Source organism: Trachypithecus francoisi, unplaced genomic scaffold, assembly GCF_009764315.1.
Source record: "Trachypithecus francoisi isolate TF-2019V2 unplaced genomic scaffold, Tfra_2.0 Lachesis_group3, whole genome shotgun sequence".
In the NCBI taxonomy this organism is placed as follows: Eukaryota; Metazoa; Chordata; class Mammalia; order Primates; family Cercopithecidae; genus Trachypithecus; species Trachypithecus francoisi.
This window is the reverse complement of record NW_022681468.1, coordinates 93,927,738-93,999,826: the sequence shown is the minus strand read 5'-3', so window position 1 is coordinate 93,999,826 and position 72,089 is coordinate 93,927,738. Positions and strand designations below refer to the sequence as shown.

The 72,089-nt window shown below is 38.0% G+C and overlaps 1 long non-coding RNA gene across 1 annotated transcript; it reads right to left on the bottom strand.

Annotated features, from left to right (window-relative positions):
- Nucleotides 1-27,396: 27,396 nt before the first annotated feature.
- LOC117071475 lies at nucleotides 27,397-43,566 on the bottom strand. The gene is made up of 3 exons (XR_004432318.1): nucleotides 43,460-43,566; nucleotides 40,663-40,761; nucleotides 27,397-27,733 (listed from the first exon to the last, which is right to left on the bottom strand). It is a non-coding gene; the product is annotated as an uncharacterized LOC117071475 (long non-coding RNA).
- Nucleotides 43,567-72,089: the final 28,523 nt, after the last annotated feature.

Here is a 72,089-nt window from a genome sequence, read left to right as displayed (position 1 = left end):
GAATTTAATTGTTTCCACCTAAAATTAACGTGAAGTCCTATTCCCAATGTGGCTGTATTTAGTGATAGGGCCAAAAAGAGGTAATTCAGGTTAAATGAGGTCATAAAAGTAGGATCCTGACAAAACAAGATTAGAGTCCTTACAAGCAGAGGAAGAGACACCAGACATCTTTCCCTTTCTGTGAAGCCACATAAGGATGCAGTGAAAAGTGGCCATCCACAAGCCAGGAAGACAGCTCTCACCAGAAACCAAGTCTGCTGAAATCTTGATCTGAGACTTCTGGCCTTCAAAACCATGGTAAAAATATATTTCTGTTGTTTAAGACCCTCAGTTTGTGGGACTTTATTATGGGAGCCTCACAGACAACCACAGTGGGAAAAGGTGTTTCAGTACAGGATCAGTGTATTCAAGATAATTACTGCTCCTGGGATGATTGCTGTTTCAAACCCTACTCAGTGGACAGAGTTAGGCAAGCTGGATAGATATGTAGATAGATAGATAGATAGATAGATAGATAGATAGATAGAAAATGTATCAATTCATATTGATAATTGCAATTAAAATTCAGCACCACAAGATTTTACTTAACTGATCTTTGCTATTACATCATGCCACCTTTTTTATAAAACAAAAATTCTGGCTCCTAAGGGTATAAGAAATGATAGAAGGGAGCTAGGTGCGGTAGTTCATGCCTGTAATCCCAGCAATTTTGGAGGTCAGGTGAGCAGATTGCTTGAGCCCAGAAGTTCAAGACCAATGTGGGTGACATGGAAAAATGTCATTTCTACAAACACACACACACAATAGCCAGGAGTGGTAGCATATGCCTTTAGTTCCAACTACTAAGGAGGCTGAGGCTTGAGCCCAGGAGTTTTTGAGGCTTCAGTGAGCCGTGATTGTGCCACTGCACTTCAGCCTGGGCAGCAGAGTGAGACCCTGTTTCCAAAAAAAAAAAAAAAAAAAAAGAGAGAGACAAAGGTGAAATTCCCTAGATTTACTACATTATGCACGTATTTCTCTCAATATAATAATGCAAATATTACCAACACTCATATGATTACTGAAAACAGTAAATATTTTTGCTTATGGTCTCATTTTCCCCAGATTTTATTTTTATGGTGGTACTGCTTTTATAATATTGCAGCATATTTTCATTACATACTACACTTTCTGCTTTTTAACTCTCATGTAGTCATGGTTATCAAATAACTGCATATTTAATGCTCACAGCCAGTCTTACATCAGCACCTCTCTAGTCATTTTAGATATTTCAAAAGTAGTTTCTAGTGTATTCATCAGGAAGATTTTATAAAAATTTTTCTGAGTTCTTGCATGTTGATAAAAGGTAATTTATACCTATTATATGTATTTAAAAGGTAATTTCTCTGGAAACTTTTCATCTTTTGAATAATTCACCCCATTTTCCTCTGAAATAAGCATTGATTTAAAAATGATAATAATCTAGTTTTATTTCTTATGTAAGTGACTTGCAGTATTTTAGTTTTTAATTTGATTTCTCTATTCTATATTTCATGTTATTTTAAAAATATGTTAGACTTCTTTTGAAATAGTAGAATATAAGTGGAATTTCTTTCATGAGCACATCTTTCTGATATACTTTAATTATCCATAGGAATGCTATTATCTTTCTTGTGAACTTTTTTCCTCTCCACATTGCTTGATCTTTGGACTAGATAATTTTGTATTATTTACTTTTATGTGACATTGATTTTATGAACATTCAGAAGGAGGTGCAGTATATATCTGCTAAGAGTCCAGTATCCAAAATATATAAAGAACACTTAAAACTCAGTAACAAAAAAGACAAACAACTTTCTTTAAAAATGGGCAAATGGACTGGGCGTGGTGGCTCACGCCTGTAATCCCAGCACTTTGGGAGGCTGAGGCAGGCAGATCACGAGGTCAGGAGATCGAGACCATCCTGGCTAACACGGTGAAACCCCATCTCTACTAAAAATACAAAAAATTAGCCGGGAGTGGTGGCGGGTACCTGTAGTCCCAGCTACTTGGGAAGCTGAGGCAGGAGAATTAGGTGAACCCGGGAGGCGGAGCTTGCAGTGAGCCGAGATGGTGCCACTGCACTCGAGCCTGGAAGACAGAGCAAGACTCCATCTCAAACGGAAAAAAAAAAAAAAAAAAAAAAGAGCAAATGTGACTTCAAAACTTACTACAATCCTAAAGTAACCAAAGAAGCATGACAGTGTGATGCTGGTACAAAAACAGACACAAAGACCAATGGAACAGGTTAGAGAATCCAGAAATAAAGCTGCAAACTGACAACCATCTGATCTACAAAGAAGACAAAAACCATGGGGAAAAAACTCCCGAGTCAATAAATATTACTGAGATAACTGGATAGCCCTATGCAGAAGATTCAAACTGGGCCCCTACCTTACACCATATAAAAAAATCAATCCAAGATGGATTAAAGATTTAAATATAAAACCTGAAACTACAAAAGGAAATAAAGAGAAAGAAGAAAACCTGCAAAATACCATTTTGGATATCATCCCTGGCAAAGATTTCATGACAAAGACTCCAAAACAATTGCAATGGAAACAAAAATTGACTAGTTGTACCTAATCAAAAAAAGAGCTACTGCATGTCAAAAGAAACTATCGACAGAGTAAACTGAAAACCTACAGAATGGGAGAAAAAAATTGACAAATATGCATCTAACACTGGTCTAATATCCAGAATCGATAAGGAAGTTAAACAAACAAGCAATAAACAAATAACCTCATCAAAAAAAACAGGCAGAAGATATGAACAGACACTTCTCAAAAGATATACGAATGCCAACAAACATATATGCTCATCATCACTAATCATCAGAGAAATGCAAATCAAAACCACAATGAGATACTATCTCACACCAGTCAGAATAGCTATGATTGGAAAGTAAAAAAATAACAGATGCTGGAAAGGCTGCAGAGAAAAGGGAACACCCATACACTGCTGGTGAGACTGTAAACTAATTCAGCCACTGTGTAGAGTGGCTTAGAGACTTCGCAGAGAACTTAAAACAGAATCAGCATTTGATCCAGCAATCCCATTATTAGGTATATACCCAAAGGAATATAAATCGTTCTTCCATAAAGGCACATGCACACATATGTTCATTGCAGCCCTGTTCATAATAAAAAAGACATGGCATCAACCTAAATGCCCATCAATGGTGAATTGGATAAAGAACCGGGTGTGGTGGCTCAGTAATCCCAGCACTTTGGGAGGCCAAGACGGGCGGATCACGAGATCAGGAGATTGAGACCATCCTGGCTAACACGGTGAAACCCAGTCTCTACTAAAAAATACAAAAAACTAGCCGGGTGAGGTGGCGGGCGCCTGTAGTCCCAGCTTCTCGGGAGGCTGAGGCAGGAGAATGGCGTAAACCCGGGAGGTGGAGCTTGCAGTGAGCTGAGATCCGGCCACTGCACTCCAGCCTGGGTGACAGAGCAAGACTCCGTCTCAAAAAAAAAAAAAAAGAAAAAGAAAATGTGGTACATATACCCCATGGAATCCTACACAGCCATAAAAAAGGAGATCATGTCTTTTGCCAGAACATGAATGCAGCTGGAGGACAGTATCCTAAATGAATTAAGGCAGAAACAGCAGAAAACCAAATACCACATGTTCTCACTTATAAGTGGGAACTAAATATTGAGTACCTGTGGACACAAAGAAGGGAACAATAGGCACTGGGGCCTACTTGAGGGAGGAGGCTTGCAGGAGAGTGAGGATCACAAAACTATCTATTTGGTACTATGCTTATTACCTAGATGATGAAATGATCTGTACACCAAACCCCCATGACATGCAATTTACCTATATAACACACATGCACATGTACCCCTTGAATTTAAAAGTTGGAAAATTTTTTAAAAAGCTAAAACTAAAATAAAAATGTGCAAATTAATTGAATAGACATTTTTTCCAAAGAAGATACACAAATGGTCAATAAGCACATGAAAAAAATGTTCAAGATCATTAGTCATTAGGGAAATGCAAATCAAAACTGCAATGGGATATCTCTTTTAGACCCATTAGATTTGTTACAACAACAAGAAATAGAAAGTACTGCATACAGGCCAGAATGTGAGAAACTGGAATGCTCTTACGTTGCTGGTGGGAATGCAGAAGATGTCACCACTGTGGAATACAGTTTGGCGGTTTCTCAAACGCTTTCTCACAAAAGTTCTTGTAAGTTTTTGCTTTTGCTCTCCAGGTGCTCTGTTTGTAATGAAGGAATTTGGGGGAGTTCAAGAACTATGCCTGCTAAAAAGAAGATAATCTCTCTTTGCTCTTTGAATTTAGTGGAATCGTTTCTTTCCAAGTTTTTTCTTGCTTCTGCCATTCCTTACACAATTCCTTTCAAGTGTTGATGCTCATCAAAGCACAGTAATCATTTATATATGTTTAATATATGCATTTTTTCTTTTTTTCTGTACACATCTATTTTCCACTTGTTTCCTCACATACACAACCCATTGTATCATATTTGCAGTTTTCTGACTATATCATGCTCTTTAATTATACACGAATATGCTTAGCTATGACCTTAAGCTTAACACTTTATCCCTCAAAGCTTTTTAAAGGAGAAGTAAAACTGGATAGCTAAGAGGACAATTGAATTCCACCTCAAATCCCAGTTCCAACACTTTTTATTTTTGGCAACCTTGGTTGCCGGAATTAGTTGCTTAAATTTTATTAGTCTCTATTTAATCTATAAGAAGAGAGTAATCATTTCCTATTAACAAAATCTATATGAATATTTCCTGGGTAAAAAAAGAATGTTCTCTTATTTTCATTTAACTGTTCATAAGTGCATCACATTAACATCAGGTGTGCCCGGCTATATATTGGCAAGTTTACACTATTCTGTACCTTCTGTCTTCTCTCCTGTATTGTGGGACTGAAAACATGGGAACCACACCTCCCAGAATCATTGAAAGCAAATCTGGTTTTAGAGTCTGTCAGAAAAAGTAATGAAAATGCCACATAGGATATTTGAAAAGAGGAAGTAAAGCAGCAACAGAGCACTTCAACAGCAGCTGGAAGGTGAGGAGTTTTGGTAGAAACAATCAGGGGTTAGGAACTGCTGATGGCTTACAGGAATTCTGCTAATCAACCACTTTAGAGCAGAAGGGTGCTGAGATCATTGGTGTCTGTCTCCTATAGTTCCCACTACCTCTGAAACCTAAAATCAAATAGTGTTTCCCCTAAGATTTGTTTCCTCGAATCTTCTAAAGGTTTTGTAAGTAACTACAGTCATGCATAGCATAACGATGTTTCAGTCAACAACAGTATAGATGGCTCAGGTCCCATAAGATTATAACACCATATTTTTATTGTGTCTTTTGTACTATGTTTAGATACACAAATATTTTCCACTGTGTTACAATTGCCTACAGTATTCAGTGCAGTTACATGTTGCATAGGTTTGGAGCCTATGTGCAATAGTGTGTAGTAGACTATACCATCTACATTTGTATATGTAAGTACACTCTATAATGTGTGCACAATGATGAAGCTGCCTAACGATGCATTTCCAGGAACATATCCCCATCCTTAAGTGATGCACGACTGTATTTTCATCGATTTAATATCTTCCTGCCTGGACCGTCTAGGGAACTCTCTGTTTCTGAAAGAACTTCAAGTGGTACATGGAGCATGCTTTTCTCCTGTTGCTGGTACATTTCCATCAGCCTGCATTTTACCAAACAGATCAGTTTTATTAACACTGGAAATCAATTGAAGCATGTGTTCCTCTTCTTTTGTGAATTCCACAAACTTTATCAGGAATGCCTTAACAGCTACAGCAGTTTTACATTTAAAAGGGCTTTGAACCTGTAAAACTTTCACTGTTAATCTTTAAGTTCTCCAATAAATTCCCAGATTTCTCCGGAATTATCATCAGAAAATCAGACATCCAGTGTTGAAACTGACCTTCTAGTCACACCCTTGGAAAGTTTTCTTTTTCCTTTTTGACAATCCCTTGTTTATGTATTTTTTTATTATCATCTGTTGCACAGATTAACACATTTTACATGGTTTATGATTTGTTTTGTGTCCTTCAAAATATTTGTCATCATTTTTCAGCCTCAAATTATGTCCTGGAGGATTTCCATTTAAGAAAATATAGAATGGACTTTTTTTTTTTTAATTATCTCACTAAATACAACTGAAAGCCCTGAGCATTATGTAGAGAACAAATAAAATAAGACCCTGAAATGTCAGAGTGGAAGGTAGACAGGTTAGGAACCTCAGAAGTTAAGGAATAGCACATTGGGGAGCTCCATGAGTTTTCTTTTTGCTTCATTATCACAAACCAGGAGCTAAAGAAACCAGCAACCCAGAAATGCCAAAGACCCAGAAAATAAATGCTCCAAAAAAGGTCTCATCTCTGTAGCTATAGGATCAAAAAAAGGGCAGCTTAGCAAGACATACAAATTGTAGACAATAACTATACTACTTCAGCCCAACGCCACAGTAAAATTGTAACTTCCTTTCCTCCCAAGCCAACAAAGCCCAGCTGGGCACCCTACACTTCCTCCTTCATGAGGCTCTGAAAAGTGTCCAACACTCTTTGAAGTGATGTCAGAGAAGTTGAGCAAAAATCTGGGACTTTCATCTCCATGTGGTGGTAATGATGCTTCCTCACGTGGTGTCAGTGGGAACACACAGGGCCTGAAATTCCTGCCTGACTTGGCAATAATGAGGCCCTTCTTCCTCTCCTTTACCAAGTGATATCAGAGGAGGCCTACTGGAGGGTCAGGATTTTCAGAATCACCCACAATAATGAGGCCACCATCACTCTGTGTCAGCGAAGAGCATGTGGGGAAGCAAGGCCTCCTACTCCTACCAAAGAGTAAAAAGAATGACTCCTGTAGCATGCCAGTGGAAGTTGAGAAGTAAACCTGGACTTCCGCTTCCACCTGGCAGTAATAAGACAGTGCCACTCCAGGCAAAGATTTTATGACAAAGATGCCAAAAGCAGTTGCAACGAAAGCAAAAATTGACAAATGGCACTTGATTCAACTAAAGAGCCTCTGCACAGCGAAAGAAACTATCAACAGAGTAAATAGCCTACAAAAGGGCAGAAAAGTTTTGCAATCTATCCATCTGACAAAGGTTTAGTATCAAGCATCTACAAGAAACTTAAACAGATTTACACCAAAAAGAAAATTAAAAAGTGGGCAAAGGACATGAACAGACACGTTTCAAAAGAAGACATACATGCAGCCAACGAACCTATGAAGAAAAGCTTAGCATCACTGATCATGAAAGAAATGCAAATCAAAACCACAATGAGATACTGTCTCACACCAGTCAGAATGAGTATTATTAAAAAGTCAAAAAGCAATAGATGCTGGCAAGGTTGTGGAGTAAAAGGAAGACTTTGACATTGTTGGTAGGAGTGTAAATTAGTTCAACCATTGTGGAAGACAGCGTAGCTATTCCTTAAAGACTTAGAAATACCATTCGACCCAGAAACCCAATTTCTGGTTATATACCCTAAGGAATATAAATCATTCTATTATGAAGACACATGCATGAGTACATTCACTGCAGCACTACTCATAACAGCAAAGACAAGGAATCAACCTAAATGCCCATCAATGATAGACTGGATACAGGAAATGTGGTACATATACACCGTGGAATAATATGCAGCCTTTAAAAGGAATGAGATTATGTCCTTTGCAGGGACATGTATGGAGCTGTAGACCATATATCCTTTGTTATAACTAACAAAGGAGCAGAATACCAAATGCCACATATTCTCACTTACAAGTGGGAACTAAATGACACAGAGAGGGAAATAATATTCACTGGGGCGTGTCAGAGGAGAACGTGAAGAGAAGGAAAAAGATTAGAAAGAATAGCTAATGGAGGCTTGGCTTAATATCTAGGTGGTGGGATGATCTGTGCAGCAAAGCACCGTGGCACACATTTACCTCTGTAACAAACCTGCGCATCCTGCATGTGTACCCCTGAACTTAAATAAAAGTTGGAAATCAAAAATAAAAAACACAGTGTCTCTCCTTCTGTTGCTGGAGCAGTGGCAGAGAAAGCCACCTGGAGCAGAATTTTAAATAAGATCCAGACTCTCATAACATGATACCATATGTCAAGGCTTCATACTGTGAAGCAAAGGATTAACCTTGCCTGAAGAAAGATTTAGCCTTTCCCCCTGGATCCTGGGTGCTAACCTACAAGTTCTCAGAATGTCCTGCTTAATAAGGGTATCTTTGTTTACACGGGAGCCTTGTGCTATGCAGCATAGTCTGTGATAACAGTGTGATTTACGGTGGGCCTTTGGGCCATGTGACTTCATCTCTAAAGGACCTAAAAACTAAGGTCAACAACATGAGCAGTCAACCACGTCTATGTAACCAACACCCAAAGAAAACTGTAGACACCAAGGCTTGGTGGAGTTTCCCTGATTGGTGAAACTCCATGTATTGTCACCCATCACTGCTAAGACAAATGAGCACTGCCTTCCCACCTCCAATGGGAGAAGATAATTGAAAACTCCAATGTAATCTCATCACTTTAGGAGGCCAAGGTGGGTGTATCACCTGAGATCAGGAGTTCAAGGCCAGCCTGGTCAACTTGGTGAAACTCCGTGTCTACTAAAAATACAAAAATTAGCTGGGCATAGTGGTGGGCACCTGTAATCCCAGCTACTCAGGAGGCTGAGGCAGGAGAATCTCTTGAACCTGGGAGGTGGAGGTTGTAGTGAACCGAGATCATGCCACTGCACTCAAAAAATAAAAAAAATAAAAAAAACAGAAAGAAAGAAAAGAAAAGAAAAGAAAAGAAAAGAAAAGAAAAGAAAAGAAAAGAAAAGAAAAGGAAAACTCCAGTTGAATACTCCACCTCCAATGAGAGAAGACATCAAAAACTTATATCTCTTGGACTGTGCCCTGTATGCCTTTTCTGGTTGCTGATTTTAATCTCTATCTCTTCTCCACAATAAATAACAACTATAAGTTGCTTGAAGACATAAAATGATCTTTGTTGAGTTCTAAATTCTGTGAATGCGTCTAGTGAATTACTGACTTGAGGGTGATTTGGGAGGCCTCCTAAACTTCTCAACCTGCTGAAAACCAAGAGATCTCAAACTGTATTAAAAAAGACAATAAATAGATGCCACCATTGAGATCACAGAAATATTAGAACTAACAAAATTCTAAACCAGCTATAATTAAAATGCTTCAACAATCAGGTATACAAACCTTCTTGAAACTAATTAAAAAAAAAAAAAAAAGGCCTCAGCAGAGAAACAGGAAATCTCAGCAAAGAAGTAGAAAATATAAAGAACACATTTTATTATTTATTTATTTATTTATTTATTTGTTTATTTGAGACAGAGTCTTGCTCTGTCGCCCAGGCTGGAGTGCAGTGGCCAGATCTCAGCTCACTGCAAGCTCCACCCCCCGGGTTTACGCCATTCTCCTGCCTCAGCCTCCCGAGGAGCTGGGACTACAGGCGCCCGCCACCTCGCCCGGCTACTTTTTTTTGTATTTTTTAGTAGAGACTGGGTTTCACCGTTATTAGCCAGGATGGTCTCGATCTCCTGACCTCGTGATCCGCCCGTCTCGGCCTCCCAAAGTGCTGGGATTACAGGCTTGAGCCACCGCGCCCGGCAAGAACACATTTTATAAATTTTAGACATTTGAAATTATAAAATCAAAAAGTACAATGACCAAATTAAAACAAAACAAAACAGAAAAATCTGTGAATGAGCTAAACAGCAGAATGGAAGAGTCAGAGCAACAAATTAGTGAACTGGAAAACAGAATAATAAAAATTGCCACATTTGAACAAAAGAAAAGAAATAGAGTAAAAAAATTGAACAAAGCCTCAGGGACCTGAGGGACCATAACCAAAGATGTAGCATTTATGTCATTGGGGTCTGAGGGAATGGAGGAGAGAGAGCAAAGATGAAAAAAATACTCAGAGAAATAATGACTAAAAATATAGTTTTTTTGGTCAATGAAAAAAATAAGAACAGCATTAAATGTTGAAAAAGAAGCCCAAATTTTTCAAATCATAAGATATAAATCTACCGATTCAAGAAACTGACAACACCTCAAACAGAAGAAGTCTAAAGAAATATATGCCAAGACGGATCATAATTACAATTCCAAAAGTACATAAAAACAAAAAAAATCAAAGTGGTGAGAAAGAAAAAGAAAATCTTACCTACAGGGAAAAAATTCAAATGATAGTGAATTCATCCTCAGAAACCATGGAGACCCGAAAAACGTAGCACTATATTTTTCAAGTGCTGAAAGCAAAGAACAGCCGTTCCAGGATTATATATCCAACAAAATTTCCTTCAGTAATGAAAATAAAATCAAGATACTTTCAGATAAAGAGAAACTAAGAGAATTTGTTGCCAGTAGATGTATTCTAAAAGAATAGCCAAAATAACTCATTTAATCAGAAAAAACAATAAAGAAGGAACATTAAATATAAGGAAAGAAGAAAGCATATGGTAACCCAAAATATGAGTAAGTTCTACAGAATGCCCTTTTTTCAGTTTCTTCTATTATTTCCCCTTCCTCCTTGTGTGATTCTAAATGTAAGCAAAGAAAATATTTAGGATAATTATATTCTAATTGGGGGAAAGTAAAGAAATACAAAGGTAGGCAAGATTTCTATAATCAAAGTTGTAAGATCACTACACTAGTAGACTACTATTAGTAGTGTATATTTAATGTAATACTTAAAGAAAACACTAAAATAGCTGTAAAGGAGACACACTGAAAACATTATATCAAAAGATAATTCCAAAATATTTTCAAGTAACCACAGGAAGATAGGAAAGATATAACAGAAACAAAAAACAGAATGAATAAAAAGAATGCAAAACAATAACATGTCAGACTTCATCCTAACATACAAATAATTACACTAACTATAAATGGTCTAAATGCACCAGTTAAAGTACTGGTAGAGTGATAGTAAAAGGAAGAAAAAAGAGATCATGCAAACATTAATTAAAGCAGTCGTGGTTATATTAATATCAGATAATGTTAATTTTAGAGCAAGGAAAATTACCAGATATAGAAAGGGACATTAATAATAAAAAAGTTTATACAATACTCTTTAAGAGTCAATACAAGAAGATATAACAATACTAAATGTGTGTATAGCAAATAACAAAGCTGCAAGATACGTGAAGCAAAAACTGACAGAACTGAAAAGACAAAGACAAAGTCACAATTGTAGTTAAAAAGCTCAATTTCCCTCTTTCAACAACTGATAGAATACCTCAACACGAAATCAGCAATGATATAGAATAACTCAACACCATCAACCAGCAGAATTCAATTGACATTTATAGAACACTTCATGAAACAGCATGATATACATTATTTTCAATTACTCACAGAACATATACCAAGATAAAGCATATCCTTAACCATAAAACAAACCGAATTCAAAAATAATAAAATCATACATAATGTGACATGATTACAATAAAACCTAGGTAGAAATCGACAAGAAAGATGGCAGTAAAATCTTCAAACACTGAAAAGCTAAATAATGCATTTCTAGATAGAAGGTCAAAGAGAAAGTCTCAAAGGAAATTAAAAAAAAAATTGAACCAAATTAAAATGAAAAACAAGAAATCAAACTAGTGGGATGCAGCTAAAGCAGTATTGATAGGAAAATTTGTAAGTCTAAATGCATACATTAAGAAAGAAGAAAAGTCTCAAAATAATCCAGTCTCTCACCTCCAGGATTTGAAAATAAAAAAAGCAAAATAAACACAAAGAAAACAGAAGGAAGAAAATAATAAACATAAAACAGAAAATGAAACTGGGAAAAAGAAAGACAATAGAGAAAATCAATTAAACATAGCTGGTTCTTCATAAAAAGTCAATATAATTGACAAAACTCTAGCATGATTGACAATGATAGAAGAGAGAAGACACAAATTACCAATATTAGGAGTGCAACAGGAAATATTACTGCAGATCCTGCAACTATCTAAAGAATAAGGAAATATTTTCCATAATTTTACACATGTAACTGAAAATTTAGTGAAATGGACCAGTTACCATAAAAACACAGACTTCCAGAATGTACTCAATATATCATAGATAATTTGAATATTTCTATAAATATTAAGAAAATTAACATCATAATGAATTAACTCTCAGAAAAGAAAGAGCTAGGCATGGATCAATGACCAAGTGAGGTTTATTCTAAGGATGCAGAATGGTTCCATATTCTGACATCAATCCATGTAAGCCATCATATTAACAATCTGAAGAAAAGCATATTGCATGACTATATCAGCCCGTGCAGGAAAAAGCATTTTACGAAATTCAACACCCTCTTATGATTAAAGGAATCAAACAGACAACTCTCAGATTAGTAGGAATAAAGGGAAAATTTCTCAATTTGAGCTACCAAGAAAAATCTACAGCTAACATTTTACTTCGTGATCAATAAGAAAGGGCAGAGAACTCAGACCCACACGAATATGCCAGATTAATTTTTGACAAAGGTACCAAGGCAATTCAATGGAGGAAAGATAGCCTTTTCAAGGAATGGTGCTAAGGAAATTAGCATACAGAGGCAAAACAGAAAAATGAACTTTTATCTAATTCTTACATCTTGTGCAAACATTAACTGAAATGGCTCAAGGATGTAAATGTAGAATGTAAAACCATAAAACTTTTAGAGAAATAAAGCAAACAGGAGACCTTTGGAATCTAGGACTAGGCAAAGAGTTCTGAAACTAGTCACTAAAAACAAGTTTTATAAAAGAAAAAATAGATAAATTGGACTTCCCCAAAATTAAAATCTTTTTTTCTGTGGAACATCTTGTTAAGAGGATGAAAAAACAAGCTTCCAACTGGGAGAAAATATTTGCAAACTGACAAAAGACTGGTATCTAAAAATATATTAAGTACTCTCAAAACTCAACAGTAAATAATAATGATAACCCATTCACAAAATGTAGGGAGAAAACATGAAGAGACATTTTACCCAAGAGAATATACAGATGGCATATACGTGCATGATAAAATGTTCACATATATGTGTACACATATATATGTAGGCGCACACATAATGTACATATGTACACACAATATACATATCTACACAATGAATTATGTGTACGTATATATTCAAAAGCAAAAAATAGAAATAGTGAAAGGCAAACATATATATGTAGTCAAAAGCAAATATATGTATATATTTTGACTATATAGATAGAGAAAGAGAGAGAGTCAAAAGCAAATACTGGCAATGCTGCAGAGAACCTGAATCACTCATACATTGCCAATGAGAAAGGTAGATGTCACAGCCATTCTGGAAAACAGTTTGGCAATTTCTTAAAAAACTAAACGTGCTATTAATATGTGGCCATGTACTATTAACAAGTGCTGGATTTATACCAGAGACAGGAAGGCTTATGTTCACACAAAAACCTGTACATGAATGTTTGTGGCTGTTTTATTTATAATAGACCCAAACTGAAAATAACCCAGAATGTTCTTCAATGAGTGAATGGTTAAGCTAACTGTGGTTCATCAATACAAAGAAGTATTACTAACCAATGAAAAGGAATGAATTATTGACACACTCAACCTGGATGAATCTCCAGAGAATTATGTTGAACAATTAAAAAAACTTCAATCTCAAAAAGTTACATAGTATATAATTTCCTTTACATAAGATCCTCAGAATGACAATATTATAGAAATGCAGAACGAATAAGGGGGTTTGGGGTTAAGGAAGAGGCTGAGAGAAGGTAGCTAAGTGTGACTATAAAAGGGTGCCATTGTAAATCCTTGCGGTGATGAAAATGTTCTCTATTCTGACTGTATCAATGCCATTATCCTGGTTATAATATTATATTATAGTTTCCAATATGTTACCATTGGGGGGAAACTGGATAAAGGGTGAAAGAGATTTCTCTGTATCTCAAACTTTTTAAAACGTTTAGTAAAAAAATAAAACTGTTGATGTTTTCATTGTAAGAGTATGTATTTTTTTACCAATAGTTCCATTACTCTCAGTGCTTTTGCATGTCTCCCACATGATAAGCTTAATAATGCTGATAAAATGTTTCACATCTAAGCACAAGTACAATGCACATGCTGTAAACTAGAAAGCACAATGGACCCAAATGAAATTGCTCTTGCTACCCGTGAGTGGTAGCCAGAGGTGGCAATCTGCTACTCTGAGGTAGAGCTTGATGTATTACAACTGATTGATCTCACAGCTTTCAAGTGCATGATCTCTTGTGAATGTTATCAGAAATGTATTAATAGAAATGCTATTATGGCTGGTGCAGTGTAAATTTTGAAAATGGGAGTATTACTATTACTATATATAATTGATTATCAGGATTAAGGAAGCAAATAATACAACGTCTCATCATCTTGCTTAGGAATTTCTCTGTTTATGCACATTCGACAATTGGCTTTATACTTGCTGCTCTGGGTCTCCCACTTGTCTCTGGTGAATCCATTTCCCATTTTTCTGGCAGGACTTGAACTCCTAGGCACACTTTGTAATTATCTTATCTTTGTTAATTCCTTTTGATTATCTATGGCATTGTGCTCCCCCTGCTTCATTTGCTCTACTTACTACCCCACCCCACATTCCCAACCAACACACACATGCACAAATGTGCATACACACACACACACACACCACATACTGCCAACCCCGCTTCAAGTGCCTATCCTTTACTCATACCTCAGGGCTCAGGTTATATGACTTCACAAGATCCATCTCTTTATCAGGTCAAGTGTTCCTGATGCTATTTTAATTATGGATTTTTACTTTTTATTTTATTTATACTTATTTATTTTGAGATGGAGTTTTACTCTTGTCGCCCAGGCTGGAGTGCAATGGCACTACCTTGGCTCACTGCAACATCTGCCTCCTGGGTTGAAGTGATTCTCCTGCCTCAGCCTCCCAAGTAGCTGGGATTACAGGCATGCATTACCATGCCCAGCTAATTTTTGTATTAGTAGAGATAGGGTTTCATCATGTTGGTCAGGCTGGTCTCGAACTCCTGACCTCAGGTGATCCGCCCTCCTCACCTCCCAAAGTGCTAGGATTAAAGGAGTGAGCCACCACGCCTGGCCTAATTATGGGTTTTTATATGACTTCTTTGCTAGAGTGTAAGCTTTTGGAGAGTAGGCTACATAATTGTGTTCTTCAACACTGTGTTCCAAATGCCTAGGTCAATATCTGCCTTAGAGAAGGCAATCAACAAGAAGACATCCAGTGATGTATCATGCTATTCTGCAGAGGATAAGGATGACATGGTGCTGTGGTACCAGTGCTTGGGAGTGATCTGTGAGAAGTTTGAAAGTTTCAAAGGAAAGAATTAAAAAATTTAGTTTACATACTTTTTAAGTTTAAAATGTAAGCTTTATTTATTTTTTCACTTTTTTATTTTTATTTTTTCATTTTTTATTTTTTATTTTTTTGAGATGGACTCTCACTCTGTCGCCCAGGCTGGAGTGCAGTAGTGCGATCTCGGCTCACTGCAAGCTCCGCCTCCCAGGTTCATACCGTTCTCCTGCCTCAGCCTCCCCAGCAGCTGGGACTGCAGGTGCACACCGCCATGCCCAGCTAATTTTTGTATTTTTAGTAGAGACAGGGTTTCACCATATTAGCCAAGATTATCTCGATCTCCTGACCCTGTGATCTGCCCACCTTGGCCTCCTAAAGTGCTAGGATTACAGGCATGAGCCACGGGGTCCTGCCTATTGTTATTTTTATAGAAATTTTCTTGCCTCATTATTATCAGTTTCTTAAAGATAGTTTTTTATCAAACAAAGAGTGAATTCGCCAGACAATGTTTATTTGTATCAGTTTACCAAGGTACAACTCATCCCTGCTAACATTTTACACATCATTTGAAATTGTATTTTCTATATTTCATTAACTACATAGTTTTTAATTTTTGCCATCACGACTGTATTAGGTTGTTCTTTCATTGCTATAAAGACTGGGACCGTATAATTTATACAGAAAAGAGGCTTAATTAGCTCACAGTTCTGCAGGCTGTACAAGCATGGTGCCAGCTTTGCTAAGCCTTTGGGGGCCTCAGGGAGATTTTACTCATGGCAGAAGGCCAAGCAGAAGCAGGAATAGAGCAGAAATGTCACATGGCAAAAGCAGGAGCAAGGGAGCACTATATACTTAAACAAATCTTGCAAGAACTCACTATCACGAGGATAGCATAAGGCCATAAAGAATCTGTCCCCATGATTCAATCACCTCTTACCAGGCCCCACTTTCAACACTGGGGATTACATTTCGACATGAGATTTGGACAAGGGTAAACATCCAGACTGTATCAATGCCTATACTGCTTTGTATCTTCAACTGCCCAAAATAGATATTTGGCTAGTTCATTGAGATGTAAAAAGTAATGCACTATTATAAGCTAGAATATCAGCATAAATAGAAACAATGGCCAGGTCTCCAGCGTGAATACATATTGTGAACCTGCATGTATTGTTACAATTGAATTTTGCCCGGTGGCCAAAAAGAAATGTGATTAGAAGCATGACAATGACTATCTGAGAATTGAATTTTATAGTACAAATTAACCTTTCACTGGTCCCCAGAGTGTTAACTAGTGTGAAGTTTAGTCAAACACTAACAAGAAACAGGTGCTTTGTGTTCTTACAAAACATAATCTATCACCTTTATGATAAGCCAATTAAGTCCTGTTTTTTTTTCCTCCCAAAATGAGCATAAAATACCTGTCACGCTTTTTAGTGAAAATAAAGAACAAACTGGAATTACTCAGGGGTCTTTCAAAGTTGCACAACTTTCACCTTGAATAGCTACGAGTTACACAGGAGACTTGTGAAATTAGTCACATGTAAAAAAAGTATTATTCTTGGAAGAAAAACAAAATTATCAATTGATCTTTTTTTTTTTTTTAAGTGAAGTTTTGCTTTTGTAGCCCAGGCTGGAGTGCAATGGCACAATCTCGGCTCACTGCAACTTCTGCCTACCCGGTGCAAGCAATTCTCCTGCCTCAGCCTCCCAAGTAGCTGGGACTACAGGCGCCCACCACCACGTCCCACTAATTTTTGTACTTTTAGTAGAGATGGGGTTTCACCTTGTTGGTCAGGCTGGTCTTGAACTCCTGACCTCAGGTGATCCACCCCCCTAGGCCTCCCAGAATGCTGAAATTACAGGCATGAGCCACTGCGCCTGGTTGATAAAATGATTTTATCAAGTAATATTGTTCTTGTATAGGTAACACTTTTCATAAGGTGGGAGCTGCAGTTCCATGCCATGGATGTTCTTGCAGCTCTGACATGGGTATACATAACTTAACGTGGAGCCAAAAGAAAAAAACTTTATTCTCTCACACCTTCCCTCCATTATTCTTCACCCCTCCAAACTCTCGCAGTGGGGCTTGCCATTTCCTGGCCCCTGAATTGAAAGCTAATTTGAGTCCTATGATTTTCAGACTTGAAAAACATCCTTTAATCTTTAAGATTTAAATAGTCTTTGTTCAGGAATTAAATGCCTAGGCAATAAGCAAAAACACACTTCAAGAAAGCTCCTTCTCTCCCCTTGGTTTGAGCCAGCTTTGATAGTTTCACATAGAACCTGTGATAAGTGGCCGCCACCTTTATTCCCTTGATGAGTTTTTCTTCCTCTCTCTCATCATTGTGAGCCGAGGCTGTGTTTTTCTCTTGGCTGGGGTCAGTATGATGTGCTTTCCTCTGGCCATGTTGGATTGATTTCCTCTGGCCATGGTGGATATCTTGAGCTAACTTTGTTTGGTCTCTAATGGTAGATAAATTCTCCTCCTTGTTCGGGGCCTAGTAAGGATACTACTATTAGCCCCCACTAGACCTTAAAGTCTGCTTCTCACAACAAGAACAATTTAGTTTCTTCCAAAAAGTCACTCAGGTATCTATCAGCTATACTGTGTTTCATCCTATGTTAGTTCAATATTTCCTCCAGGCAGTTAATCTGGGAAAAATTAGTATGTCTCCAGGCTGTCCCCTCTCCCTGACCTTGTCCCTATCTAGTCTGTAAGAAAACCCTCATTGATTCTGGTGGCTTCTTGAGTGTAAATGCAACAGGCTTCTAACATGGGCCATTCATTTCCCCTTCTTTCTCCTTTGGCCAGTAGTGACAGACTTTCCTACCTAGATTTTCTATTGGTTAATATGTACTTGGCCTCCTATTTTTAAATTTTGCCCACCATGTCCCACCTTAGCCTTCCAAACTTCAAGAATTATATACTAAAATTATGTAAGTAATCTCTAGGAAGCCTACCTCAACAGATTTAAGATAAGGAGAAGTATTTCATTCTTCCGCCCTTTAGGAAGAGGAGTGAAAAAAACAGGCTGTAGGATTTTTAAAAATTCTCAAAGAAATCCTCCAATTTCTGTCTTAGATTTTGTAGTCTGGAGGTAGGTGATAGGAGAAGGTTGCAAAACAAGTTTTTATATATAGTCTTTGCAAATCTTGAAAATATTGCCTAATATCTTTTTTAGGGAATTTGGATTTGATTGATGCTATTTTTAGGGATGGGGAAGGGGGGACTCAGGAAAAATTGAGACAAAAACCCTGATTTTAATATTCTGTTATATATAGTGCATATATGAAAGAAGAGTGCTTGATGAAGTTGTGTTTATTATTGAAAACCTGTGCTCCAGAAGATGTGAGTATTTAATTAATTATTGATCATTGGGCATAAGGTGAAGTAAGATTAGAAAAGTCACATTGGAACCAGGAACAACAGAACACCCTCCAAGTGTGCAGCAATAAACACCATTGCTATAAGAATAAAACAGGTTGTAGGAGAACAACAGAGAATAGTTGGCCAACAAGTTTACCCCAATCTGCACTCAGTATTAAGAAGTTCTATAGAAAGTTGTTACTGTGATAATATTGAGGCCAGCCTCTTCAGCGTCCTGGAGGAAGAAATTATTAGTGAAGCCAAGAATCTGATTTTCCAAAGAAAACAATATTTCATCCATGCTAATGAAACTTTATCACTTGGGTTTATCAACTGTAAAATTATATACAAATGCTTTTTTCATGAGATAGATAAAGCCAGAAGACTCTTTTTATGACTTCAAGTGATACATCTTAGTTATTCATTATTTTGAATTACCTGAACCTAATTATAGGGTATTCATATCATGATTACTATTTTTGAAAAGAAAAATTACCATTTTTAAAGGGGCTCAATATTTTTCATTTTGACAAAAATGAACTGATAATATATTATTGAGGCTATTAAAAATACTTCAAATACTGCACTACACATGAAGAAATATTATTCAGGGCTGAGTACAACCAAGAGAGGATTAAGAATCCAGTGCAGCCATCTCCCATTCCAGCTTTTGAATGTCAGGTGAGATTGAACATGGCATCTGATGACGTGCTAAAAGTAGTCTTCTGGGAGAAACATCCTCATAATTCAGGGCACATATTAGATCCAAATATCTGGAATTATCTGACAGATGCCACCAAACAGTTGCTGCCATTACTGATAATCTATAATTGTGACTTAAAATATTTTCCAATTCAGGAAAAAGAAAAAGAAAATAAAGTGATAAGCAAACATACGATAGTTGAGCCTGCTGTAGTTTAGATAACAGAATATTTTCCACAGCTTTGAGACTATTTATTTCACTTTTTGTGGGTTACCATGCATTTTATTTTACATAATAAGGCTTGTGGAAATTGCTAAATACCCATTACATGACATGAACACCAAAATCACCATTGGTGTCCTTCTCCATCTTTGTACAGCTATCTCCTAGCACTCTGCACAATGTGTAATTGCACAAAATCTGTGTTATATCCAAAGAAGCAGAGACAATGATTTGCTCTGCAGCCACTGAACATAATAATACTTTTTGCAAAGATCTCTTCAATATATTTAAAGTTTCATTAGCATGGATGAAATATTGTCATCTTTGGCCTCAGTTAATCCTTTCAAAAATCTTATGTCATAGATTGAATAAGTTAAGTATTCCTCTACTATAATTGGAGAAATTGGGGGTGGGAGAAACTGAACGACTTGCTGCTCTCTATACAGCAAATTATAATTGAAATTAGGCCTGGCACCTATCGCTCTTGTGGCTTATACTTTATCACCAAAACATTGAGAACCACAAAGATCCTTGACTCTGAGAGTAAGAGTCTTAGCATGGTAAGGAATATGAAAAAAGTACAAAAGTCCAAAACATTTTAAAAAATCATCTTCATTCTTTAAGAGTTTGAACTTACTGCCCATCATATTCATAAGCCTCCCCTCTCCAGTTTTTTTCAATAAACTACATAAAATTAATCTATAGTTTTAAAGTTAGGAGTTTTGTCTGGGGCACCTAATATCAATTGTACATCATTCACAAAGGAACAATTAGTATCTATAAATGTATATATACACACATATATAAATATTATTTTTAAATGAAACAGTAGGAAATTATTGAGTTCATTTTTTTAAAAAAAAAACTGACCAGATTTCTGACACTCATTAGAATGGCTACTGCCAGAAAAAGCAAAAAAACAATTACTGGTATGGACGTGGAGAAATTGAAATCCTTGTGTACTGTTGGTGGGTGCCATGGAATGAATTATATTTCTCCAAATTTGTACATTTAATCTCTAACCCCCAATGTGACTGTATTTGCACGTAGGACTATCAGGAGATAATAAATTTAAATGCGGTTGTATGGATGGAGCCCTAATTATATATAGAATTTGTGGCTATAAAAGAAGAAAATGAGAGTCTCTTTCTCTTTCTTTCTCTCTGCATCATGTAAGGACATAGTGAGAAGATGACTGTCTGCAAGCCAGAAAGAGAGCTCTCACCATAAAAGGAACAGGTGAACACATTAATCTTAGACCCTTCAGCCTCTAGAACAGTGAGAAGATAAATTTCTGTTGTTTAATCCACCCTATCTCTGGTATTTGTTATGGCAGCCTGACCTGACTGATAGAATAGGAATTTAAAATCTAACATATTTTAAAATATCTTCATTCTTTAAGAATTTGAGGCCGGGCGCAGTGGCTCAAGCCTGTAATCCCAGCACTTTGGGAGGCCGAGACGGGCGGATCACGAGATCAGGAGATCGAGACCATCCTGGCTAACACGGTGAAACCCCGTCTCTACTAAAAATACAAAAACTAGCCGGGCAAGGTGGCGGGCGCCTGTAGTCCCAGCTACTAGGGAGGCTGAGAAAGGAGAATGGCGTAAACCCAGGAGGCAGAGCTTGCAGTGAGCTGAGATCGGGCCACTGCACTCCAGTCCGGGCGACAGAGCGAGACTCCGCCTCAAAAAAAAAAAAAAGAAAAAGAATTTGAACTTGCCCATCATGTTCATAAGTCTCCCCTTTTCCCCTCTTTTTTCAATAAACTACATAAAATTAATCTATAGTTTTAAAGTTAGCAGTTTTGTCTGGGTCACCAAATGTCAATTGTACATAATTAACAAAAAGAACAATTAGTGTCCATAAATGTATATATACATATATGTATAAATATTATTTTAATAATGAAATAATAGGAAATTATCATTTGAAAAACTGGCCAGATACCTAGCGGTACAGTCACTATGGAAAGCAGTTCAGCAGTTCCTCAAATAATTAAAAATAGAAATACCATATAATCCAGCAATTCTCCTTGTTGATATATGCCCAAAAGAATTGAAAGCAGGGTCCCAAAGAGATATTTGCATACCCATGTTCATAGAAGTAGTATTTACGATAGACAAAAGGTAGGAACCACCCTAGTGTCCATGGACAAATGAGTGGGTAAACAAAAAGGGGGCACATACCTACAGCTGAAATATTATTCAGCCTTAAAAAGGAAGGAACTTTTGACTCATGTTATCACATAGATGAACCTGAAGGCATTATGCTAAGTGAAATACACCAGTCACAAAAAGACCAATATCATATGGTTCCACTTATATGAAGTATTTGGAGTAGTAAAATTTATAGAGACAGAAAGAAGAATGGGTGATCCCAGAGGCTGGAAGAAAATGGAAATGGGAGGTTATTGTTATAAGGAGTGTAGAATTTCATTTTTCCAGGTGAAAATGTTCTGGAGATTGCACTACAATGTGAACATATTTAATATAACTGAACTGTACACTTAAAATGTAAATGTTATGTTATATATATGTTACTTAAATTAAAAAAAAAAAATTGACCAGATTTACAGTAGGGATCTGCCGTGAGCATGGCCCTTTGCAGTACTGAGCACTTTTCTAACATTCAGAAACACCAATTCTTAACCACAGTTGATCATGATTGCAAAGGTCCTGTAAGTTTATACATTTATCTACATTTAGATTCCAAATGGTCTCGAATAATGGCTTTAGCTCCCTATATTTTGCTTGTGTAGGACAATTGCGTTTATTCTTCACTTTGATGGATATGGGAGTTAGAGAAAGAAAATAATGGGAAGCCTCTCCACCAGGAAATTAAATGCTGCCTTCTGTATTATTTGTGGGTCTGAGATCCTTGGGCTTATATTATGGCATATGTTTTTAATATGTGTACATCAGCAGACACTTTATTCTTTGTATTTTTTGTGCTGGAGATTTCAAAGCACTTTGTGAATAACAATTTCCTGAGATGTAAGCTTCTGGAAACTAAATTTTTTTTTTTGTTTGTTTCCAAGAAGAGAGCATGAGCTTTATCTTGAAAAGTGTAGGGGAATGTTGAAAAGAAACTTTATCTGTGTGTAGGTGTGGGTTGTGGAATGTGAGGTGTGAGGGAAAAACAGAGGAAAGGAAGGTCCCCCTTCGGCCTCTTGAGGTGAGGTTTATAAAAATAATATAATAATAATTATGCTACTTATAATGGGATTTAAACATGATAACTCATTATTGACTTCCTTGAATAAACTAAAAATTCAAAGAGCATGCAACCATGGAAGCATTGAACCCTTGTTAAGAATTGGGAGTTGTGAACGTGAGTGGGGAACAGAAATGAAAAAAATACTTTCAGTTTCTGACATTGAAGAACTTCCCATGTGTATTAATGTTCTGTTGCTGTGTACTAAATCACCACGAATGTAGCAGTTTAAAACAACACAAATGAGGTAGTTAGCCCTGGCCTCTGCTTTCCAGCGGAAGGCCAGTGTGGTTTAATGTCACAGTCTCCGCATGGACTCTCCTCAGCTGCCGATGTCTGCAGCAAACACATCATACCTCGTAGTCTCCAACTTAAGCTGGGCCTCAGTGTCACTTGTTAGCTCTTCTAAGACTCCAGTGGCCTCATATAGGCCAGGATTTCTCACATCGTCGACTCCGGCCAAGAGCTCCTCCTCCGTGCCTCATGGCACCTGGAGCATGCAGCTCCCAGCGCTTACCATTTTGAAATGACACCTTATCTAGAGATGTCCCTCTTTCCTTGAAGAGATAATGTGGTGGGCAGTATTCTAAAATGGTCCCCAAGATCCCCACCCCTTCCTATGCATGCCTTGTCTTAGTTCCTCCTTGTAAGTGTGGGTGAAACCTTTGGATTAGATGGGACTTCACTGAGATTATGTAATCTTACATGGCAAAGGGGATATAGCAAATATAATTAAGGTCATTAATCAGTGGGCTTTGAGTTAATCAGTAGGGAAATTATCTGCTAGGCCTGACCTCATCACCAAGCCCCAAAAAAGGGCAGGGCCTTTCTGAAGTGAGAGAAATTTCACAAGAGTGATGGAGGGGCTGGTTTTGAATATGGAAGCATCTTTATCACATGAAGTTAAGAACTGCCTATAGCGGTTGAGAGCAGTCTTTGGTCAAGAAACAGGACCTCAGGTCTACAGCCACAAAGAGATGAATTCTGCCAACAACCAGTGAGCTTGGAAGATGATGCAGAGATGAGATTAGAAGCACAGTCAGTCCATAGCTTTGTGAGACCCTGCTGGAAGGCCAAGGCCAGGGATGACTTCTTCATTTGTGGCACCTAGTGAAAAATGAATATAGGGGCCCCTTGTTCAAAAAGCAGAGAAGACTGAGTGCAGTGGCTCATGCCTATAATCCCAGCACTTTGAGAGGCCGAGGAGGATGGATCACCTGAAGTCAGGCATTTAAGGCCAGCCTAGCCAATATGGCAAAACCCCGTCTCTACAAAAATACAAAAAATAGCCAGGCATGATGGTGGGTGCTTGTAATCCCAGGTACATGGGAGGCTAAGGCTGGAGAGCTGCTTGAACCCAGGAGGCAGAGGTTGCAGTGAGCCGAGACTGTGCCATTGCACTTCAGCCTGGGTGACAGAGTGGGACTCCATCTAAAAAAAGATAAAGCAGAAGAAAGGTATTTTCCTTTCTTCCATGATCTCTCTCTTCACCTGTGAAGGTATTTTTTATTGGCTATTTACTGCTGAAATGTTCTCTATGGCTCCAGGGTACTCATGAGGTTGGTGTAGACACCCATAGCTCATGACTTGAGGTGCAGATGCCCAACCCTGATCCTCTCGTATGTTTCTCCAGGACTCAGTGCAGGTGAAAGGCAGCAGTGATTTTTAGTAGAGGTGAGGGAGCATACAGGTAAAAACATCCCAAGGTGATGAACAGGGCGTGGCAGGTAGGTCCGTGCATGAACAGAGGGTGCCAGGCCCTGACACATGTTCATTGACCCATTGGACTTCACCAGCAAAATACAAATGCAAAGGTAGTTAGACAAAATTGTAAGATTATGAGTAGAAAATCATAAACCACAGATGAGGGCCACCTTCTGAGGATATGGGCCCTCTGAGGGTGTATGGTCTCATGCCTTTGAGGCTGGCCCCAGCAGAAGCTGAAGGTAGAGAGCATGAGGCCACGGATAATGCCGGTTTGATGACATTTGGGATATTATCCATAGAGTTCCAGGTTAAGCACAGAAAGGAAAAGACGCCAGGAATATCCTAAGAGTAGAAGTGCAGGGATCAGGCATTTGGTGAAGTTGAAAAGTAGGCAGAATATGGTGTATAGAGTGAGAAAGGGCCAAAAAGCTAGGAAGTAGTGATCTAAGATTGAAATGTGAGTCTGACCTTTTTGCAGCTGTGGTAAAGGAGGCTGAGGTGGAATAAGAAGCAAATAATTCTGCATTGGGGGTAGTGAAGTTGTCATGAAGATGGGTATCCACAGAGGGTGGTCTTCTTCACATCTTCCTCATTCTCCTCCTGCACACTAAACCTCTCTCACCCAGATCACCACAGAAAGTCGGGGGAAAATGGAGTCAGTGTTTTAATAACATTACTGTGGCAGGGCGCAGTGGTTCATGACTGTAATCCCAGCACTTTGGGAGGCCGAGGCGCGTGGATCACGAGGTCAGGAGATTGAGACCATCCTGACCAACATGGTGAAACCCTGTCTCTATTAAAAATACAACAAACTAGCCAGGTGTGGTGGCACACACCTGTAGTCCCAGCTACTTGGGAGGCTGAGGCAGGAGAATCACTTGAACCTGGGAGGTGGAGGTTGCAGTGAGCCAAGATCGTGCCATTGGACTCCAGACTGGGCAACAGAGCGAGACTCTGTCTCAAAAAAATAAAATAAAATAACATTACTGTTTCCACCTGTCTCATGCAGCTCTCAAGATATACATACCCAAATTATCAATTTGTGTGAATTGATCTTGTGAAAACTTCCTCTGGAGCTAAAACATCACAGAACGACTTTTTTATTTTTATTTTTTTCCAGAAAGAAATCACAAATGTGGTATTGGAGACACATCAATGCAATCATTTGTTATTTGTATGACATATATATATATATATAGAGAGAGAGAGAGAGAGAGGCAAAATGGAAATTTAAACATGCATAGTCAATGTAGCCTATGTATTTAAGAAAACAGAATGCTTTTAAGTAATTTAAACACTATAATGGAATATCATGCATTCATATAAACACCTTTCATGTGGAAAGGAAGAAAAGAGCATAGGGCAATGTTATTTTCTCTGGTTATGTTTTGTATTCAATTTGTTTTAGGCATAATTGATTAGTATTGAATTTATAATAATATCCCTAACTAGCAAATGGGTAATTGAGTAAAAGCTTTTTCTAATATGATTCTTTTAGGATATTTTCTTATTGTCTAAGTCCATAAAATTTACTGGGAAGGAAAATACTGAGAAGTAGTCTCTGGAAAGAGAATTAAATACAAGGCAGACTACTACCTAACTATAAGAAACAAATGAATATTAAGGAACTATAAATTCCCCACACTTTTACATTTTTAAAAAGGATTGCTCATATAAAGCCATAATTAAAGTTTACATTTTACGGTACATATTCAGCTAAAGACAAAAACATTTTACTTAAAAATAGAAGCCCCACTTGAAATCTAAACATATCCAAGAAGAATTAAATTTGAAAAACATTTGTTAATAAAAAAGTCCTGGAATTCTGCTACAGCACGTTTTTCTCAGCTAGAGGGAAAACTTCTTGAAGAACAAGTAACCAAGAGGCAAGGATACAGAGTGTTGGGCTGGGCACGATGACTCATGTTTATAATTCCAGCACTTTGGGATGCTATAATGAGGCAGGTGGATCACAAGGTCAGGAGTTCAAGACCAGCCTGGCCAAGATGGTGAAACCCTGTCTCTACTAAAAATGCAATTTTTTTTTTTTTTTTTTTGCACGCTATTATTGGCAGAGAAAAAGAAAGTTTGCAATGATCTTCATTAAGAAGGTGGGACAGAAATATGGATGTGGGGTGCAAAGCTGGGTCAGAGTGGATTTTGGTTTTGCCTGGTGGCAGGCGCCTGTAACCCCAGCTACTCGGAAGTCTGAGGCACAGAATTGCTTGAACCCGGGAGGTAGAGGCTGCAGTGAGTCAAGATCGTGCCATTGCACTCCAGCCTGGGCAACAGAGCAGCACTCTGTCTCAAAAAAAAAAAAAAAAAAAAAAAAGAATACAGCGTGTTGTTCAGAAAGTGTCACTGAAAATGTCTCTTTTTAAAAATTTCATAAATGCACGAGTTGCACCTGACTGGACTGTTTCCCAGTAGCTTCCTGTGAGACATAGAATGTTCAAATGGACATTTTTATGATAAGAAGGTAGTGGCAGAAAGAAAATAGAGATAGGGGACTTGGAGCATTTGAATGCCATTTGGATTCCTAAGTGTGACACTGTGGTGAAATTTTCTGATTAATATAAGAAACCAGTAGAGATCCACTAGCAATCTCTGGCCTTCCAGATGATTAGTTTCACGGTGTCTCCTAATGTGGTGGCTGAATTCTTGGTGAATCCTAAGTATCAAATTGTTTTTTGAGTTTCAATATAGATGTAGTTATGCACAACTCAGATTTTTTTTTTTTTTTTTTTTTTTAATGACCTGTTTACCCGTTGCATGGAGATTTTCAGTGCTAAAGTTTTCTGGGTTCTGCTAAATGATAGCGTTTCTGTAGAGGAAAACAAAATCCCACTCATGTTTTTAAAGAAAGTAAATTTCACGGTATTCAGGTGATGAAAAATTTCAGCTCAGGAAAAATGTATGTTTATATATATTTGTATCATCAAAACATCATTCAGAAACAGGTTTGAAAAGTATGTGTTCTTGTAACCTATGTAACAAATCTGCATGTTCTGCACATGTATCCCAGAACTTAAAGTAAAATAATGACAAAAAGTATGTGTTCTAAAGAGTTTGTATCTTCTTGAAAGAAGCACGAGATTTTTTCAAAGTGTACCATTTCAGCTTGAAGCAATATTCTTGTTGTTCACCTAAGAAAAGCAGGAAAAATCCATCAAATTATCTGACATTAGGGGTTTAAGTGTAAGTGAATCCTTTTCAGCCCATTCCAGTGGCTCCAACCAGTCAATGAATTTGCATCTCAGCACCATTAGGTGGCCTGGAGTTCTTAATTACCAAACAAATGGAAAGTTGCTGCCTAGTGCTGACAGCTCCTTTGTGTATCATTATTTGCAAAACATGAATGATTAATAGAATTTTCCCAACACAGTCAAAGTTGTTTACTGATGGAATTAAAGCTGAAATTGGCAAGGTCCTAGTGGGAAGACTTTTGCTATAATGTCATGGACCTGCCAAGCTCTTCGGATGAAAAATAGGAACAATTAGTGATGGCTCTGAGCAGTTCTGGATATTCTTAAGGCTTGGTCCCAAATGAAATCATCTTTATTTGGATGTTGTATTGGGGAAAGGTACTGACATTTAATCTCTCCATGTGGATTATAAACATCACTGACAGGGTCTGTGTCCTGATCAAAGCACTGTGCCCAGGTGGGCAGTAAGTTGGCATCATTCCAAAGCCTGAGGCAGAGAGAATGATTGAGATCCAGATCATCCATTTCAACTCCACTACTCTGGAAGTCCCAACACCTTTCTGCAGAGGCTCAAGGGTGGTGGCCATGGCATCACGGGAGGATGGGGATAATGGTTAATGCCTTGCTTTGTGAAGAGTTGTGACTCTGGAGACAGAATCTTCTTAGTGATTTAGATAAAGAAAATAATAGCAATAAAAAGCAAGGTACAGAATAAGAGCATAAATACGCAGGCATAATTAAGGAGAATCCTACATCTATTCTAAGGTTTTCTCTCAAACTCTGCCCAGAACACAGGGTTATATACTTATAATTCTGTATCTAGTAACTCCATCCTAGAGTACTGCAAAACCAAAATCAACTCTGACCCCGCTTTGCAGCCCACATCCATATTTCTGTTCCACCTTCTTAATGAAGATCATTGCAAGCTTTCTTTTTCTCTGCCAATAGTAGCATGCAAATCATCCTCTCTCTTTAATTATTTCCAAAATTGACAGCAACCTCTATAGCACGGTGGTAAATAAGGAATGATGAGTCCAGTGTTCCAGACACTTGACTGTGACCAGGCAGATGGCATTGATCCTGGGCTTTAGGGCCAGAAATGTGTCTCATTATTAGGAAGCAGCTTCTGAATTTATGGCCATTGTTTCTGTGATGTAAAACTGATCACACCAAATATACCTAGAACTGACAATTTCTCATTGTAATTAATCAATGCCGCCATTTTGCAATGAAGGAAGATCTCTTTGGCAGAGCATGCAGACTCTTAATTACCATGTAGATGAAAGTTGCATATGTCTCTGCTACTGGTTTTGACTGGGCATTATTAGCCCCTGACTTGTGATTTTTGACTTTCCTTAGACACACGAGAGTATGGTGTTATACATGTAATTTATAGATTGGTATTGATTCTGTATATATTATACCTGTTGACACAGAATTTAAACTTCTTTGAAGGTGAGCTTTGTCACTATCTCCTGGAGTGAATAGTGGCTTCTGAGTATTAAATATGCTACATAATGTAATGTGCTGAGTCAGCATAGAGTCAAAGGCTCTGGATATAGTCAACCTGTTTAGTTTTCCCAAATAGGAGTTTCTAAGAAAACAACTGTCACACATCACTATCTTTGCAACACTTAAATTTGCAAGATAAAATAAGCTCACTTGTGAACATAAATAATACTTTGCATTCACAAATTAAACAGTCTGGCATTGTTAGGTTGAGCCTTGGACAAGAAAGCAAATACGCTCTTAGACGATGATGATTAATTTGTGTAACACCAACCAAGTGCCAGGTAAGATTCGTGTTTGGTAAATGTTATTGGTGTTGATGGTGACGTGAATAACAGGATAACAGTGTTCCGTTAATTCCAACTGGCAATAAACTCTGCCAAGTATACTGGATAACGCTCTGTGTTGTTTTCCTGTTGCTTGCTCAAATCAGCTCCAAGTGGGTAAAGCAAAGGGCATGTTTTGATTTTCTAAGAGCTCTTTTTAGGAGATCTAAAGTCTGTGCTCTGCAGACCTTTCTATCTCTGAGTGGGTCAGTGTAGTTTTACAGCTTCACCTATTCCACCAAATGATCTCTGTGCCATGCTGGCAGGCAGGTGATCAGTTAGAATACCATGGAGAATGACTCCCTATCTCAGTGTATTTCCAACACTATCAGAGACACACACTCATCCCTTGGAGAGCAGAAGGAACAGACCCCTATGTGTCTCAAGTCACCAAGGGAGTAGTTATTCTGTAATAACCACATTCTTCTTTTGCATCATTCTACTATTCGTCCATAACAATGGGCAAACTAGGTTGTGGAACACAAAATCTATTCAAGAGAAAAGATTTTACATCTTTTTTTCTAAATCAAATTTAATTGTTTTTATCACTGGCTTTACTATGTGGCTCCTGGTTAGAATGAGGTGAGTATATACAATAAATCAGTCATAAATTGGAGGATTTCTTTCCTTTGGATGTGTAGATTCTGGTGAGTTGTAGTTTGTTGAGATGACGTAAGAATCAGAGAATATCCTACAGAGCATAAACAAATCATGGCCCATTGTTTGGTAAAGTAGGATCTGCAGATAATGTCGATACATTCCTTGGGGTACACATATCAAGTGAAACTAATGTGTGAGAACCTTGATGTAGCATTAAGAGCTTGATGTCCAAGAAAAACTGAAGATAGTTCTACCATTTAATCACTGTATGACTTGCAAAGTTCATTTAACTCTTTGAGCTTTGATTTCCTCAAATCATAAATGCAGTTAAATGCAGTTGTAAAACTTGAGGTATAATTATAGTAGGGATTAAACAAGGTAATCTATGTGACTGCAAAGCACAGTGCCTGGAACATGGTAAATACTCAATAAATTGGCAATATTATTGCTATTCTGATATCATTCTCATTATTATGGCATGAAACCTCTGATTCTTCAATAAATATTCCATATTGAATGACATGGAGTTTTCTTGTGTAGAGGTGACCAACTAGACTTAATGCTACACTTAGAAGTATGTGAGTGTGTAAGTGTGTGCGTTTGCCAGGCCTGAGACAGGAGTTCAGCACTCTTCATGGTTCAGTGACCCTTGTGATAGAAAGTTGAAGCCTCTAGAGTTAAAAGCCAATGCGTTATTGCACCCAGTGATTCCATAAAACTTATGAGTTAGAAAAAGAGGGGAATGAGTCATTATTTGAACTTGTTACTCCCTGAGATCATTACTTACAATGAGCTCCACTATTTTTCTCTTTCTGCCACAACCAAGTTTTTTCAAATATTCTATTACTGTGAGTCTCCTCTCTTATTTCTCATTTCAGCAAACCTGAAAATCTCATGATAATATATACAGTGAGGGACTGAGGCTACGTGTGAGTATGTAGAAACTACCCATCCACCAGAATGATGTCTGCCTGGACTTCATTCAGAAGCACAGGAAGTGCTGCCTTCTTACCCAGGCCTAAATGGAGGGAACTCACTCAACAGATTTTGTAGGGAGACACAATGAAGTAAAGAGAAAAAAAATTGAGGAATGTTTCTTTTCTCTCTTTCTTTTTTTTTCCTTTTATTTTCTGAGACAGGGTTACACTGTGCCACCCAGGCTGGAGTGCTGTGGTGCCCTCATGCGTCATTGCAGCCTTGATCTCCCCATGCTCAAGTGATCTTCCCACCTCAACCTCCCAAGTAGCTGGGACCACAGGTATGGGCCACCATGCCCAGCTAACTTTTTTGTATTTTTTGTAGAGACCATGTTGTCCAGGCTGGTCTCAAACTTCTGGGTTCAAGCAATCCACCCACCTCAGCCTCCCAAAGTTCTGGGATTACAGGCACCAGCCATCACACCAGGCCAGGAATTTTTTGCTATGTTAAATTTTGACAAAACTTTCTTGAAGTAAAACTATTACTAGCTCTGTGAACTTGGATATGCTATATAACTCCTTGTGATTCAACTCTCTCATGTCTAAAATAAGGGTAATAGTACCTAACTTATTAATTTGTTGTGAGGATTATGAGTTCATTTCTGTAAAATACTTAGAACAATGCCTGGCACAAGGCAAAAGCTATACAAGCATTATTAAATATGTGATAAATTAAAGAATAAAATAGGAGAATAAAATTGTTTTATATGTCATTGCTTTTCTTCTTGCAAAACTATACACATAATTTTTACATCCAGTTGGCCCTCCATATCCGTGGGTTTTGCATCCATGGATTCAACCAAATACAGATTTTAAAATTCCAGAATAAAAACTATATCTGTAACAAACACGTGCAGCCTTTTCTTCTTATCATCATTCCCTAAACAATACAGTATAGGCAACGATTTATAAAACATTTATATTGTATTATGTATAGTTTTTAGCCTAAAGCTGCCTTCTTACATATTCGAAGTTTAGCCTAAAGTTTCTCCATACATAGGTGAGCTGTAACTCAGCTGAATGTGCAAGCTCACTATAACCTACTCTTGTGCCAATTACTGAGTTTTGGCCAATCACAAGTAGCTAATTGTTCAAATCAGATAGCCATTTAAGTAAGGCAAATTCTGACCTAGAACCAATCCAGGTTTTCCTGGACCTCACTTCCATTTTCTACTTGCCACTTTCCTTTTTCTCTCCCTAAATCTTCTTCAACCATGTGGCAGCACTGAGTTCTCCCTGAACCTATTCTGGTTCGAGGGCAGCCTGATTCTAAAATCATTCTTTGCTCATTTTAAGTCTGTTAAATTTGATTTGTAAAAGGTTTTCCCTCTAACAGTACTGTAGGTAATCTAGAGATTATTTAAAATATATGAGAGGATGTGCATAAGTTACAGGCAAATGACATGCCATATTGAGCATCCGCAGAGTTTGGTACCTGAGAAATCTCCTGGGGCAAATCCCTCATGATGACTGAGGGATGACTGTATATAAATACACACACATACACACACACACACATGCATACCAAAGATATATGCATTCCAAAAGGAGTGAGTTAATATTTTAGCCAGAAATCTAAACCTTAATTTGATTGATTTTGGTGTTTATTAATATGTAAATGTTTCAATGCACTAAATTTGATAAGCATTTCCAAAATTCTCTTTAGAACTCTAGGAATGTGGGTCTTCTCTCCGGACTAAGTTTTTTTATCTTTGAAGCTCTCCAGGCCTTTTCAAGTCTAAATGTCTTTGATGGTTAACAACCTTTATTATTACATAGAAGGCCACTCTTGCTTTATTTACCGGCATGAAGTGATCAGTTATGACTCCTGTTCATTAGTGTCTGTGGACTTACCATATAAAGGCAAGCATGCTGTATTTGTTGGTATTATGTTCTGTGAGCTGATTGGTTATTGCTCCTGTCTAATTAGTGAAAGTGAGAAAGTGAGATTCATCTTTCTTTTTACTTTTTTACCTTCTTTAGAAGTTGGATTTGTGGAGTTTCTGAAGCCCAAAATGACATGGGAATTTTAGTTTTATTTCTTATAAAGAAATTAATCAGAAAAAAAAATCAGTCAACCCATTACCCAGCTATCAAGGCTAATCTCAACTCCTTTCCTTGGCTCCTCTTTCTTGGACATTTCTCCCATGGGCCTAAACAACTGCTTCTCAGTCTCGCTTATCATAATTATATTTTGATAACAGCACCTATGACTCCATCTGCATTAATATCAGAAATGCAACCAAGGAGAAACTTAGGGGCATCTGGTATGATGCAGGAGCTACTAGGATAATCTTTGTTGGTACAAGCTAGGGGAAAGGCCAGAAGTGAGGAACAAAAGGAACAATGGCAGAGAAAACACATTCTATTACCATCCTTGAGATTGCTCTGTGGTCCATCAAAATATCTTCTGAATCTAGGACTTTTTATAGCAGGCATGTGATCCCCCTCCCAGAACATTGTCATGCTATTTTAAACATTTAGAAAAATGGATCAACAGACTCTACTGAAAAAATAAGCCAACGGCACATTCAAACGTCAACCACTGTGAACCTGTCTACTCCATTTTTTTTGTTTTTGTTTTTGTTTTAATGAAAAATTGAGGGAAAAGAAAGACAATTGGTTATAGGAAAAGTGCAAACAAACAAAGCCCTGTTAGAACTCAGACTTTCTACCCAAGCAGGAAAGACTCCCCAAAAAGAATTGCCTCCTGGGTTAATAATCCAGAACTGAGTTGACAGTTTCAACTCACAGTAATGTTTGACCTGATATTCGTTTTTAACTCACAGTGGTAAGATTAAAGTGAAATCTTACAACAGCTGTCGATTCTCATTTTTAATCCCCCAGTAACTGCTTTGGTACCATTCTGGAGATGTAAGATACCATATCAGCTGTCCAGGATGTTGTTAGTGCACTATTAACACTCTGCTCTTGGGACATTGGTGAGTGAGGCTGATGTTCAGAAACTTCCCCTTAGGTACTTAGGAGAGAGACCTACTAATGTATCCACAGACAACACAACGTACACATTCCACAGTAGTGAAGAAATGTGTTTCTTTTCAAATCTCTGCAGGTTAGCACTTCAGAGGCAGGCTCCTTGGGAATGTATCTCTAGCTGGACTCAGTTTTTGAAATGCAGCTGCTAAACTGCCATTCAGGTTCGTGCTGTGCTGGTAGGTTGGTGCAAAAGTAATTGTGACTTTTGCCATTACTTTCAATGTTATTAAGTTGGTGCGATGTTATTATAACAACTCAGTGTGCTTAAACTCTTCATATGTGATGAGTAGATATTACATGAGGAGATTTCACTATACTCAGTGGAAGTCTGTCAAATGTTTACTGTTGGACTTAGAGAGGATTGAGCTAAGATTTTGGATTATTGGATTCATTAGTCAAAGGCTATAGCACAAAGTGTGATAGTATCCATTTTTCTTGAGCTGTGTGTTATTGGAGACATTAGATATCTGTCTCTTGATGTATTTCCCATTGAGTCTTATATTACAGTGAAAAACAACTCTAGATTAGTACTTAGGAGACCAGAGCTCCAGGTGTCACTCTGCCTCTAACTATTTGACCTTGGATCAGTCTTCTTACCTCTATACTCAGAACCCTGAACCTGTAAAATGGAGATACTGGATTAAATCATTTCAAAGACCTCTTCTAGCTCCGAAAATCAGGGACTATCACTCTAATATATGTGTTAAGGAAGTAAAATAACTGAGCTACATTCATGAACTTCTAATAATGACTGGACTGTAGAGGCTCAATTTTTCTTAAAATCAAATGACGTTAGAACAACACGAAAGAAGGAAAGAAGGAAGGAAGGAAAGAAGGAAGGAAGGAAGGAAGGAAGGAAGGAAGGAAGGAAGGAAGGGAGCGAGGGAGGGAGGGAAAGAAGGAAAAAAAAAAAGAAGAAGAAACTTTGCCAGCTTCATTAACATTGCCACAGGGCAAGATAAAAGGATGCGCATTTGTGTCTGAATGCTTATAGGGTGTGGTTAAAAGAACAGATTCAGAAAGCAGACTACTTAGGTCCACACCTTTCCTACCTACAAACTGAATGACTTTCAGCAAGTTACTCATTTTCTAAGCCTCAGTTTTTTCATCTGCAGAATGCTGATAGTAATAGTATCTACCCCATAAAAATTATGACATCTGTGTCAAGACAAGAACAAAGAATCCACTCTATGATTTCTAGGATATATTTTTAGGTAAAACAATCAAAATATGTAACAGTAGTGAGCTACTTTAATGTAAAAAATAAAAGGTTATATATGTGTATATTATTTTTCCAAAGAGAAATATTTGAAGGATTATCAGCAAATGCACAAGAAAATTCTCAGTAGAAAGGGAAACGGGGGCACGTGCCTGTAATCGCAGCTACTCGGGAGGCTGAGGAATGAGAATCTCTTGAATCCGGGAGGCGGAGGTTACAGTGAGCAGAGATCGCGCCACTGCACTCCAGCCTGGGTGACAGAGTGAGATCCTGTCTCAAAAAAAAAAAAAAAAAAAAGAAAAGAAAAAGAAAAAGAAAAAGAAGAAAAGAAAGGGAAAAGGGTGGAGGTGGTAGTGATGAGGGAGAAACTTGACAGAGGACACCTTCCTTGTAGGTTTAACTTCTGAATGACAGAAGCATTTTACACATTCACAGCATGACTAAATCAAAAAGAAAAAAAAATCACCATAAAATTGAATAAAACAGAAAAATAAACCTAACTTTTTATAAAATTGATAACATAACAACACAGAAGAAATACTTCTTCCAAGTAATTTTTGAACACTACTCTGACTATAGGTTTTTAATGAGGTATATTCTGAGAACAGAGAGAATCAAAAGTCAATCTTAAATATACACAGAAAGATCACTGCTGATTGTAATTTTGAATGTTTTTTCCATATTGTAGGATTAGAAACCAAGAATTTCACTGTCACAAAAAAGTACAAAATTTAGGAAAAATTGAGCAAAACACTACAATATTAATATTAAATTTGAATTGGAAATATCCATATAAACTCATGGTTTATACATGACTCTATCTATCTATCTATCTATCTATCTATCTATCTATCTATCTATTGTATCTATTCATTCCTAGCCTAAAAACCTTAATATCCCAGTGGCAGTAATGCACCTAACACTCAAATCTTGAGTTCTAAGTTCCACTGCTGTCTTTGAATAGAGGGGTGAGGGAACAGCTGATTTCATGTCTCCTTCAGAGAAAAGCGCAAGGTGAGCTGTAGCATGTGCTTGTAACAGAAAATAAGGGCATATCTCAGAAGGACATAGGATCTTGATTTACAGGACTCCCACTGGCCAAATTTGGTAGATCAAAACCAAAAACGGTGATAATGTATTATAAAAAAAAAATCTATTACAATGAACAAATCCAGCAGTTATAACATTAACAAAATTAATACATCAATTTATTATAATAATTTAAAAACCCAAAAGCCCATAGTGATTTTAAAAAGGAAGACAGATAGATAGAGGAGATAATATAGAACATTTCTTTAAGGAAGAATACTAGCTCATAACTGTAGGAGGAATAATATAAGTAGACCACCAATGCTTGCATCACCCAATTACTGACAAAACCAAGGATTATCAATGGAAGTTAAAACTATCAAGTGATATGTTGCTGGGAAACAGGTTATTTGCACAACACCAACATATCATGTTGAAGGTAGAATAATGGCCTCCCCAAAAATGTTTGTGTCCTAATTCCTGGAACCAGTGAATACGTTAGGTGACATGGCAGAAGGGGATTAATGTCATAGATGGAATTATGATAGCTTGCCATTTGATTTTAAAATAAAGAGATTACACTGGATTATTTAAATAGATCCAGTTGAACCACAGGGGTTCTTAAAATTGGAAGAAGGAGACAGAGAGATGGTAAGAGTGATGTGATTTGAAAAGGACTTGACCACCACTGGCTATGAAGACAGAGAAAAGAGCCAAGTAATGTGAGTGGCCTCTAGGGGCTGGAAAATCCAAAGAAACTGATTCTCCCCTATAGCATTTAGAAGGTAATGCAGTCCTGTAAACACACTGACTTTAGCCTACTGAGATCTGTTTTGGACTTCTAATCTACGGAACTGCAAGATGATAATTTGCTTTGTTTTATGCTGCTGTATTTGAAGTCATTTGTTACAGCAAGAATGGAAAAACGAATACAATCACCCCACACAGTAATTATAAATTACAAAAGGAAAAATCTACGGTTACAATGGATAGATCCAGCAGTTATCATATTAACAAAATAAACAAGTTGGCCGGGCGCGGTGGCTCAAGCCTGTAATCCCAGCACTTTGGGAGGCCGAGAGGGGCGGATCACGAGGTCAGGAGATCGAGACCATCCTGGCTAACACGGTGAAACCCCATCTCTACTAAAAATACAAAAACTAGCCGGGCGAGGTGGCGGGCGCCTGTAGTCCCAGCTACTCGGGAGGCTGAGGCAGGAGAATGGCGTAAACCCGGGAGGCGGAGCTTGCAGTGAGCTGAGATCCGGCCACTGCACTCCAGTCTGGGCGACAGAGTGAGACTCCGCCTCAAAAAAAAAAAAAAAAAAAAAAAACAAAATAAACAAGTCAAACATCCTAATCAATAAAAGGAGTACTTGACATTATGTAGTTTCTCACGTGATTCAACATGAAGTACACGTTATCAATGGATTAACCTCACCAAAATTAGTGAGCACAAATCTAATCAACGCTTTCTATCTAATTTCTAGTTCATAGGGGGAATACAAGGGATAGGAGAGAAAAATGAACAACTCTTTGAGAAAGTTAATTAGATAAATAAAAAATGAAGCATATTCTATAATCAACTGGCCTGGCGTTTTCAAAATGTCCATGTCTTAAATAAAAAGGTAGGATAGAATTCATCAAATGCAATTTGTCAACATTAATTGGACCTTAGCTGAAAAATTGATTTATGGAAGATATTTTTGGGTAATTTGATAATTTGAATATAGACTAGAAATTAAATATAGTACAATTTTGTATATGCTTAGATGTCATAAAAGCATTGCAGTTTTATAGGATAATACCCTTATTTGTAGGAGATGTATGTGAAATTATTCAATAGTGAAGTGTCAGTCTCTTCTTTAAAATCTCTTGCTTTTAAATGATTCAGGAAAAAACAAAGAAGTGAAATGTGACAAGAGGGCTTTATTTATTGGGCTATTGAATAGCCCAATAAATAAAAACTACTGCCCTGTAGTACTAGCTACTAGGGCAGCTGAGGTGGGAGGATCACCTGAACCTGGGGAGGTTGAGGCTGCGGTGAGCAGTGACTATGCCACTGTGCTCCATCCTGGGCAAGTAAGACCCTGCCTCAACCAATCAATCAATCAAACAAACAAAAACCCCATATGCACACACACATACAAATAAATATTGAGAGAAAAAGTAAATTCTTTCAAACAGTGGGATGTTTTTAAACAGAGACTTGATCTAGAAGGTTAGAAGGGTTTGAGGAAACTGGAGTTTAGGTTGCATTGACAATTACATTAATCATACAACTAACGGACTTCAAAAATGTTCAGGCACTAGTGAGCCTCGATAAATGTTAGCTTGCACTTCCATACCACACCTGTGTGTCGTATGCTTTGCCAGGCCACTGAAGGGTTCCTGAGATATTTGAGCAAAGAGCACCCAACTAATAGCAACCCAAATGATGAGGCAAAGCAAGTACAAAAGACCCTAACAACCAACAAAAGTAAAATATTATTACAAACTTAGTAGCAATTGAAAATCAAGAACAACTCAATAAGGCACTAACGATGCTCTGATAACAAAGCTTTCTGGAAACTATGAGAATTCCAACAATCAGCTTGCCTCCCTAAATGGTAGGAGCTTCACAGCAATGCTAAGCTTTTTGTAGCAGCCAGACTTCCTGGCACCATACTAGATTAAGGTCTAGAGTAAACTCTTTCAGCATGCTAATTTTAGTTTATCAATATCACATGTTAGTGACTCTTCATAACTCTTTTAATAGCTACCAACTTCCAATGGAATTTCATGTCATTTGCAGAAGGAGATCAAACTTGGGGTAAGTTCTTGGCCCTTCTAGAAGACGTCTACAGCCCCACCAAAAGGCCGAAAACTTAACTGTGAGAAACACTTCTTTAGAACCTAATCATTCCAACAAAATACGTGTTACTCTCTATTTCTATGTAACCCACATTTAAGATCAACATTGAAATATAGTGACAAGGATTCCAGTGATGCATCAATAATATTGAAGGGTTCTTCTTACTCCTTTTTTCTGAAAGGTTCTTTCAGTGGGCCATTCTTTCTCATATTTGTTAATTTTCCCTTTAACCTTCCCCATGAATCCTAACTCTGAAAAGGCTGAATACCAACACATCAGAGATACTAGAGAAAGAATCAAAATGAGAGAATTCATTTGTTTAGAAACAGAAGCCCACTTATCCCAGACAGAATACAACTGGACATAATTGGTATCAACTTCTTTGACCCATTTTAGCAAACACTTTTGGATTGTTTTAATGATCTTAGTGAACTCCCTAAAGACCCTGCTTCCATTGATACATAACCCTTCCAAGATTGGGAATTCTATTTTGAAGAAAACAACCTCCCCAAGTGACTATCATATCCTTTCCCTTTTAAACTACAACCCTGCAACACTTGAGTGATTCTAACAGACTCAAGTCCTCTGAAAGTAATGGGATTACTCTGCCATCACAGTTCACTGGCTAGTCTCATTTTTGAAAATTCATCTCTCTTAATGTTGTTAAAATAAGGTGAGGCAGCCCTAACCTATGTCTGATACTTTGTAAAGGAGGAGCTTAGAGTCAACCAGGAAAAAATGCATGAGCAGACTTAGGGAAGTAACTGAGTCAAACAGTGTAAGATCTCCACTAGGCTCAGAGGAGTCAACTTTCTCAGTTACTTGTCATATTCACCGAAGACAAGAAAGAAGCTGTGATAGTGAGAAATAGAGACAGTTCACACTGTGCACTGACAGGGATGCAGACATTCACACCTGCCCACTTCTTCTATGGTCAACAGGGAGCAGAGGACATTCTTTTATTTGATTTAGCAGCCATTCATGTCACATCTACCATGTAGCAATCACTGAATTAAGCCAAGAAATCCATTGTAAAATCTACTCTTGGGTTTACTGACCAGTAGGAAAGGGAATTGAAGCCAATGTCCAAATATTTTAATTGAGTATAGTGTTAGATTTTGTGCAGAGTAGGGTTTGGGAAGGAGAAAGTGGAAAGAGACATATAATGATGCTTAGGTATGGGTTGAAGACACAAGGCTCTAAGCACTGCTTGCTCAGGCAGAGGGAACAGCCTGAGTAAGTGCTGCTGTCAGGCAGTCACAAGGGAATAGGCATAGCATGGGGAAGGAGGCCATGCCAGTTGATGCTGAAGCTCCTGAAACTTTGTGTGCCAGGCTGAAGGAGTGGGTCCATACTTACCTGGGCAGATTGGTAGTTTAGGTACTCCCTTGGGACATTGGTGTGCTAACAACTTGCAAGAGGGAAGGTGCTGGAGTGAAGAATAAGAATCTGTTGAATCTAAAGGTCATTTGAAAAGTGACTAGTAAGACTGAGGAACTGAGTCTCCAAGTTTATTTAATTTTAATTTCTTTAAAAACTAACATATATTTATTTTGTACTTATAAACAAATAAACGATACTTTATTTACAATTTATAAAAATAAAAAGCAGCCTGTAATTCCAGCACTTGGGGAGGGTGAGGCAGGCAGATCACAAGGTCAGGAGATCCAGACCATCCTGGCTAACACGGTGATACTCCCTCTCTACTAAAAACTACAAAAAATTAGCCAGGCATGATGGCCGGCGCCTGTAGTCCCAGCTAGTTGGGAGGCTGAGGCAGGAGAATGGTGTGAACCCGGGAGGCGGAGCTTGCAGTGAGCCGAGATCGCACCACTGCACTCCAGCCTGGGCGACAGAGCGAGACTCAAAAAATAAAAAATAAATAAAAAATGAAATAAAATTGAAAAGTAAAGGAGTGGGCAGAAAGGCCCAGTGTGATTTTTAAATCTCTGAGTTTAAGCCTCTCTCTCTCTCTCTCTCTCCCCCCCCCCCCTCGACTGGAGTGCAGTGGCCTACATCGGCTCACTGCAAACTCCGCCTCCCGAGTTCAAGAAGTGATTCTCCTGCCTCAGCCTCTGGAGTAGCTGGGATTACAGGCATGCGTCACCACGCCCGGCATTTTTTTTTTTTTTTTTTTTTTTGTATTTTTAGTAGAGATGGGGTTTCACCATATTGGCCAGACTGTTCTCAAAACTCCTCCCAAAATGCTGGGATTACAGGCATGAACCACTGCACCAGGCCTGAGTTTTAATTTCTACATTTTAATCATACAACACATAAGTCACATTGCTTGGAAAGTGCATGAATAGATAAAGATGCTTAGAATATACATAAATGAGTTAAAGGTACTCATATAAATTCTCAGATGGAGAAAAAAATGACTAAAGTCCTGGAGTATGATATTTTTCTAACCACTATTACTAAAATACATTATTTCTTTATGTCACCGCATAAAGATGCCCGAGAATTTTGCCTAATTTTCTAACTAAGGCAACCGATGAACAGAACATGTATTGGAATAATCTGATGTTAGAATATGAGGATGAAATTCCTCTGATGACAGATACGTGCACCGTGACACATAGATCCTAGAAAAGCTGAATCTCTGTTTTGAATCTGAGAAAAGTTGAATTTCAGAGAGTAGAGATATGGGGTCCTGAAGCTCCCTAATTTTTAGGAACATTACATTTGGCTCAGTAGCATAAACATCCATCTTAAGTTGGATGTTTATCTTTGATCGTGGCAAGCTCCTTTATTTATTCATATTCTAAAAGGTAGCAGCTCACCACTGGTTTCTCAGTGATCAGTGGACTGATCGGAAAGAAGAGGAGGGGTGGTCAGGATCCCTTTGGCAGGCAATTACTCTAGCCCTGGCACAACCCAGTCTGTGCTAAGTGGATGTCTATGAAGCTCTGATTCAGACAAGTGCAACTTTCAAAGTTCACAGATGCTTCATAAAAGCTATCTGTTATTTTACTTCTTGCTAGAAATTGCAAACATGAATATACATTGCAGGTTATTACAGGAAGGAACCCCTGAATATTAAAGTATGACATCGTTTTAAAGTTTCATAACTTAAATCACGAAAGTAAGTTGCATTTTAATCTGGAAAAGATAGGGGCATGTTAAGCTGGGTTCAGTGTTTATCATAGCAGGCTGTGTCCATGTTACTTATAAACACAAAAGAGACACAACCCTGACTTTGGAGCATAACTGCTGCATCCAAAAGGTTTATTTCTAAGTAAAATTATGCAACAGAAAACAAGAAGCCTTTTAAAGAACTAGTTATCTTATACATTTTAAGAAACAAATAATCTCACTTAAATAAGTTTACTTGTGATAATGAACTTTAGATTCAACATATTTTCCTGTAACATTTGAAATTGCTAATAAGTCCCTAAAGCTGCTTTATACGTGAAAACAAATTAAATCTGACTATTATAAATAAATTGCACCAATATATGAGATGTTCCAAGATACAATGTTTTTAAGTACTTTTTTCAAGGGAGTCCTTTAGGAATGCATGATAAAGGATGTAAAGTTTTTTGCTTTTTTTAGCCTTAGCAAAGCCATTTATATTTGGAAATGCCATTCTGAGTAGGCTCTGGGGTAGATGTGGCATCTTCATAGCATTTTTTTTTTTTAATAGCCTGCATCCATGGATAGGAAAGGGGCACAACGCTGACAACTTTTTATCTAACATAGTAGTTACTGGAGATAATAAACCTTTTTACATATTAGGCCTTGGAGAACATGAACATGAAAAATTATATTCAAGGGAATTTATCATTTGTATAATTGATCAATTTAGCATATTTGAAATGTTTGTCATATTAAAAAATGAGAATCCTTACAAACCTGGAATTGTAAATGTTTTTCAGAAAATCCCATGTTTAATCAGTCATCGAAATGATGCATTAAATTTGAATCTCCTTTAACTTGTATGACATCATGGCCCATGCAAGAGAGCTGAAATTAATCAAGATAATTCTGTTGTATGACCTACTTTGGCATTTTCATCTGATGGAGCCAGGAAATGGGCTGGCTAATAGTCCATTTTGGAGTATTCTAAGATCTTAGCAATTCCATATTTAAGGAGGTTAATAGGATACTAATTGGGGCCTAGGTGAAAAGTTCACAAGAAAAATGAACTCACCTGGATATGAGGAGTATGCATAGCCCAAAGCCCTCCCCTTTACAATGGCTCTTCCAAATGGTTTCACCTCCTAACTCAGAGAGAAAGAAAGCTCGCACCTTGGGAGACTTGCACAGCCAGCATTCTGTCTCCTAGTCCCTGGGTAACAATGGCTGGCCAAATGCCAAGGTTGCAGGCCAGTAGCAAGATCAGCATTCTGCTTCTGAAGAAACGAAAGTAAAGGGAAAAATCCTACAGGGGGAAAATAAATGTCAAAAATCAAATCTTTCTAAGAGTTGTTATGAACTTTTAAGAAAAGCTCATGTTGTTAACTTAAGAAGTTTCAAGTTTTAAAAATCAACTTTTATTCATCACTTTTGCAGAAGTAAAGGTAAACCATGTTTTATTGTTTATTTTTTCAACAAACGTATGACAATCTTGGGCTTGGGTCATTATTATTGACTAGCTAGTGGCTCTATTCATCAAGACCAATAGGGAAGATAATATTCTTTCTCAATTTTCTCTCCTGTAAATATTTGCAATAACTCCTGGGTGACTTGGAAAATTTATCAACATAAAATGCAGTGCTCTGAAATATTGCAGACTGTCTCTGTTGCGTTATGGCCCCCCTGGCAATGTTAGACTGTCCTAACGGTGTCTCAGTATTGTCATTCCTCACCTTGTTCTCATTATAGTGTACCCAGAGATAGCACATTGTGCTTTTCTTAATATTGTCTTAGACTTTTATGTACAGAAAGAGTTAAGGATTTTTCTACCGTTAAGGCTTATGGCATGTCTTTCCATCTCTCTCTCAGTGTGCAATCCATCTTCCAAGTTTCCAGAAGCGGCTGAGATTTTTAAAAACAGCTGTAATCTGTGGTCATTGATGGTGGAGTAGATTGTTTGCCAAACTATTACCATAACTGTCAACCGAAATCAGAAAAATAATCTCATTGTGCTGGACAGATGCGTTTCCTGCATTATTGATATAGTCACTCTGGAGTAATAGAGAAATATAAAGCATTGTTCTATTTACAAAAGGAGATTGGCCAAGTCCTTGAAAGTGAGTATGAGGGACAGGCACTTACAGGAAGTGAGATATAGTCAACTCAGTAAAAGTTATGTGTCAGGGTCAGGTGACCTCTATAGTCAGCAGAAGAATCTCAGGGCTCTCCCTCCAGTCTCCCTCCTCACTTCCAGGCCAGTTTTGTGGTTTGCTCTCAGTCTGAAGGTGTTCTCAGAATTTCTAGATAGAGCCCTATGGAATTAGTGATGCATGCTTTATCCCACACCCCAACAGTTGCCCCGAATATGCAAAATGTTCTCATGGGTCATTACACACCTCTGGGTAGCAAGTGAATTGCTCTAGACCACTACATTGCAGAATAATTGAATTTGTTTATTTCAAGCAGATGATCCTCAACATCCCTCTGGAGCAATGAGTTAAATATACCTTATGCCAAGTGGCTTTGCAAGAACGGTCAGTAGTCTTGTATGCTCAGCAATTGCTCCACCACAATTTGAGCTGTGAGTAATGCTGTGTGATTCTATTTGTTGAGCACACATACCGTGAAACACTTAGCACTCCACATTTTTTATCTCCAATCCACAGAAAACAAACTCCAAGGTAGCGACACCTTTGTAAATTTCCACTTTACTGCTGAAGAAATAGATGAAAGAGGCTATATAGATTTCCCAAAGTGACAGAGCTCTCAAGTGGTTGATCCAGGATTTGAACCTAGGCCTGACTCTGGAGTCCATTCCTGCTAGATCATGCTCCCATCCATTTTATTGAGATATAGGCAAAAATATATTATGCATTGGAATATTTGTATCTATTTAATGCAGCTTCCCCAAATATTTATAATAGTCCCCACCACACACACATGCACACACACACACACACACAGCCATTTTTCTTACAGACAGAAAGCCATCTTTCTTATGGAAACAAAGGACAACATCATCTCTGTCCTGTGCCTGCACTAAAGGGCATTTAATGAGACTGGGGTGGGGGTGGGTGGGCAAGCGACCTTATTAGCTCCTAAATACGTGCATCACAAGCACCTAGAGTTTAGCAAGATAGTGCCAGGTGTCTCTGAACAGTAGTTCATGAATTCTGACAACTCCATTCTGAGTACAAGGCAGAGAGCCAGGAAATCTAAATTATAACCTGGGCAAGTCAAAGTCTCTGTGGCTTGGTTTTCTCTCTGTTTATGAAAATGCATAATCCTGGCATACTTCTTAGAAATAGCATGCCAGTTCATATATAAACATCCCATCAATATATTGTAAGCAAAAATTCCTGTGAAATATTGTGTAGTGTCCATACTGGAAACTTAAATTCATATTAAAATTAATGGTCATATAATAATTAATTCATGTCCCAAAGATCTGCTATTGTTGCTGTTTTATTCTTTTGTTAATTACGATTTACAGAGAAATGGGTCAGCATTTTGAGATTCTGAGAAAAAAGTGACAGGGAGTATTGAAGCAGTTGGTAGGACCATGTAGCACTCTTGTTGGGAGGGTTATTGTATTTATGCTGGCTTTCTGCTCTGGGGAATAGGAAACAGGAGCAAGATGTGTGCTGACACTGTTTCTGGGAAGGGTGGGCTGTGGTATGTGATGAAAACCTTGAGCAAGGAAAATCCAGTCCTTCAGGACCTAGACTATCACCTACACTTCTGGTTCAGATGTTCTGCACCCCGCCAACCTACCACCTCCATTCTCATAGAGGAAGCACAGTTCACTGTTCCACCTATGGAGGCCCAACTGCAAGAACCCTGCCTTGGCCTCACTCCACCTGGGTTCTACACTGGGATCATGTTTAAACCCACAGCAAGAATTGTAACACATCACTCCCCATCTTGAATTGTATTTCCTCAGCTGTAAACTGAAGGAGCTGATTTAGCTGAGCTTCAAGACCACCTGCAGATCTGAGATTCAATGATTCCCCAAAACAACATCATATGACTCTTCTCAAATTATTTATTTTAATTCCTCCCTGGGTGGTGATGGTTTTCATCCAGCTGACAGTCTTATTTATCTTGTACTTTTGTTTTGCCATCAGGATCCCTCGAAACGCTGACCAGCCTCTTGTACAGAGTCTCAAGTCTGTGGCCAGAAGCAGCTGTGTGAAATAGCCGCTGTGATGGATTGGGACCCGACACCACTTTGGAAGGAAACGTTCCAGAAAGCAAAGCATGGGCCATGGGTCTCTGGGAAACTGCAGCAGGTAAGTTCTACCTGATCTGGCTGCTTTCTTCTTGCTGATCTATTGTTTTTCAGACTGATAATTGTTTTTCCTGAGGCAAGAAAATAAAATAAAACCCACAAGTCTGAAGAACATAGAGTAGGGACAGAGGAGTCATAAGCAGGGAAGAGAAAAAGGCACAAACTGATGTTGTAGAAAAATAAATGAATAAATAAATAAATAAATAAATAAATAAATAACTCTTCAAATAAGAACCTTCCCCCTCCCTCCTACACGCATCCTTTTCTCAGTTTCACACTGAGGTATCTTTCCTCTCTTCTAAAAATATCTTCTTAAAACAGCATATAAAGAAGGAGCAATTATCTAATATAACTCATTTCTAAAAGTGAACTTTCTCCTGTAGATACAAAAATGATGGAAAATTATACAACCAGGAAATGAGACGATAGCATGTCTTTTTAAAAATTTGTTCTGTCAATTATGTGGCAAGGATTTAATTTAATAATTATGTTAAAATATCCAGGTGTGTATCTATTTTTTTTTCTTTAGGATGTATTCATTTTTGTTTCACATATTATGAAGCTGTTATTAGTCAGATATGCATTTAGGATTATTAAGTTTTCTTGATGAATTGATTCGTTTACCACTATGAAATTTCTCTGTCTCCAGTTTTACTCTCTGTCTTGAAGCTTTTTTTTTTTTTTCTGATATTGGTATATTAATAGCTGCATTATGTTTCTTGAAACTATTGATGGAATAGAATCTTTTATTTGTGCTTTTAGTTTCCACCAGCCTGTATTGATATATTTCAAGTATGTTTCTTGTAAGGAGAACATAAGTGATCTTGCTTAAAAAAAATTCAGTTTGACAATCTTTGCCCTTTAAGTGGAATAATTTATCCATTTGCATTTATTATAGTAACTAATATAGTTTTTTTTATCTCACCCTTCTTTGTTTTCTTTTATTCCATTTGGTATTTGTTCTTTGGTTTGCCCCTTCCTACCTTCTTTGTGTAGGTCCTATAATTTTTAATATTCTATTTTAGCATCTATGTTTACTTTTTAGCTATCTTTCTCTTTTTAGTATTTGTTCTAGCAATCATAATAATTAGCTACAAATTATGGACTACATTTGAAGCACATTATGCTACTTCATATACAGTGTCAGTATCTTACCATAGTACCATTTGGCCTGGCTTTATTTTTAAACATATTTTTCTAGAATGTTATATACAAATTCCATAGTGCAGCAGAACATAACTTAACTGGGTCATGGAACCATTGAGAAGCAGAAGGCGGCTCTGGGTCTCCAGTTATACATATACACAGAAAGAACTTTGCATGTAACTTCAGGAGATTTATATATACCTAGAGGCCAGTTTTGTGGACTCTTTGTATAAGAGAAAGTCTGTTTTTTCCAGCTGTCATTAGTATGGAATCTGAAGCAGAAGCTTATTGATAGAACTTGAAAAACAAACCAAAATAATGGAAATGCCATCAGAGGATGAGGGCTAAAAAAGGCTTGGGGTCAGAGGAAAGAGAAAGAAAATATAAATTAAGAATTACTCCAAAATTACTTTACTGAGGTATTTGTATAGCACCTAATTATCATCCTGTTACCATGGGCACTACATGATGCTAGCATTTGACCAGGTACTGAAAAAAGTTATTGTAGGCCAAGGGCAGTGGCTCACGCCTGTAATCCCAGCACTTTGAGAGGCCAAGGCAAGCAGATCACCTGAGGTCAAGAGTTCGAGACCAGCCTGAACAACATGGTGACACCCTGTCTCTACTAAAAATACAAAAATTAGCCAGGTTTGGTGGCACACACCTGTAATACCAGCTATTCGGGAGGCTAAGGCAGGAGAATCGCCTGGACCCAGGAGGCAGAGGTTGCAGTGAGCCGAGATTGCACCACTGCACTCCAGCCTGGGCAACAAAGAGTGAAACTCCGTCTTAAAGCAGGACTGGAAATGTGTTTCAGTGTAAGCTGGTTTCCAGGACTTATTTCCTATCCTGAGCACCTGGTACTCTGAGAACACCCAGCAATGTAAGTAGAGCAATTGTTGAATGGGATAAAGACAAATGAACTCATCCTCCAGGTGAGGAGGGAGTTAATTGCTCTGCTTATGGGCACCATAAATTATTACTCAGTACAATTTCTAAAAACCTGTGGCCAAGGAAAGGGTGTCCATCTCATTGATAAAATTTGGCTTGTTCACCCAGAGACGTGGCATCTTGTTTATATGTATATATAACTGGGCACTGCGGTTAGGGTGTTTTCTGCTGACTTACTGGATGGCCTTGAGAGAATGCTATACACCTTAAATTGTCTTCTTTGTTTAAACTGAAAATAATACCTTCTTAAAAGGTAGCTAACATTTACAAAACAGCTAAAAATATTTCCTTAAAGGAGTTGTGATAGGAAAGCCTGATTTGTTCAAATACCACTATTTCCAAAACATGTACAGTGACTCAAGGAAGTCACCAAAACAATTAAGAATTGATTTAATTAACCGTTGTATCTTAGTATTGACCCAGCCTTTATAACAGCCTCTTAAACTCTGGAATACCCCAAGTCCCGAGTGTAGGCGTGTTTGTTTGCACATGTACACACGCACTCACACACATTCACACACACACCCAAACACATATACTCTTGCGCAGATACACCAACTGCAACAGCATTTTTAATTGAAAAGCATAAATTTGGACTGCTAAATCTATTAACGATTTGTTTTAATTAGGAACCCAGCTGCTTCCTGAGATTTTGCAGTCTGGGTTTCAGAACTTTTGCCATACTGAGAACGAGTCTCAAGTGGGTTGCTTCGGTCTTCCAGATCAGCATTTTTAAAGACTTGTTGGAAGGGGGAGCTGCAAATGCTTCTGAGCTGTAAAATTACAGCTGCATTTGTCCTTGGATGAGGATGGGGCTGCTTTGTTATTGTAGCCAGCACCCTGCCCCTGACCTCTCACTTGGACACGTTAAGTCTAGCAGGCTGCCTGATCTTTGGATCACCTTGCTTTACACCTTGCCAAGTTGGCTTACAGATATGCAGCATTCTGGTTGATTTTGAGGTCCCTACTTATCCCACCATCAGCAGGGGGAGCTGTTACTTAATTGAAGTCTAAAGCATCAAATATGTCTCTTTTTAAAAAAAATACTTGACAAGCTGAGAAGGTAGTTCTCGCAAGTCAGTTAAGGGAAGTAGAGTCTGAGGAGCAGTAACATTTTTACGTGCCTCTCTTCTGATGTTCAGCTAATGCCAGCCATAGAACTTGTTATTTGGATAACATTAAATGGAGTATAACACATTCTGTTCATCAGTGAGCGTGGAAGCCATTCATTAGTCTATTCACTCACTCACTAATTTGCTCATTTATTCATTCAATCTTTCTTGATTGCCTACTACATAAAATGCATGGTGCTAGGAATATGAAGATTACTAAAACACTGCTTCTGCCTTTTAGGAGTTTAGAGTCTAATGGATGAAACACAGAAACAGGAAAAAAATTGCGTAGAATATGATAAAGATTAATAGAGGTATGTACAAAGCACATTGGGGATAGAGGGAAGGGAGTTGGGAGAGACTTTCTTTCTGTGGTACTGGGAATGAATTTACCAAATATTAATATTTGTTAAATGAATATTAGTAAATGGTCAGTGGATGGATGAATGAATGGATGAAGAGAGCAATGAGCTGACAGGAAAGTGAGCACAGGCAGTCTAGGAAAACCAGTTTGAAGAAAAGCTTAATGAAAGGGTATGTTAAAGTTGGAAAGCCTGAGAAGAGCAAGGTGTCATGGAAAGAGACTTAACAGGATGCTGAGAGGTGAAGCTTATGAGAGGAGAAGGCAGCTGTTCATGAAAGGCTTTCTGTGCCATGCTAAGGAGCTTGGACTTGATGATCAAGAAGCTGCTGGACCATGGGAGAGATAAAAGGACAGCTACAGTTTAGAAAGGTCCTTTGGGCAATGATGTGAATGATGGTGTAGAAATATAAGACTAGAGGTGGAACAGAAAAATACACTTGAAGATATTTTTAATACAATGAAACTTTTCTAAGAGTCTGAACTAAAGACTGACAGACTGAAAAGATACGTAGAAAACAAATCAGCAGGACTTAGCAGGTTATTGAATGTGGGACACTGGTAATTTTAAGGAAAAAACAGTGTACATGGTACTCCTTTGTAAGTGCAGACATGCTGCTTTGCAGAGAACCATTTTCCTGAAATTGATACATATATAGATAAATTGCAATGGATAGCTTGCTAGCTATTTGGAGAAATCACCTGGAAAAGTCATATTGCAACTTAAATATCATAATGATGGAGTATAAAGTTTGGACTGGACAGTGTCAATATTTACATAAATTCAATTATGAATGGAATAGTTTGAAATATTTTGTGATTTAAAAGAGACAATTCATTCAAATGTATTTATCACTGAATTTATCAAGAAAATTTGTTCAACATAGATGCAATAGGAAGTAACTATAGAATGGATGTTGGTAAATGACAACTCATGGAGCAAACCCAGTGCCCACACTACCCCACCTGTTTTTGCAAATGAAAGTTTATAAATAAAGTTTTATTGGAATACAGCTATACTCATTCATTTATATATTGTCTATGGCTGCTGTCCTGCTACAATGGCAGGGGTGAGTAGTCATGAGACAGACTGCAAGCAGTTCATTGGTTGGTGTAAGATAAGAGGTGGATCATGCATGCGTGGCCAGGAGAACTCAGTATAGAGTGTGGGGTGACTTAGTTAAAGGGTCACTGAAACCCATAGACATAAACCAAGACCCAGGCACCCCAAGAAGCAGCCACAGGAGGGCAGCAAAGTCACATGACATTGAAAATATCTATTTGAGAGCAATGGTGGCCAGCAGTGTGTAGATTACAAACCATTTGGTATTTCATGTGATAGCACCAAAGTCCAATGGAAATTTCTTTAGAATGAATGTATATGCTCAGTAGTCTCTGTTGGATCCAAATTAAGAAGTATTCACAAATCAAATCTGCTTTTGGGAGAAGCCAAAAATTTTAAAACAAGAAAGAATTTTTACTAGGATAAGATGTGTCAGTGCAGGATACTGACACTTTTACTTCATAGAGAACATTGATACGAGTCCATTTAAATAACAAGCATTCCTATTTTAACTGACTTTCACAAGAAGAGCAAGATGAACACATTGCAGCACGTAGTTCTTCCATGGAAAAATACAGCATCCTTTAAAAAAAGTGAACACTGAGAAATAGCATTTATTTATTTTTTTTCTTCTTCTTTTTTTTTTTTTTGTCCACATTGATTTATTTTGTAGCATACTTGGGCCAAACATTGCACTGGAGAAGAAGAATACGGCATAAGAATAAAAAGAGAGTGATGAAGTTATTTTATAATTTTAAAATCACACCCACATCAAAAATAATAAACATCTCTGGAAAAAAAGCATGATTTAAGATGTACGTCTTGGTTTATTTTCGGTTTTCTTGCCTTGATTTTGACCCTATATTAAGCCACTTCTCAATTTCAACATGTAGATAACAGTTTAAAATCTCTGTCTTGGGCCGGGCACCGTGGCTCACGCCTGTAATTCCAGCACTGTGGGAGGCCGAGGCGGGTGGATCACGAGGTCAAGAGATCGAGACCATCCTGGCCAACATGGTGAAACCCCGTCTCTACTAAAAATACAAAAATTAGCTGGGCGTGGTGGCACGTGCCTGTAGTCCCAGCTACTCGGGAGGCTGAGGCAGGAGAATCGCTTGAACCCACAAGACAGAGGTGGCAGTGAGCCGAGATCACGCCACCGCACTCCAGCCTGGCAACAGAGTCTTGCTCTGTCTAAAAAACAAAACAAAACAAAATCTTTGGCTTGGTAAATGAAAGTTCTTAAGTTGAATATAGATGAATTTATCTAATTTTTCTGTTATGGTTTGTAACTTTGGACAGAATTTTTAAAATTAAGTGGGTTTAAAATATTAACAGTAATAATTTTTGAAAACTGTATTAAATGTTTCTCTATCCTTCTAAGTCATCAGAATACTGACATCTATATTAGTGCTAACAAATCGTCTCTTGAAAGTGTTCTGGTTATCACTGATCCTTACCTCATTGACTTTTGTCAACAGTAGATATTCCTTGTTTGCACATACTGCATCTGCAGTAAATGGTTGTAAAAAATTATTTTTAAATCTCTTACATTTGGAGGACAAGTTAATAATTTACAACTCCTTAATTAGGATCTATTTTGACAGGCCTTTCCAGCTGAGGAAAAATTTTAATTGTGACAATTAAAAATGTAAAATTCTTATTCTTTTGATTGTTTCAATAGTTAAAGCCTTAGACTTTGGGAATTAGAAAAAAACTTTGGTAAAAATATCTAACTTGGAAAAACTGTGGGTGTGTGTATATGCGTGTGTGAGGTGTGTGTATCTCAGGTTTGGTGTAGCCATAGAAAGATGTGTATATGTATTTATAGCTCTTGGTTTTTGGCCCTAATACATATAGTGTCTAGAGTTAAAAATGTTCTGAAGAAAATAGCACATTTGAATGTTAAATACAACCTCCCTTTGCTTTAAACAATTTCTCCAGTGGAGCATGACTTTTTCATCTTGAATCCTCTGAGATTCACTTACAGGATGTTTTGTCAGCCTGTCAAGTGTGAAGAACTCTTAATTTAGGCATGATCTCCCACTACATATTTGGATTCCCCGAACCGAGTCACATTTAGTAAAAGGATCCTGAAGCCTATACAAGCAGACAGAAATTTCAATAAACAAGTAGAAGATGTGGCATTTTAGCTAGGCAGCCCTACATTTCAAAGAAACATGTTCCCAGCAGAAAACACATTCTTATATGGTGGTCTTGACAAAATAGTCAGTTTATCAACACATGGCACAATATATAATTTTCCTGATTTTCTGAAATCTTGATGTTTTCCAAAATTCAGTCTTCTGTTAGAGATGCACATTGAATTACAGTCATACTTTCTCTGATTAAGAACAAAAACAAAACAAAAATCCGATGAAAAAGTGAAAAAAGAGACTGGAAAAGAAATAGGAAGATTATTTCTTAGGAATGCGTGAAAGTGTGGCACCTATTCACAATCTAAATGTTTCTTAAGCCCCTTCATGTTAGAACATGGGTTAGAATAAAAGTGAACACTTTTGCCTTTGAGAAGTTTACATTTTAAATGAAGATGGAGTAACGTTTCATTGCATGGTGGTATGTGGCATTTGGATTTTTAGAAAATGTTCCAGGTCTCTAAATCGGGAAAATGATGTAGCTATTAGGGAAAGGGAGAGGCTTCTTTCCCTAGCAGCTGGTGATCATATGATATATGTATATGTTTATATTGAAGATAAAGACACAATGTCAGTGTTTCTACATAACTGGAAGAATAAAACCACACCCCCAAAAGCTGGAACACCAAAAGGACCTTATGTAACAAACAGGCCCTTAATTCAAACGCTTTAGCTGATTGTTTGTGTTGTTAAGAGAATGACTAAGAAGAGTCACACAGATTTTAAAGATAAAGTTTAGTAACATTTAGTTAAACTAAAAAGAAAATTCCTGTTAGAATTTTGGTTGGAATTAGATTGCAGTTATTTAATAAATAGGAATATTGAAAAGTTTAAAATTTTTTCTTTTTAGGTGAGGTCAAGCTATTTCTTCCCATTTATTCATGTTTTATTTGGTGGTCCTTAAAAGAAGTGTAAGGTTTTCTTAATTTTAGGTTTATTCCCAATTATCTTATTTATTTTTGTTGTTGCTATTACTGATTTCTGTCTTAAACTTTCTGCTTGTTTGCATAAATTTCATTAAAAATACATTTAAGAATAAATAAGATTTTTTAAAAAGAAAATATAGCAAAGCTTGACTAACCTTAGCACATAGTAAAATATTTCATACAGGTACAATAATTAAAGCAATTTGGCAAAGAATTGCACTAAAGAATACACAGATCAAAAGAATAGAATAGAGTCCAGAAGTGAATCTAACTGCATATTGGAATTTAGTCATTATAAAACTAACTTTTCAAAATAGTGAAAGGAAATGTGTTTCTCCTTAAAATGCATTGGATCAACTCAATTGCCATTTGGGAAAAATAATAAAGGTAGATCTCCACCTTACCTCCTAAACCACACAACAAAGCTAAATAAATAAAAGATTCAAAAGTTAAACCTTAAAATGAAGAAAATATTATTAGGTCTTATTATAAATTAAAAGATAATGCTTTCCTAAGCATGACACATGTGCATGAAAGGAAAATAAAAATCTAAGCACATGAAAATTAAAATTTTTAGATGGCAAAATATCACAAAGTAGAAACAAATAACAGACTGAAAAAAATCATTACAAAGAGCAATTTCATCAATGTACAATGAGTTTTTAAACATCAGTGTAAAAGGCGATCCAAAAAAAAAGGAAAAAACATTCTAGAAGGTAATCCTCCAGAAAACAAAAACAAATGGCTAAACAAAGGAAAGGATGTTAACCTTGTTCATTCTGAATAAATGCAAAACTCAACAGAGTTTTATAGCTTTTTTTCTCTAAGATTGTCAATGTTTTACAGTTTTATTATAATCATTGTTAATGAGTACATGGAGAGAAAGGCACTTTACTCTCGTAGGAGTGAAAATTGGGGTAAAATTTGGACAGTATCTTGGCTATATATTAAAAGCTTAAGTTCATATAACTTTTGACATAGAAATTCTAATTATCCTACAATTATATTAGCACAAGTATTGAATGACCAATTTCAATATATGTATTCAGTACAGCTTGAAAAGTCTAGTAAAGAAGATCATTTTATACATGTATATAAGCCCAGATAAACCAATGATGGTGGAAAACTAAGCTTTCATTAAAATATTAAATGTGTCCACATGCATTGATTTACAATGGTGTCTAGAATACTGATAAGTACAAAAAGCAAGTTGCAGAGTAGTGGGTATAGTATGAATTTATGTTTATGTAATATATATCTGCATAGTTGCCAGGGTCTATGTCTATGTGTGGGATGGACAGTGTGATTACAAGGAGATAATATGAGAGAGTTCTCTAAGAGGATGGGATTTTTCTGAATTCTAACTGTTTTGTGTCCTAAATGTGGTAGTGATTATACAAATATAAATAAACACACACACATGTGTGTGTGTATATTATATTATATGTATTTCCATATAACTGAGAGTAACATCATGAAGATGGCAGACTTGGAGGCTCTAGGACATTATTTCCCCATGGAAACACAAAATAAGCAACTAGAAACTAACCAAAGTAATTTTACAGGTGCTCTGGGAATCAGCCAAAGATCTACCAAAGAGCAACCAAATAGACACTTAATGCAGGAAAAGAAAACACATATTTGAAATGGTAGGAAATTTTTTAACATTTTTATTTACCATTGCCTGTCTCTTGTGTGGCATGTAATAGGAAAAAAAATAGACTTCACATTAAAACTGTTATATGACACAAAGAAGGACATTATATAATGATAAAAGGATCAATTCGTGAAGAAAATATAGCAATTGTAAACATATATGCACCAAACAGCAGAGCTCCTAAATATATGAAGCAGGCCGGGCGCGGTGGCTCAAGCCTGTAATCCCAGCACTTTGGGAGGCCGAGACGGGCGGATCACGAGGTCAGGAGATCGAGACCATCCTGGCTAACACGGTGAAACCCCGTCTCTACTAAAAATACAAAAACTAGCCGGGCGAGGTGGCGGGCGCCTGTAGTCCCAGCTACTCGGGAGGCTGAGGCAGGAGAATGGCGTAAACCCAGGAGTGGAGCTTGCAGTGAGCTGAGATCCGGCCACTGCACTCCAGTCCGGGCGACAGAGCGAGACTCCGCCTCAAAAAAAAAAAAAAAAAAAAAAAAATATGAAGCAAACATTTATAGAACTGAATGGAGAAATATATGTACCTACAATAATAGTAAGAGACTTTAATACTCCATTTTCAGTAATGAATACAAAAACCAGAGAGGAGATCAGTAAGGAAATAGAGAATTGGAACAGCACTGTAGACCAAATGGACATAACAGGCACTTAAAAAACACTCCACGCAAAAACAGTGGAATACACATTCTTCTCAAGTGTACATGGCTAGGATGTGGGGAAACTGAAATTCTTTTGTGCTGTTGGTGGGAATGTAAAATGATATAGCCATTATGAAAAATAGTATTGTGATTCCTCAAAAACTTAAAAATATAATTATCATACTATTCATCAATTCCACTTTTGGATATCTACCCAAAAGATTAAATTAAAAGCAAATACTGAAAGAGATATTTGTGCACTCATATTCATAGCACCATTATTCACAATAGTCAAAAGGTGAAAGCAACCCAAGTGCCCACTGACAAATGGATAAGTTAACACAATTGAATATTATGCAGCTTTCAATACTAAAGAAATTTGGTCATACGTCACAACATGGGTGAAACTTGAAATGAAATAAGTCAGTCACATAAAGAAAAATATTGTATGGTTCCACTTATCTAAGATATGAAGAGAAGTCAAATTTATAGAGGCCAAGGTAGAATGGTGGTTTCCAGGGACTGAGGCAAAGATGTGATGAAGAGTTGCCAATTAATAGATATCAAGTTTCAGTTTAGCAAGACGAAAATAATTTGGAAATGGATCATGATTATGGCTGCACAACACTGTAAATGTACTTTATGCCAGAACTGTACACTGAAAAATGGTTAAAATCGTAAGTTTTATATGTACATTTTACCACAATGAAAAAGTACAAAAATCATTGATCTATAAAGTTAAAGACAAAAAAGAAATTCATTTTATTGCATAATAATTAAAAATATAAAAGCATATTTATATGCATATTGCTAAAAATACAAAATGAAACTACCATTAATGGTTGTATCTCTGGAGTAGGAAAATGGACCTGGGATGGGCTTGGATACTGTTACTGTTCATTATAAATCTTGTTTCTTGTTTTAATTATCATGAACATATTTTATTTAAGAATAAAACATAGTAATTTAAAATATCACTCCCTTAGCCAGGAATGGTGGCTCATGCCTGTAATTCCAGCATTTTGGGAGGCCAAGGCAGGAGGAGGCCAAGAGTTTGAGATCAGCCTGAGCCACAAAGTAAGATCCCCATCTGTATAAAACAAGCAAACAAAAGAAGCCAGGTGTGGTGACACATGCTTGTGGTCCCAGTTACTTAGGAGGCTGAGGTGGAAGAATGACTTGAGCTCAGGATTTTGAGGCTGCCATGAGCTGTGTTCATGCCACCACACACCAGCCTGGGTGACAGAGAGAGACCTCATCTCTCCAAAAAAAAAAAAAAAAAAAAAAAAAAAAGTGATATATGACTTAGCAATGTGCATTATTCTTATTTGCATTGAACCAGACGGGGCTCAGTGTGAACTCCACTCTGAGAGGCTGCTTTTCAAATGATGGAGAACTTAGGAAAATTTTTTTTTTCTTTCTTATGGATTTAGAATAGAAGTAATGCTTGCCTTGGGAGATGTATGGGATTGTGCCTGGTTTGTGTATGTGTGTTTCTGTGTACCCACGCACACATACATGCTTATTCATGCGTGCATGCATCTGTGGAAGCCAACAATTATCAACTAGAAATTGGAAATCTAAAGACGTGTGTCTGCCTCTAAGCTGTGTAAGGACACCTGTGAAAGGACAGAATATAAATTGCCTACTCTGCATTCTTCTGCTGAACTTAAAATGGATTCTTCAGCGCCTTAACTCTTCTTCATGGCATTGAGTTGCAACCACAAACTCTTCTGTTAGAGCCTCCCTAGGCAGTGTTCTAGACAAAAAATTCAGACTTGGGCATACATACAAGTGGCAAAATGGTAATAGATTTCGAGATGAGGCCAGTTCCTGCTGGATGGAGCTTCTTGAAAGGCAAATGGAGATTTGCATTGCAGAGTATATAACAATGGTTCCTAGGGCAATCTTTTTGGGGACAAATTTGCAACAAAACATGATAATAGTGTAGTAGTTGCATTCATGTGTACAGTCTAGATTGGAACAATATCATTTGACGGTATAGATGAGTTTCTTGTGCAGGCACAGACCAGCCATTGTCAGGCTGGCCAGATTCAATAAAGTACATTCAGTTAAAAGAAGGGCCCGGGCTGGGCGTGGTGGCTCATGACAGTAATCACAGCACTTTGGGAGGCCGAGGTGGGCAGATTACAAGGTCAGGAGTTCAGGACCAGCCTGGCCAATATGATGAAACTCCGTCTTTACTAAAAATACAAAAATTAGCTGGGCATGGTGGCAAGCGCCTGTAGTTCCAGCTACTCGGGAGACTGAGGCAGGAGAATAGCTTGAACCTGGGAGGCAGAGGTTGCAGTGAGCCGAGATCGTGCCACTGTACTCCAGCTTGGGTGACAGAGCAAGACTCCATCTCAAAAAGAAAAAAAAAAAAAAAAGCCCTAAGATGGTCTTGGATGACAGGACTCACATTCTTTGCTGGGCCTTTGCTGCTTCACCTGCCAGACTGCTGAATTCCTGCTCTGCATTTCTCCCACAAGACAAAGCAGATCTAGTTCCTTGGGGACTACAGCCTCCCTTGACATAGTCCACTGCACTGTCGCCACCATCAATGGGCCACATACCCAGGCTGCAGTGGCAAGGGCTATGACTTCCTATTCTTTTCTAGGCGTGCACACCCTCCTCGTCTTCCTCTCTACTGGCCTAAAGGTTGCCAGGATGTGTCAATAAAATTTCCTTTTGTTTTACTCATACCTCCTTAGTCTTTGTTTTCTTTAGTTAGGAGGAGGGAAACACTGTTTCAAATTCTACCTTTGGAAAAATGAAACCAAGATAGCAACCTTAGGAACTAGGATATGGCATACAACTCTGTTTTGTTGTTGCTGTTATTGTTTTGGTCATCTTGGGGGTTTTCTTTCTCCTGAGTATTAACCCCTTGACTCCACAAACTCTTATGCTGGGGGTGAGCTGTTGATTCTGCCTGGACAAACACAGCACCCCTTTCCTCTGAACACATGATTCAGTGTTATAATTATATGTGTTTATTTTGGTTGATTTAACAAACATAAAGCATGCTTATTATGTGTCAGGCACTGTTGTAAGCATTCTACAAATAGTAACTAATTTAATACTGAAAATAGCAGAAAGTTGAATTCAGTCCATGTGGCACAGGGGACTCTAATGAAGAAATTACTTCCTGAGTTGTGGATAGAGCAAAAGGGAAAAATCAGGGATATGAGGCACTCAGAGACGAGCAAGAGTGGACAGGCTTTGCCACTTCAAGCCTAAAGGGGCATGAATGGAAGTCATGTTAGCAAAGCACGGTGAGAGCTGGGGCCATGCAGATAGGACTCTCTTTGGGAGCTGTGTTCCTGGAAGGACACAGCCAGTGCCAGAAATCGGCCCACATTAGGAAGAAAGCAATACCACAGTCTCTGCCTCTTCTTGTCCTCCAGTCTTCTCTCAGGACCTCCCAGTGGTCAAGCCCAGTTTGAAGCCAGTTGGCCAGGTAATCAGGGTGATACAATCCACAGGAGTCAGCCTCTCTAGGAACAAAACAGAGTGAAGAACAGACCTGCAGCAAATGAAAATAACCAGCGAACATTCAAATCATTTTAGTAATTAAGCAGAGACAAATAAAAATAATAAGTAAACAATTCTTTTTATTCTACCTCTAACTTTACAAACCACCCCATTAACCCTTATAAAAAATTGAAGTCATAAACTAGACAAATGTCTAGATTCCAGCTGTTAGAACTCAGCAGAGCATTCAAACATCACAGAAAGAAACTCAGGAAGCCAGCTGGTTGGGCAAAGATTTTACATTTACTACTTCCTTTTGCTAGATAATTCTACGGTAATCCACAGACTTTCCTCACACCAGCCCAGCCTATGATATTGATACTTAAGGAATAAAGAGCTGTTTATATTTTGGTGGGGAGCTCATACTATCAATTTGCACATTAGTGAGGCCAGCTATTGCTCTCTTCTCGGGATCTATTGAGTGGCGGCTGGAGAGATATCTGCTGAAAAAAAAAAAGAAAAACCTTAGCTGTCTGATGAAATGTTTTAAATGCATAGGGTTCACCTTGGGGTTGGCTGCTGTTCAGATTTTATCCATTAATAACACACAGGGCTGCCTCCGTACTCTCCGGGGCTGATAGGAAAAATAGTACTACTTACAGGTCCTTGCTTTGCCTGAGGGAGGATATTCCAAATTCTGATTGTGCTTCATGTACACACACGCATGTTTGTGTACACATCTACTCAGCTCACATGCATGCAATGGTGCTTCCTGAGTTTTTTTAATAAAATGACACAGAGGATTTTCCCATTTTGAAACATTTTAGAAAGAACAATATGTGGGTCAATGTGAATGTGTAAGCTTATGTTTTATCGTGACACCCAGAGCTCTAAAACATCTTCATTCATTTTAAGTCATTTGGTATTATGTTTGGAAATGGAAAGGAAAGGCTTCAAACTGTTGTCTTCTTTCAGTTTTTGCCCGATTCAACCTTCAGCTGACATTTAATCCTAAAGTGAGAAAATCAGAATTGCTACAAGAAACCGATATAAATGTATTACTTTTAAGTGTTGTCTATCATTTATTTCATTTTATTTTTTAACAAACTGCCCTTTTTATTCCCTCTCACTCTTTCTTTGAAACATTTAGAGAAAAGGATGTTTAAATCAAAGTCACTAATTTCTGCCACAAGTCAGTCTTCAGATGCAACCTGCTGTTAAGAATTTGACAACACTTTGTTAAGAAAAGATTCCCAGCACAATTGTCTGAACATAGATGATGGAGATGTCTGAATTTTGTAAATCAACGATTTGCTATGGAGACGGGTCATTTTAGTGTTAAGATTAGGGGTCATTAGTGTATAAATGCATGTAAATGGAAAGAAATACACAGACGAGGGGTTTGGAGGGTAAAGAAGATCTCTGAATTGTTTCCTGAAGAGTTTTGCTACACAATTACATTTAAAATAAGAAGGGGAAAAATAAGAAGTGGAAACTTTTAGCATTTAATAAGTGAGAAGTAATTTGCTCATTTTTTTCTATCTCCAAAACCCAAGTGCTTCAAGTTGATTAAAAACTTTTCTATCAAGTCATTCTATATTGAATCTAAACTACTCTATTAGCTTTAAAGGAACATGGAGCTGAAGCAAAGAGGTGTCCCCACTTGCATTCTCAGAAATGAAATTGATCATCTTAGGAAACTATATCAAACACTAAAGCAATTGTAAACCTTAAATAATCTGTGTTGGAGTAAATATTTTAATTCGTATTATTTACTCTAAAATATTAGTCTTGAAGTGAATTGCCACAGTGTTACCAAGATAAGTCCCTGAATCCACAGGGGCTAGAAAGAATTAACTCCACAACCAAAATTGCTGTGGAGTCAAGGATCAATAAATACATATTCCCTAATTAACTAAACTTTTTGAAGATGTTAAACAACATTGATGCCTTAATAATTGTTTCTACACCTATAGCACATTTATTTTTATATGTTATTTCTATTTTTTTCCCATAACTTGAGTAAAAGGGACATTGGACTTTGACATTCTTGGCTTTGAGATTAACTGTGTGACTTGGGCAAGACGCCTAGCCTATTTAGGTTTTGGGGGGTTTGTTTGCTTTTTATTAGTACAATAAAGACAGTAAATACTTCATCATGGTTATGTGAGGATCAAGTGAACTGAAATGTATTTGTGCTTTTTAAAAAGTTCTGGGTGTGAGAGATAATTACACCGATAACATGGGAAGATGACAAAATTGTACTTCTAGATCCAGTCTTTTTACCATCTCAAAAGTCATAAAAGGCACTAAAGCAACAATTATATCACTAGAACAATGGTAAAAGGACAGGCTCCGAATGGCAAAACAATGAGCATTCAATTTAAATAGAAGAAAATCCAACTTAAGGGTGGCTGAAGACTGTGGTGGCAGCCCACTCCATGCCTCCTTAATAGAGTACAAAACAGAGAAAATAATAGAAAGAAAAATAGACTGTACTTGTAAATCACATCCTCTGCATAACTTGGGGAAAGACAATGTACAGTCTTTCAAATCACTCTAATTAAAAAAAAAAAAGTCAATGATTTCCAGCTTAAAATCTCTCATATTCCTGCCAGACCTCCACCCAATGTAATGCCTGACTGCGGGGAAAGATAGAAGATGAAAGGCTGTGAAGCGGCCTAAACTTGAACTTAAACTGCTTCAGGAAAACAAAGTAGGTCTTCCCTAAGTCTGAAAAGTATCCAAGTGGATCCAGGTGATTTGGACAGGAGATGGAAATACTGGGTAGAAGAGGGTGGATCCCTGGCAAAGGCCCCACCCTCAAGCCTGGAAAGTGGCCCTAAATGGGAACAGGTATTGTTATTTTCACACCCAGAAGTTGTCTTTCGGCCTGCCATGCCCCACTATCCTGACCCATATAAACCCCAAATCTCAGGCTCCAAGGGCAGATGAACAGAAGAGCAGAGGAGTGGTAGAACAGTGTGGCAGAGGAGGAGAGAAGAGAAGGAGGGTCTGAACGTCAAGAGAAGTTCATCTGGGGACAGTCAGAGAGGAGATGAGCCGCTGGACAGCCAAATTCCAGGGGAAGATCATCTTACCACTCCATCCCCTTTCCAATTCCCCATGCATCCCATTGAGAGCCACCTCCACCACTCAATAAAACCCCTTCATTCACCATCCTTCAAGTCTGTGTGTGACCTGATTCTGCCTGGATGCCAGACAAGAACTAGGATACCAAAAGGGCACTGAGCTGGTTAACGTTTAAGCGGTCTGCAGACAGCGGAGCTAAAAGACAACCCGTAGCACACCCACTGTTGCTTCAGGAGTCACAGACACCCACCCTAGACGCTACCGTGGGGCCAGAGCCCAGAAGCGCTTGCTCCCGCTCCTTCACCTGCCCATCTGTGTGATCCCCCTCCCATAATGGGTTCAAGCACCCATGGTAGCTGAACAGACAAGCCACACCCCCGCTGCACATCTTGCAAGGGGAATCAGGGAACTCTCCTGTTTCACAGGTATGGACTATAAGCAAAGGTTTCAAAATATGTGAAAATTAAAGTGGTAGGCTGAATTTAACAGAGCAAGCATAATTTAAAAGAATAGGTGTGATTTAAAGTGGCATAGATTTGAGGAGGGAAAAGAAGAAGAGAGAAGCAGAATTTAGCAACAGTAATGAAGAATAAAAAGAGTAAGGTTGGACAGGCGCGGTGGCTCACGCCTGTAATCCCAGCACTTTGGGAGGCCGAGGCGGGTAGATCACCTGCGGTCAGGAGTTCAAGACCAGCCTGGCCAACATGGTAAATCCCCGTCTCTACTAAAAATACAAAAATTAGCTGGGTGTGGTGGCAGGCGCCTGTAATCCCAGCTACTCAGGAGGCTGAGGCAAGAGAATCACTGGAACCTCGGAAGGGGAGGTTGCAGTGAGCCAAGATCACGCCGTTTTACTCCGGCCTGGGGGACAAGAGCAAGACTATGTCTCAAAAAAAAAAAAAAAAAGTAAGGTCTTGCCAGACAAAAGAGAACCATAAAATTGAAATGTAGCCGGGTGCAATGGCTCACGCCTGTAATCCCAGCACTTTGGGAAGTCAAGGTGGGTGGATCACCTGAGGTCAGGAGTTCAAGAGCAGCCTAGCCAACACGGTGAAACCCCGTCTCTACTAAAAACACAAAAATTAGCTGGGCATGGTGGCATGTGCCTGTAATCCCAGCTAGTCTACCCGGGAGGCTGAGACAGGAGAATCGCTGGAACCTGGGAGGCAGAGGCTGCAATGAGCCAAGATTGTGCCACTGCACTCCAGCCTGGGTGACAGGGTAAGACTCCGTCTCAAAAAAAAGAAAAAAAAAACCATTTGAAATGCTTGCAATCTCCTACCCAAACCACAAAAACAAACAGAAAAGACCAGCCAAAATATCTGGACTTTCCTTAAAAAGTTTTAGTTGTGAGAGATAATTACACTGATGAGGACATAACATGATGACAAAATTTTATTTCTAGTTCCAGTCTTTCTACCATCTGAAAAGTCATAAAAGCTTTCATTAGGACAGTGGTAAAAGGACAGGAGCCAAATGGCAAAACAATGAGCATTCAATTTAAATCAAAGAAAATCGACTTAGAGGTGTTAGATGAGGTTGCTACTAAACTAGTAATTATACAAAATGTCTACATACCATAAAAATGGACAGATGAGTGAAATTCACATAGATGTATTGCAGAAAATCAGGAAACAAAATTTCACACATAATAACTGAGGAACATTCCTCTGAGAAGGTGGGGAGGAGGTTTGGAGGAAGAAACAGAACAAAACTGTATGTTAGCACTTCAAACAAAATTAAATATACTCAAACAAGCAATAAGTACATGAAAAGCCATCTTGAGTCAGATCTTTAAAAAATAGAAACAAAAATGAACAACAACAAGAAGAAATACAAAGGGAATTGATTTAATTAGGGAAACAAATGGAAGAAAAAGGCAAAACTGTCTCGCAAATAAATAATACATTGCAGGGGGCCCAAGGAAGGATAGACTCAAATAATAATTTTATAAGGCATGGAAGACAGGAAAATAACCAAGAAAGTGAAAATGAAAGGATCAGTGAGAAAGTAGTGAAAGTGGAAGAAAAACAAATAATAAATAATGTTTCTTTTATTAGAGTCTCTGAAAATAAACAAAAATTTAACAATTGAACTCAGCTAATATTTCAAATTACTACCCCAAAAATGTTGCAGAAATAGAAAAAATTGAAAATTATTAAGATGGCTCATTGAGTATCTGGAAAAGTTCATCCAAAGCTCATTTTTATAGCCTTGATATCTGAAGGATCAATAGATGAGATATAAAAGCTCACATTTTTAAATTGCATTTTTGTTTTTTTCATTTTAAATATTGTTTCATTATTGTCTTACTTTATATGTTGGTTTAGAAGAACCTGATGCTTGTCTATTTCTTTCACCTGTGTTAAGTTATTAGATCTTTTATTCTGGAGGCCTTAGAGATTTTTATCTTCATCTTTGACGTTTAATATTTTTACCATGAATATTATTTTGGATTTGATTATTTCATTACTTTGAGTAGAGGGAGAAATACAAACAGAAATTGCACATAGGAAATAATTATGCATGTTTAAAAACAACAAACACACTACATATCAGAATCTATGAAGTATATTTAACATAGTGATCAGAGAAAAATTCCTAATACTAAACACATACATTAGCAAAAATTAAAATAAATAAAATTAAATGCCCAGTTCAAAAACCAGAACAATAAGATAAAACTAAAAGGTGCAGAAGAATGAAAGTATTAAAAATAAAGCAGGCTGGGCACGGTGGCTCACGCCTGTAATTCCATAACTTTGGAGGCTGAGGCGGGCGGATCACGAGGTCAGGAGATTGAGACCATCCTGTCTAACACGGTGAAACCCTATCTCTACTAAAAATACAAAAAATTAGCTGGGCATGATGGCGGGCGCCTGTAGTCCCAGCTTCTGGGGAGACTGAGGCAGGAGAATGGCGTGAACCTGGGAGGCACAGCTTGCAGTGAGCCAAGATTGTGCCACTGCACTCCAGCCTGGGCGATAGAGCAAGACTCCATCTCAAATAAATAAACAAACAAACAAATAAGCAAATAAATAAATAAATAAAGCAGAAACCAGTAAGGTCAATAATGGAAAAACAGTAACTACAGTTTAAAAATTATAAGTTCTGGTTTCTAAGAAAATTAACAAAATAGAAGAACCACCAGCTAAATTTATCAAGAAAAATACGATCATACAAAATAGGAAATAACAAGGGAAATAGCACTGGGAAAGAAAAATTTTAAAAAATTGTTAACAGACTATCTTGCAGATTTCTATGCAAACAAATTTTGAAATCTTCCTAAAGAAATGCAATCAACTGAAATTGGCCCCATTACAAATAGAATGCTTTTAGTTTCCATTGGAAATATTCCACAAAAAGTATCAGGTCTAGAGGGTTTCACAGGCAATTCTACTATATGTTCAAAGACCGGAAAATAGCTTTATAAATAACAAAAGAACATTTAAAAGGAAGGAAAACCTCATAATAATTTATTTTTTGAAGCAGTATAATACTGGTATCTAAATTGCTAAAGCCAATATAAAAAGAAAACCAAGTTCAATATTTTCCACGCATATTGAAGCAAAAACATGAAATAAAATATTAGCACACAGAATCCAATGAATTAGCGCCAATAACAAGTAGGATTGATCCAAATTATCTGGTCATCTGCGTTAGCCTTTACGACTCATGACTTCCACTTGCTTACTGTAGTTTTCATCATTCTGGTCATGAGTTCCTATTGAGAATGATATGAATTGGCCATCAAAGAGAAAAACTGGATGATCAGAGCATTTGGAAAGACAGCAATGCTGAGATAGACTCAGCTTCATATTTCACCCTCAGAATGAAAACTGCAAAATCTTGAGTGTTCTAAAATGATTGGTTAATGTGAAGATTTTGCATTATTTATGCAGATGTAAGAATTTAAGGTAGAGATTCAAAATGCTTCAGGCAATCTTATGGAAAAACATCTGTCTACATAGTCATTTTCTCCCATGCTCTCCTGCAGAAACTTTCACCCTTCTGGCTGCTATTTCTCAAAATCTTTTCATAACTGCTTAAGAAAGATTTATCCTGAATCACTTAAATATAGAGTGACTCATGAATGATTGTCAGTGAGTCCTTTCATTATGCCATTTCTCCCCCTAAACTTGTTCAATTGGCTGGATTATTGAGCACTAATTTTGTGCAACCCATGAAACTAGACTTTGGGCCAGCTCCATTTTTTTCCCTTGAATAAATTATTTTAAAAAGCTCTATTTTCACCAGGTGCGGTGGCTCACACCTGTAATCCCAGTACTTTGGGAGGCCGAGGCAGGTGAATCACAAAGTCAGGAGATCAACACCATCCTGGCTAACACGGTGAAACCCCATGTCTACTAAAGATACAAAAATTTGCCAGGCCTGGTGGCGGGCACCTGTAGTCCCAGCTACTTGGGAGACTGAGGCAGGAGAATGGTGTGAACCCAGGAAGCAGAGCTTGCACTGAGCCGAGATCATGCCACTGCACTCCAGCCTGGGCAACAGAGCCAGACTCCATCACAAAAACAAAACAAAACAAAACAAAACAACCCTTCTATTTCTTAGTCTTATCTTTTTGTCTAAATTTCAAACTGGTATTAAACTTAGTAATAATAATAACTTATTATATAACAAAAAGATCTTTTTATTTAAGTGTATAATTCTTATTGAGGATTTTAAGAATTTCTTCCACTGAGAGTATAACATTTAATTAAAAGGGTCAGATTTTGTGATGATATGATTTCCAATTGAGAAGCAAAAATGATCCTCTTTCTTTATAGCAGGTCTGAAGTGAGAAATTTCTTAAAGACTTTGTTGCCAGTAAAATCTTTGTTTCCCTAAGGATTCCACTGTGCTTTTTTTCATTCAGATGGTGAAAGCTATGTAAATTACTGTGTCACACAGTTTTACCCTCGCTTCTGAGAAAAAAAATTAGACTCTTATTTGATATTTATTTATTTATGGCAAGAATATTAATCTATAGGGTAGAAATATTTATTTTTTTGCTCTATATTTTTGTCTCTTTTTATTTATATTATTTTCAAACATATGTCTTTTAATTTAAGCTGTCTCATGTCCTTTGGAAGGTCATAGTAAAAAACTTTGTGAATTACATTTAAAATGAAGAAATTTAACATTTTAATGTTACTTTGAATTTGCAAAGTATATTCCTATATGTTGGTCATAGTTATCTCTTTCTCTTTTATATTTTGCACAGTTGTATAGCCTTTAATGCATCTGCTTTACTTAAAATATCTGGAAAAACAGTATCTCCCTCAGTCGTGATTTTAATCTTGGAGGAAAAGGAGGACAATGAGGTGAGACAGCAGAGGGGTAGGAAGCTATGGCCACAGAACTGGCATTGATGGAGGGCTTCCACCTCCTCCTTCAAAATCCCAACAAGATGTTTGGCTATAACAGCTACAGAGACTTCAGCATCTTTTTTGTTGTTCAAATGAACTTTGGTTAATTTGTTGCATTGTGTTTAAGAGTACATCAGAGTCTATGGAGCTGCAGAAGCTGGGGGATGTGGTGCCAGCCAATGTGGCTGCATTGCTTAGAGAGGGAAAAAAATAAGTTTTCATCATCTCAAATACTCCAGTTAATTTTCCTGACTGTGATGAACAGAGAGAACCAGGGTCCCAGGGGATAAATTCTTATCTTCTTGCAGGGAGATCCAGGGAATGAGAGAGCCTTTCTTCCTGTGAAATACTAAAAGGAGTATCCAGACTTCTTGGTAGTGTTTACCAGTCTGGAAAGAGATATCAATAAGATTTGATGTTCAAAAGTAATATGTATAATCTATAAAAGTTGAATTAGTAGAAGTAGAAGGTAAAATGGTGGTTACCAGAAGCTGGGGTGGGATGTTGGGCAATGGAGGGGGAAGGGGAGATTTTAATTAATGGGTGTAAGTTTCAGTTAGGAAGAAGACATTTTGGTCATTTGTTGCACAGCATGGTTACTATAGTTAATAATAATGTAGTGTATATTTCAACATTACTAAAATAGTAAGATTTTAATTGTTTTCCCCATAAAGAAATAATAAGCATGTCTGGTGACATATATGTTATGAGCTTGTTTTAGTAGTTCCACAATACATATGCGAATCAAAGCATCATACTGTACCCAATAAATACATACTGGCATATGTCAATTAAAATCAATAAATGGATAATGGTAAAGAGAAAAATATCAGGAATAAAATGTGAATGGTGTTTACTGTTATTAGTGGAGTTTTTTTCTCATCCTTTCCCTGGAGTCTGATGGGGCATTGGCAACATCTCATTTGTTCATTCATTCATTCACCCACTCAAATATTTATTGAACACCAACGAGATGGGACTAGTTGTGTCAAGGATACAGATCCTCAGAGGTAATGACAAACAAGATCTATGGCTGTAGACTGAGACTAAGTCAAAGACTCCAGAGAGAATACTGAGCAGCAAGTGTCAGGCCTCTGAGCCCAAGCTAAGCCATCGTACCCACTGTGACCTGCACGTATGTAAGTCCAGATGGCCTGAAGCAAGTAAAGAATCACAAAAGAAGTGAAAATAACCAGTTCCTGCCTTAACTGATGACATTCCATCACAAAAGAAATGAAAATGGCCAGTCCCTGCCTTAACTGATGACATTATCTTGTGAAATTCCTTCTCCTGGTTCATCCTGGCTCAAAAGCTCCCCCACTGAGCACCTTGTGACCCCCACCCCTGCCAGCCAGAGAACAACCCCCTTTGACTGTAATTTTCCACTACCTACCCAAATCTTATAAAACGGCCCACCCCTATCTCCCTTTGCTGACTCTCTTTTTGGACAAAGCCCTCCTGCACCCAGGTGATTAAAAGTTTTTTTGCTCACATAGAGCTTGCTTGGTGGTCTCTTCACACGGACATGGGTGAAATTGGTGTCATGACTCAGATTGGGGGACCTCCCTTGGGAGATCAATCCCCTGTCCTCCTGCTCTTTGCTCCATGAGAAAGATCCACCTACAACCTCTGGTTCTCAGACCAACCAGCCCAAGGAGCCTATCACCAATTTTAAATCAGGCAAGCAGCCTCTTTTTACTCTCTTCTCCAACCTTTCTCACTACCCCGCAGTCTTCTTCTCCTTTCAATCTTGGTGCCATCTTTCAATCTCTCCCTTATCTTAATTTCAGTTCCTTTCCTTTTCTTGTAGAGACAGAGGAGACATGTTTTATCTGTGAACCCAAAACTCTGGCGCTGGTCACAGACTCGGGAAGACAGTCTTCCCTTGGTGCTTAATCACTGGGGAGACGCCTGCTTGATTATTCACCCACGTTTCAGAGATGTCTGATCACCGCGGGGATGTCTGCCTTGATCCTTCACCCTTAGTGGCAAGCACCATTATTTTGGGGGGCAAGCACCCCCCACCCCTTCTCCACTTTCCCGGGGGGCAAGCACACCCCACCCCTTCTCTCTGTGTCTCTACCCTCTCTTTTCTCTCCACTTTCTTGGGGAGCAAGCACCTCCCACTCTTTCTCTCTGTGTCTCCACCCTCTCTTTTCTCTGGGCTTGTCTCCTTCACTATGGCCAACCTGCCAACCTCCATTCCTTCCTCTTCTTCCTTAGCCTGTGTTCTCAAAAACTTAAAACCTCTTCAACTCACACCTGACCTAAAACCTAAATGCCTTATTTTCTTCTGCAACACTGCTTGGCCCCAATACAAACTTGATAATGACTCTAAATGGCCAGAAAATGGCACTTTTGATTTGTCCATCCTACAAGACCTATACAATTTTTGTCAAAAAATGGGCAGATGATCTGAGGTGCCTTACATCCAGGCATTTTTCACACTTCGTTCCCTCCCTAGTCTCTGTTCCCAATGCAATTCCTCCCAAATCCTCCTTCTTTCCCTCCCGCCTGTCCCCTCAGTCCCAACCCCAAGTGTCACTGAGTCTTTCTAATCTTCCTTTTCTACAGAGCCATCTGACCCCTCTCCTCTTCCCCAGGCTCCTCATCACCAGGCTGATCCAGGTCCCAATTCTTCCTAAACCTCCGCTCCTCCACCCTATAATCCTTCTATCACCTCCCCTCCTCACACCCAGTCCAGCTTACAGTTTGGTTCCATGACTAGCTTTTCCCCACCTGCCCAACAATTTCCTTTTAGAGAGGTGGCTGGAGCTGAAGGCATAGTCAAGGTACATGTGCCTTTTTCTCTATCAGACCTCTCTCAGATCAGTCAGCATTTAGGCCCTTTCTCATCAGATCCTACTAAATATATTCAAGAATTTCAATATCTAACTCTATCCTACAATTTAACCTGGAATGACTTAAATGTCATCCTAACTTCTACCCTCTCCCTAGATGAATGGGAAAGAGTTTTTTCTCTGGCTCAGTCTCACACTGACAACCACCTGCTCCATGAGCCAGACCTCCAGGAAGGCATTAGAGCAGTTCCCCGAGAGGATCCCCAATGGAACTCTCAGGCAGATTCCCCAGGTATAGCTAGGTGAGATTACATGATTTCCTGCCTAGTTGAAGGGCTTAAAAAGGCAGCTTACAAAGCTGTTAATTATGACAGACTTAAATAAACTACCCAAGGTAAAGACAAAAACCCAGCCCAGTTCATGGCTTATTTGGCAGCAACCCTGAGACACTTCACAGCCCTAGACCCTGAAATGTCAGAAGGCTGTCTCATTCTAAATATGCATTTTATCACCCAGTCAGCTCCTGACATTAGAAAAAAGTTTCAAAAATTAGAATTCAGCCCTCAAACTCCACAACAGGAATTAATCAACCTCGCCTTCAAGGTGTACAATAGAGAGGAGGCAGCCAGACGGCAATGCATTTC